The sequence below is a fragment of the Idiotropiscis lumnitzeri genome, unplaced genomic scaffold (assembly GCF_059441095.1).
Source record: "Idiotropiscis lumnitzeri isolate Australia: NSW breed Sydney's pygmy pipehorse unplaced genomic scaffold, RoL_Ilum_1.0 HiC_scaffold_35, whole genome shotgun sequence".
Lineage (NCBI taxonomy): Eukaryota > Metazoa > Chordata > Actinopteri > Syngnathiformes > Syngnathidae > Idiotropiscis > Idiotropiscis lumnitzeri.
This window is the reverse complement of record NW_028283573.1, coordinates 710,928-771,875: the sequence shown is the minus strand read 5'-3', so window position 1 is coordinate 771,875 and position 60,948 is coordinate 710,928. Positions and strand designations below refer to the sequence as shown.

The 60,948-nt window shown below is 43.1% G+C and overlaps 1 protein-coding gene across 1 annotated transcript; it reads left to right on the top strand.

Moving 5' to 3' along the window:
* The first annotated feature begins 247 nt into the window (after positions 1 to 247).
* nuak1b (NUAK family, SNF1-like kinase, 1b) lies at positions 248 to 18,810 on the top strand. Its single transcript, XM_088287163.1, has 7 exons — positions 248 to 1,505; positions 7,902 to 8,022; positions 12,424 to 12,575; positions 14,286 to 14,351; positions 14,435 to 14,554; positions 16,900 to 17,032; positions 17,619 to 18,810. Exons 1-7 carry the CDS (start codon positions 1,230 to 1,232, stop codon positions 18,692 to 18,694), a joined length of 1,944 nt encoding a protein of 647 aa, XP_088143289.1. The 5' UTR covers positions 248 to 1,229; the 3' UTR covers positions 18,695 to 18,810.
* The last annotated feature ends 42,138 nt before the right edge of the window (positions 18,811 to 60,948 follow it).

The window sequence follows — 60,948 nt, the reverse complement described above, 5'->3', positions numbered from 1 at the left end:
GAGCTTAACTTTCTGTCTGTGTATTTGAACAGGCGATACTCACATTCATCTATTTCATGACAAAATCATTGATAATCAAGAAGAAAAGCAAAAAAGCAAGTAAAGGAACAGATTGTAATAAGTTTGTTTGTTTTTACACTTCACATGCAGAGGAAGGCACAGCAGGGGGCGGCACTGCCTCACTTGCCTACCCTGACCGCAAGTCCCTGATTCTTTCACTAACGTGCTTGGGCTGTAAAAAATAACGAATGTCTTCCGAGCAGATTGGTGAATGCTGAGGAAAAGAGCGAGAAGAGTCTGCTGGGGAGTCGCCAGCTACGCCCCCTGCTCATCAGTTGCAGCCGTTTAGAGAGAGAGAGAGAGAGAGAGAGAGAGACCTCACAAAGGAGGAGGAAGACACCCAAGCAAGAGATGACTGCGCAATCCCCGCCCACCGGCCTCTGATCCTTCCTTCCTTTACGTTGAGTAAAGAGGAAAAAAAGCGAGAGAAAAGGATCAGAAACCAACACGACACGCCAGAGAGAAAAAGACGACGAAGGAAGGGAGGGAGCCAGCCAGTAAGCCAGCAGCAAAACAACCATGGCAGTATCCACAGCGTCTCCGCTCCCGATCGCGTCCGAGCACCGCACACCTCAACCCGGGTCGACCGCGGCACGGACCCCGCAGGCGCACGGCGACACGCAGCTGAGTCCGGATGAATGAGCGGCGGGCAAACATGAGGGTCATCTTCATCCAAAACGCCGGTTTCGTCGCAGCTTTCTCGCCTTGTCGATGTGAGTCGGTGATGTTGGCAGCGTTGAGGAACACAGAAGATGCGAGCGAGCCCCAAATGACACACGGACAGACCTTACTAGTCGATTGAGGAGTAGCCCATGTGATATATTAATTATTAGAGGCGCATTATAGACGATATATCATCTTTAAGTCGAATGGTCGGCTAAGTTAATATTATAATACGTTATTACACAATATTATTTTTTTTAATTAAATAAACGTCGTTTTGTAGACTTTTGTATGCTAAGTAGATGGTTAGGTCGTTAACATGATCGTTTTTAAGACAATCTGGAAACGTTTGCTTCCACGTGGACAAATATGACAAGTAGCTTGCTCGTTATTCCTTGTAATTTATTTATTTATAACTATTATTAGGCCTATAAGTATTACTGTATATTAATTTCTTATTATAGCTAGCTGGTGACTTATAATTAGACGCGCGTTAGTCGATCGAGATGGCGACCGCGTACTTGTCGCCCCGCCGTGGGGGGAGCCGCTCCGAGCCCCCAAGGGGCCAAAGTTGTGGAGGCGAACCCCGATCCCCAACGCTGCCCGCCGGACGCTCACCCGAGGAGCCCCCGGTGGGCGGCGATGGCGGCAAAAGGAACCCCGGCGTGAAGAAACACCACCACAAGCACAACCTGAAGCACCGCTACGAGCTGCTGGAGACGCTGGGGAGAGGCACGTACGGCAAAGTGAAGAAGGCCATTGAACGTCACTCAGGCAGAGAGGTAACGCTTTGAACTTACATGTTACATTGGTCATGCATGCATGCACACTGTCTTTCTATGTCCAGTAGTGTGAAAATGCCAAGTTACACTAACTTGGCTAAAGTAGATTTTTCAGTTTTCTTTATTAGTGCTCAAGTCAACAGTGGTTGAGCTCTTGATTGATTGTTTTTTTTTCGGAGGGGGGGGGTCCCCTATATGGCAGAGAAACAGGGATAGAAACAACATGGTAGAACGTTTACCAAGAAACATTCAAGATGGCAACAAATTGGGAGAGGCAAGATATTCCCCATCTGTGGCCTTATTTAAAGGAATTGTTTGATGATTTGGCTACAAGAATAATCTGCTGCAAATGCTTTGTGTCTTGTGCCAGCCACAAAACCACATGCTTTCGGCGTTAACATTTTTCCATCTGACTTTGAAAAAAAAAAAAAAAAAAAAACTCACGTTAATAAGACACATTTTTTTCAGATTTGTTTGCAAATTTAGCATTTTTGGGTTACTCTGTTCACAACGTTGGTAAAGCTCTGACAACATGTTTTGATAGCTCAACAGCATGCCACGTATAATATAATTGATTTTCTTTTCAATACGACTACTTTTTAAGTTAATAAAAAGAAGGAAACTGTATTGAGTGCAGCTATGAAAACGACCATTTTATACCACAGTAACAAATTGATATGAGTATTGTGACGACCCCCTTATGGGACAAGCTGAAAGTCACGACAACGTTTACACTGATGTACTTTTCAACGTCTGTACAGTACTTTGTAAACCTAAACAGTACAGGAGTTGATTTTTTTGTTTGCACACTTCTCTTTACTTCTATTCAAGCACAGTCTGTGAGCACTTTTTCCACCTCACGTTATGCCTGTCATCTGCAATTATGCAACTCCTCGCTGCTGGGGAAAATATGTATTTAAAAAAAAAAGTGCAGTATAGTTTGACTGTCACTTTGATCTTATGTCTACACATCGGAAAGGTAAAATACCAACATCACCACCCCCCCAAGGCAGCAGATTTTTGTTTATGCAAAACACATTGCCCGCCCTTGACGACAGCATCATCACGTTTGCGATGTATGATGATATCCCAACAGACCCGTACGTCCGATTATTTCCATGTGTGGCAAAATTTGACCCTGCATGCCCAACCTGGCAGTACATGAAGAACTTTCCATGGGCTGAGAATACCGAGGGGGAACTAAATATAGGTCACCAGTGTGCCCCCCCCCCCCCCCCTCAACACCACCGTCACCCCTCCAATATTACATAGCCTTCGGCTTTCTCTCCATGTCTGAGTTTGTTTTGTTATTGACGTTGCCGCAGCTTCACTGTGACATGTTTTGCTCATTAAATTGCGCAACGTATACTTGTGGTATCTCATGCAGATAGTGAATGAGCTCATGCTTGGCTTAAAGGGTGTCTGGGTATGATTACTTACTAGAAAGCTACACTGTCGGACTGTATAAATTACTTTTTATCAAGTCATGCAAAAGTATGTCAAAGCTGCAGGGAAATGAGCATACCCAAAAACCAAATTAGTCTCCTTTAAATGATTTTACACTCAATTTATTCTCCTTTTTTTTTTCAGACTTATATATCAAGTGTGGTTTCTGTGTGTGTCTTTAGTCTTTTGCATCGTGAGAACCAAATCTGAAAATGTGGTCCAGGGAATTATGAACAACTCCAAATAACAATCATTTAACCCCCCCCCCAAAAACAAATGAAAAACCTACTAGAACATCTGAACTTTGTTAGTGGTTAATCAGATGCACTTTAAATGGTGGCAGGTGTGTGCAGACTGATTTAACATCACTTTGAATGCAATTAGTTAATCCTAAACCACATTGACTATTATTTTTACTTCCACTCCAAAAAAAAATAAATTTTCTTCAATTTAATCTTTAAGACTGTAGGTGCAATTCAGAGCGGAAAATGTTTTAAAATGATTTATCACACTGTCATCCTTTTAATATCACCAAAAGGGGTGTGTAGACTTTTCAATATAATTGTAATTCCACTTAATTTCAAGTTGAGCTCATAATCAGACATGAACTATAGTTACTTGAATTTTATTACTTCCTGACACTTTTGATTATTAAAAACATCCCATGTCAAATTGACCCGGAATATTTTTGCTGTTTCTGAGAAACCACCTAACAAGAAACTTGTTGGTCTATCTATTTTTCCATTTTCATATCACAATTACCAGTTAGATACGGCAGAAACTAAGGACTTGGCGTGCACGTCCACCTCCTCTCCGCAAAAACCTGAGAAAGCAAGTCGATACATGGGAAGCGTGTGGAAAGGCCTGCCGACACTTTAGCAAGAATGATGACACATGGGGCAGTCGTCACGTCAGCGAAAGTGCAACTGAGCGATTGTCCGCTTTAATCCGTCGCCATATGGTTCGAGTGGCAATCTGAGGCAGAACGAAGCGCAATTAATCACGTGGGTCGTTTTGACGCAGGTCCACGCGTTTACGCACGCTTCTGGATTTTGTTTCATGGTTTTATGGGGTGGCAAGACGGGGTGTGTGCTTGTTGCTATGGCGTCTGCCCTCGAGATGACAACAACGATGAAAAGGTCGCGGTGATAGCGAGTGACAAATGAAAGGAACAGTCACAGCAGGGAACTGAAGTGACGGAGCCCCGACCCCTGGCAAGGCCGAAATCAAATCCTTCGCGTCCGACATGGTATTAGCACCATATTTGAACTTAAAGGTCTGAAGGTTGAAGTTGTACATACCTGATCCCTTGGTAGTGTCGTGTTTCACATGGCTGCTTTGCTGTCATGGGATTAATTCTCGCGGCAAGTCTAGACTGTAATGTGTCTTTTGCCCTAAATCTGCTTTAGTGGACTGAAACACCACCAATTATCCTGAACATGATCAATTGTATTAGGGCTGGGTAAGCAATCCAAATGTAATTGATTGATTTAGATTTTGGCTTCCCTCAATATTTAAAAATTTTACAATTGAAGAATAATGATGAATATGTAGAAAGGCATGGTGCGTTTGCAAATTCCCAATGTTGTGAAAGTAACCTGGATGCCCCACGCGTAGCTTGTATGATTCTGCTATCCCCGAGTGCGCTGTTTAATGACACCCAAGTGGGAGTTTACCGTCAAGCTGAACACACAGTGACAAAAAAATTAGACTCATCTTATATTTATATACAATGTTATTTTAAAAGCATCGTCAGTGCTAACGCTGAAGACGATGTAAAATCCCAATGACATGCTAACTAGAAATTAGCATCACGAATAATCACACAATTTGTGAAAAATGAGTTCTATTAACAGAGTTCAATCTCATCTTTCTACGAATCTCATTGCAAGTGCATGCTTCATCCATGCACGGTACTTTCCTACAGGCTACTTTATTGTTTGTTTTTTAAATTGCTATTATTTTGGTACTAAATATGCTTATTTTGCCTTCTTACTCATTTATTTTCTAGTCAGCCTTTCAAGTTAAAATCAAAGTTGAGTTTTCAAGCAATTTTACTTTCCTCAAAGATGACTTTTTCTGTTATAAATGGAAGGAAGTTGCGTGTTTAGGGATGCACACGTTCGATTGTTATGATATCAGTGGCCTTTAAGCGCAACCAAAAGGATGCGGCCGCTGAATTGGAACGTTGCCATCAATTCATGGTGGCATACTGTTCTACTCCAGTCCTTTAGGTGGCAGTAATGAAAATCACAAAGTGGTACCAATTACCATTCACCGCTCCTTCTCCTGGTGTGGTCTCCGACGTGTCCCCAATGTAAGCGGACTGTAACTGGTGAAAATCACGAGCGATCCTTGTGGCCAGGAAATGTGTACAATATGTACCCAACCAACCACAAAAGTCGATCAGCACATAGCATGACTGAAAAATGGGGGCTAAGAGGGTGACTCCTCAAGGAGAGCCTCTCTTCTAAGCATAACAACATGATATTAATACAATCTTAAAGCATCACATTACATCATAGCTCAACAACGGAGAGGTACGAGAAAGGGAAAACGCCGACATTCCTGCGCTCCATGCAGCCCCGTTGATGAGGTATTACGATCTTTGGCTCGTTTGGGAATACATTTCTCCGTAAGACTGACGGACCGCTTCCTCCCCCTCGCCGCGAACTGTGACTCAAGCCCAATACAATACATAAGAGCCGCCGGGGACTTTTCGCAAACACGGGGATGGGCGAGTTGGCGATGAATCTTTCATCTGTTTTAATGATCTGAGAAAGAGCAAGAAGTTGTCAGGGTCCAGTGGAGCGAAGCGCCGACTTTCACTTCAAACGGCGTGTTGCAAACCAGGCGGGGGGTCGGCCCCGTACCTGGCAAGGGGGAAGAGGGGGGGCATGGTTGGGGGTAGCGCCTGTTGACCGTGAGTGACAGTAATAGGGTTCCACTTAAGGACAAGCGTAGAAGCGTTAGCCAGCTGGCAAGTGGCTGGTCTGCGGTTCTGTTTAATGATCCTCGTCGGGGTCAGGGCAGGAGAACATGAGGAGATACACAACAGATACCTGGCGTGCTCTCATGGCCCTTTTGTGCGACTGCATGCTCTTTCAACGGGTTAGCATTGCGGCGCCGGTTTAGTATCATTACGGCTCAAGATGGATCGGTCCGAGAAAAAAAATGGGAACTTTGCTCTGCATGCAACCTTTATAGGTCGTTTACTCAGGTATTTCCTAAATTAGTGAATTCCTGATTGAATAAAATCAGGGCGATGACTCACCTTCTGCAACGCCGCAGTACAGACATAAAAGGCTTGTAAATCAAACGAGATAAAAAAGAAGAAACACGAACAACTTTTACTAATTGTGAACGCCCGTGCCCCTGAGGCTCCATCTTGTTTATTATTGGATCATTTCTTTCAATTCTCTGTAATCAAGGCATGCCCTGGAAGAGAACCATTCCGGTTTGGGGTTATTTTTATTGATGTACACGGTAATTAGCTTGGCACCGGCTACTGCCTGTGGTTTGGGCCGCATGGAATATAAAGCAGGGCTCCGTGCTAAGATAGCAGAGGACAAAAGTTTAAACTAACAAATGAACGGATTCTGTAGCGGCTTCATCAAAGGAACGCCAGGACTTCATGCAAGAATGTTTAGGCTGCAATTACAGTGACATGCGCACCGCTGTATATTTTATCGGTTTATTTGGGGTAGCCTCTCATTTAAGGCTTTTTGCATATAGGCCAGAGGACTGGAACGCGCCCCACGGTAGCATTGCCACGACGGCTTGACCTCCTCGTTGGCAAGCCGAGGAGGCATCACTCACTCACTTCTCCTTTCCCAGATTCCTCCTTTTGGAAAAAAAAATTCCCCAGCTGGCCAAGATCTTTCAAAAAGGAGGCCGTGGCTTCTTTTTTTTCTTGTTCCCTAAAATAGAATGACTAAAAATAAGTGTGGTGACTTACTGTCCTTTCAAGGACTCTGACAGGTAGGGAAACACGGCCGGCGCTGACCTCTTTTGCCAAAATGACAAATGACCTCCTTGTCTTGCCTTTTTTTTTTTTTTTTTCATTTTAATACTAAGCTGTTCGCAGGTAGACAGTGATGGAAACCCCCTTTGTGACACTGACTAATACCTGGTTAATTATAGGCTGGGGAAAAGAGGCACCTGAAGAGCACAAAGCAAGCCTCCGTAAAAGGCCTCCCGCACGCCAGCCCCTTCATTTCTCTCCGCACTTGAAAAGAAACTGACTAAATAACTCTGTGTGATTTGACGCCTCTTCTTTTGACTCATCTTGCGTCTGCGTCAGCAGAGGCAGAGATGATAGGGTCAAAGAACGCCATGCCGTGACAACGAGACCACTCGGAGGGGCCGCGGAATGAGTTTAAAGAAGCGCGGCCAATGTCTTTCGTTAACTCATTTGCTGCCATTGACGGCTAAAGACGTCAAAGATTTTTATTTTTTTATTTTTTTACTAGGACGGTAGTGAATGAGTTAATCACGTCACAAAACAGGACAGTAAATACCTCACCCAAGCCAGTGTAAAGTTCAGTGATAAGATTATGCATTGATCATTTTGTTGTCATACGGCAATGCAGTCTTGTGTTTTTCCATTTGTATTCTCCGTGGGGAATTACGTCATTACATTTGTGCTGCAAATGACGTGATAGCTGACGATGTGCTTTGGTAATGCTGAGGAGACGATAACTGCAAATAAAGTGCAAATTGCCACACGTGTCATTTTTTTCCCCCTCCACTGTAGAGTTCTGCAGTTCAGTGGTTGGGAAAAAGTAAAAATAGCTGAGCTGAGTTGCAATTTATCCAGATGTGCACCAACATTTAATGGCTTCTTTGGTCCATATTTGGACCTTCAACAAATGGAATCTTAGAATGTTTTCTCATCCTAACAATTTTTTGGGCTATTTTGCTGATAAAGGACCTTTTCCTTCTTCTCAGGTGGCGATCAAGTCTATTCGTAAGGAGAAGATCAAGGACGATCAGGACATGGTTCACATCCGCCGTGAGATTGAGATCATGTCATCACTCCGCCACCCGCACATCATCTCGATATACGAAGGTGAGCATCGAACAAATTGGCACACGCGGTTCAACTCACATAAATACAAACGCACGCACGCCCCCTGTAGGATTGTCATGTTATGACATGCAGATGTCATTTAAAAAAAAAGAAAAAAACCTGAGATGGCTCCCTGCGCCTCGGAAAGTTTGAATGGCTTGAGATGGCCTTTGTGCACACGCATTTATGTGTGCGTGCGTTCCGAGGGAATGCCTCTCCCACATCTGAGAGGTCTCATCCTCGGTCTTGATCTCCGGGCCAGACATCTGCTGACACTTAAAAGGCAACTGCAGCTGCGATCCAGACTGCACTTGTAAAAATTGCACGTGTCCCCCGTATGCGTGCGTCCGCCTATACGTGAGTTGTGCGTGCGTATGTGTATGCGTAGGATTGACCTTCGTCACCCTGGCCTGCACGCTGTCGACCGGTAATGCAGAGAGAGAGCGAGGAAAGACCTTAAGTCTTCCCTGGAGCGATGTCAGCATCCATCGACCCCAGGAAGCAACCCTTTAAATATCAAAACCTTCGAGACAGGTCATGCTAAGTCCACGGGTATTTGTAAAAACACATTCCTTCCTCGCTGTTAAAAAAGAAAAGTGCCTACATTGGCGTTTTAACATTTCGGTTGTTTTCGCCAATCGGAAACACATTACGACACCTCCGTTCCTGCATACGGTGGAAAAATGAAGTTTGTGCACGCAAGTGCTGACATTTGAAATTGAAGGTCTGCTAAAGTCTTAACAGAGTGTAACAGTGTAATAGAAGCAACTGAAAGTCTCCACCCTGAATGACATTTAAACAGTGGCGGGCAGTTCACACGCAGGCCTTCAGTGAAGTCCTACGTAGTCCGACTTGAATAAATCCCCCTCGTAATACCGTCAGTAAAGACACCATGGCTGGACAAACAATATACAGAAACACACTTACACAGTACTGAGTGAGTGTTGGACGACCGAGCTTCTCTCTCAAGGTCCGTCTTGAAAATGGCCTCGCAAGTGTATCTGCAATTAAATCCACACTTTTCCCCCCTTCGACGATTGTGGTTTAAAAAAGCCAGAATATATTTGAGATTTTCAAACGGTCGCCAGTTACGACTTTTGGGTGTGTGTATTCCGCAAAGCGCTGCCCCCTCACGAGTGAGCATCCAATCACAAGACACGTTCATCCCCTTCAACGTAAGGCCAGTGAGAAGGCTCACTTGTAACCAACTCGTGATCCGATTGGCTATCGCAACTGTCTATCAACTGTAAAAAGCTCCCTTGCTCACACTGAACAGATGCCCGCACGATTGTATCTGAAGGCCTCGGACCAATAGTGCGTGCTACTGGTATTATGAAATCTGCCTGGCAACACGAGCTAGATGAATCCTGATTGGATAAAAACTCTTACCTCAAAATACAACACTAGGATATCATTTGACATCAATGTGAAGAATATGATCATGATTTCTTGATTTTATGTTAGGCCGGCAGAGAAGGCCTTGAAGGCTCACCACTGCATTTAAAACATTAGGTCCAGTTTGCATGTGATCAAGAGTCCGAAATGCAGAGAATAATAAGCCCGTTTAAAAATACCTGCCGTAGCCTCAGACCGCCTCTGGCTTGCATCATGTAGAGATTGCAATTAATGGCGAGTGTCAAAGGCTGAACAATTGCCATTGAAATGGTTCACCATATTGCTCACAGTCCATCATCCAACATAATGCACGCCAGGCCCGGGCGCCGGCCGTTAAAAGTCACAAGGCGTAGCAACGCGAGGCACTTTCACTTGATTTGTGGGCACGCGGCTATTTTTACGCCCGTGTCAACCCGGCCGTTCTTGACAGCTGCCCTGCTACAATAGCCGGCAGCCGCTTGTGTGCCAAGCGCCAAACTGGTCCAACCACTGTCCTTTTGTTGCCTTTCAGAGTCTGCAAGTTATCTGTACAGCGCACACAACAAACAGCGGTGTTAGTCATGGGAGCGTGCCAGCAGGCTGTCGGCTGAAGGGCCGAAGTGCAGCTGCTTTATAAACTCCCTGAGCGCTCTCAGCGCGCCGACTCCAACACAGCGGGCAGCGTTGCCCTCGCTGCATACACGTAAACGAGCACCCCTAAATTTTTCTCGCGCAGAGCCGAGCCAAACCGGCCGCGTGCGCGACCTCTGACCACACCCTTTCCACACTCACATTCAGCATCCATCAGCGTGCTGTGTGACAATTTTAACAGAGGATTTGTTGTTCCTCAGTGGCCCCCGCCCCTTTTTAAAGTAACCACTTAAAGCCCATAGTGCTGTAAATGCACAAATTGCGACATGCAACCAAAATGTTAGTTGCGTAATTGTGGCTGCGGCGACATTGGGAAGAAGCCGACGTCAGATTGAGCATTTGGAACGTATCTTACGATTTAACAAATTATTAATTTACTCTGCCTTTTCATAGTATAATAAAAAAAAGTTTGCCCCAATGAATTCTAATTAATATCTCAACCATTGAAGATTGAAAACATTGCTTTGCAAATGAAAAAAAGGGTAGAGTAGTCTTGGCAGTCTGCCTAGACGGCGACTAGTTTACTCTGCTAATAGTTAAGGGATATATGAATCCATTGCGTCAAGACATAAAGAAGGGATACGGAGTTTAAGTTACCTTATTACCCGGTGCACCGTATTTATATGCAAATTTTCCAAAATAGACCTGTTCATTGAGACTGCCCCTTATGATCCGGTGCACTTAATAGTCGGAAAAATGTCATGTCATAATCCACACCGCCTATCCCGTACAGGGTCGCGGGAGGGTGCCAGAGCCTATCCCAGATGACTACGGGCGAAAGGCGCACTACACGCTGAACTGGTCGCCAGCCAGTCACAGGGCAGACATAGACACCGTCACTGAGTGGGAACTGAACCCACGCTTGCCCGCACACAACTCGGGCGAGTGTACCACTACACCATCGGTGACAGTCGGAAAAAATGCAATTACAAAAATATTATAAAAAATAAAAATATTTATATGTTCCATGTTGGGAAGCTTGGTATATAAGATGAAGGGTTTGTGCAATCTTGTGCAAATTTGGGTTCGGCTGTTGCCGTTTTTCGTCAACCGAGGTTTTCTCGCATAGTAGAAGTTCTTCAGGCAAATGTCCCTGAAGTTGTAGAACCCCCGAAAAAATGCGACAAAGGTTAAACTCTGCTGGGCATTATTGTTATTTTTATGATTATAATTATTATAATTTATTTATTTTTATTTTTGCAATTACTTTTTTTCATGTTGCCACGATGGCTTTGCGTTTAGTTGTTTTACACATTTTATGGTAGTTTGCTTCCATTTTACACATCAACAATAGATGTTACGCAATCAGATGAAAGGGGTGAACAAAATCCAGTTAAATGATGTTTTGTGTGTTTTTTTTTTTTTTTTGGGGGGGGTCCCAAGTTATGTTAGCCGGGTAATTAGCCCTGCGACGGAGGTCAAAGGTAAACGGGAGTGCAAGCTGAGAATGTGCACATCAAGAGCAACTCCTGCAGGTCAGGTCACGGTGCATGTCAGATCGGGTCACGGCTCCGGCTGCCAATCAGAAGGCCCGATCTGCTCACCCCCACCCCCACATTTTGTCTGTGACTTCCTCGGCGTCCAGACAGTCAATCAAGGAGCATTACCATCACTCGGCAACTGTGTGTTTTTGCAGAGGATTATATCTTTAAAAGGACCCCGGGAAGGAGACGAGGAGGGGGGAGAATGTGACAGGCTATGAACGTGCTCACTCAAGGGTGCGGGAAAGCTGAGCCCCTCATCCGTTGTGACCCCGCTGTGCGGGGAAAAAAAAAATAAAAAATCAAGCCCCAGAATATGGAGCAGTTGATGTTGTAAATTGCGAAAAAAAAAAAAAAAAAAAGATTTTGTAGAATGTGAACCGACGGTTGACTGTTAACATTAGTGTTGAATGAAAACAGACGAGGAGAAAGGGAGTCCCTTGCTGCGTGACTAACTTAGTGACACCTACGCTGTGTCGTTGCACTGCATTATTGTCCGATCGTTCATACGAGGCTATCAGATGAACGATACGGCATGCTTGGTGGGGAATGTGGGAGTGTGTTGAGAAATGTGGTGACACGATGTTGATGTGTGATGTGTCAAGGGCATCGCTTGACACGGCAGCAGATCGTCTGTTTGAGAACTCCTTTGGCGGGTCTGTTTTCACTGACTCGCCGTCCCCGAGGAACGCTTTTGATTGCGTTAACAGGCACTCCCTGCTCTGTTGGGCCAGACGCGCGAGTTGGGGTTTTAGGTGGTGCACTGGGAGAAGTGTGGTATTCCCATCGAAAAGGCGTAATAGTCTTTTTTTTTCTACAATGTAGTCCTCTCATCTCATCTGTTCCTAATACATTCGGGGACAAGCTGTGACCAAGTCTTCTGATCATCCCTCAGTGTTTGAGAACAAAGACAAGATCGTGATCGTCATGGAGTACGCCAGCAAGGGCGAGCTGTACGACTACATAAGCGAACGGCGGCGCCTGAGCGAGCGGGAGACGCGACACTTCTTTAGGCAGATAGTCTCCGCTGTGCACCATTGCCATAAGGTAAGACGCCACACACGGAGTCGACTTCTCTTGAAATGTCCGTCTTGGAAATGGCCTCGCAAGCGTATCTGCAATTAAATCCTCAATTTTCCCTCCTTCGGCCATTGTGGTTTTAAAAAAAGCAAGAATATATTTTAGATTTACCAACGGTCGCCACTTACGACATTCGGGAGTGTTAATTCCGCATAGCGCTGCCCCCTCACGAGTGAGTATCCAATCACAAAACGCGTTCATCACCTTCAGCGTAAAGCCAAGGAGAAGGCCTTACTGTCATCAACTTGTGATCTGATTGGCTCTCGCAAATCAACTGTAAAAGCTCCCTTGAGACACATAACAGACGCCCGCATGATTGTCTGAAGGCCTCGGACGAATAGTGCGTGCTACTGGTATCATGAAATCTGCCTAGCAACACGAGCTTGCTGAATTCTGATTGGGTAAAAACTAACCTAAAAATTCAACACTAGGATATAATATGACATCAATATGATCATGATTTCTTGATTATGTTAGGCCAGCAGAGAAGGCCATGAAGGCCTTGACCGCCCACCACTGAGTATGCGTCACGTTCACCATGCCCCTCCACATCGGGCCGTGCGATGGACAGTTAATCGGCAAGCCTTTACTCTGTATGCTTTTCTTGGCGCACTGCTACAGGAGAGTCATCTGTTTCTGAGTGAAGACGGAACGCAGGCCAGTTTAATTCAGGCTTATACGCTCTTGATTACAGCACACCAGAGAGGCCCTCGCGTTAGTTCTGTCCTCATCTGACACACTGGCGGTGGGTGTTCCAAGGATACCCCGCTAAAACCGGCAGAGATCTCCCCGAGGATTTGGCTCCGGCCGCGCCCCTGTCAAACCCGTTTGCCACGCCTCAGGAATTCCCATCAGATTCTCTGGGCTCGATTGGACGGGCTTCCCTCTTGTCATGCCTCTCCTCAGCTGCAGATAAGGATGGCGTCATGGCCCCCTGATAGGAGAGTTCCCCTCGCAAAGAACGATCTCTCCTTACCAGATAATCTCAAACTGGGCGGGGCAGCATGAGTCAATTGCACAACAAGCAAGCAAACATTTCCTCGTCGGATCAGCCAATCGGGCGGCGTCATGCTGATGTGGTCCCTTTGGGGGTGTTACATAAGCCCCCCCTCCCCAGTGGCTCACGATATGGTGAAAATATAATTCGCAAAGGCTGGAAATTACAGGCCAGTAGAGTTGTGACAAAGCCACAGCAGATGTCAGAATGAAGACACCAGACAATGGAAGAGTCGGTCGGTTTCACTTTAGGGTAAACCACCGATTTATAGAACTACAATTAAAAACGCCGTCAGAAATTGCATGCGAATGCTGAGAGATGGAATACAAAAGACACAATGGAAGTGCCAAGCCGATACCATTTGGAAGCTATTGCCAGTGTCATTTCCTTCACTGTCCTCTGTTTGCCGAGAAGGAAATATAGGACAACCTCCTCCACTGTTGTTTTTTGTCAACGTCTTGTTCCAGCTGAGGCCTTCAATGGGGCGTATTTTGGCACTTTCCCACAGTATCATTTTGAAGTGGGAAACTATGCGGTGGAAAAAGTGGAATTAGGTGATAATTAAGTCGTCGTCGTCTCGTCATTGCTTTTCTTTCTTCGAGCTTGGCTTTGATCTTTTTTCAGAAAAGTCAAAACCTCAGAAGTGTCGTCTATGTTAACAAATGTGTGTTTTCTTTCAGAATGGAGTAGTTCACAGGGATCTGAAACTGGAAAATGTGCTACTGGATGAAAACTGTAATATTAAGGTAACCGTTTTTTTTTACGACAAATGTAAAAGCGACGGCTAATTGCCCACGTTGTCTCATTCTTTCGCTCTTGCGATTCACAGATAGCTGACTTCGGCTTGTCCAACCTCTACCACAAAGACAAGCTGCTGCAAACATTTTGCGGCAGCCCGCTCTACGCTTCGCCAGAAATCGTCAACGGGAGGCCGTACCGCGGGCCGGAGGTGAGCGCCAATGACGCAAAGGCTATAAAGTGCCTCTGCAAATTTCCGTTTCATAAAGCCATCCTCGTCGTTAGCGCTCATTGGCAGGCAGATCTCACGGCGTTGTTGACACCTTTGTCATCACCACCGTCACCACGGCATGTGCGCAAAGACTGTAGGCCTTATTTGCAGTTCTTTGATGGGATTAGCAGCAGTCCAGTCTGAAGGTGGTCTCTCATGCAACTCCTCAGTGGTCCAGCCCAAATACTGTCTTCTCCCCCCCACTCCCGCCTTTTCAAGTTCTCTCCTTGAAATATCCTTTGATGTGAGAAAGCGGACGATGGATGCTGCTTCTCTTCCCTTCAGTCTAATTGGATCGGAATGAGCGGCATAGCCTCAAAGAAGCAAATAGTCACATGGTGAAAATGTCTCTGAGTTGTGCTGCAAAAACAGTACCGTATAGTACAGTTAGGCATCGCTCATAAAATTCAGCAGCATCATTCATCTTTTCTCCGTCCACGTTTTTGGGCCAAAGAACGTCCGATGTTACGAAATCATTGAAATTCTATTCGCTCAGTCTGCATTTATTGGTCCGTTCGATGAGACTTTGGTTTCTCTTTAAGTCAACCTTGAGTGGCGTTTCAGTCACCGTTTGATTAGACAGAATGGATGTCGGTAATTGCAGAAGCGACATTAATTGGATGTAATGACAACGTGTACATGTTTGATGACGTACTGCTCAGGAAATGGGATGGGTTTTTTTTTTTATTCATGCTTTTAGTTTATTTCAGGGGTGGCATGGTGGACAACTGTTTTGCACGATGACCTCACAGTGCAGAGGTCGTGGGTTCGATTCTGGCTCTAGCCTTCCTGTGTGGAGTTTGCATGATCTCGCCCATGCCTGCGTGGGTTTCCCCCGGGTACTCCGGTTTCCTTCCACATCCCAAAAAACATACATGGCAGGTCGATTGAACACTCTAAATTGTCCCTAGGTGTTTTTGTGAGCGCGGATGGTTGTTCGAGAGAGTGCATCCTGAGGCAATTTGTACAACACTTGAGGACGGTTGACACAGAAAGTTTGTTTCTCTCAATCGGGTGGGCCCGGTCTCATGCACGGCTATCCCAACTGGACGTTCGTTAATGTCTGGGTCATATCGCAAAAAGTGTGCTGAACCATAAAAGAGTGCCGCTCGAGTGAGGGCAAAAGTGGGACGACGACGATTCAATGTAGGTGTTCCTCCCGCCACAAAAATTCGGTGCAGGGCAGGAGCCGCATCAAAGCACGGTGTCGACTTAATTACTTTGACTAAATAAAACAAAAGACGGGAGAAAGCTTTTCCTTTTAAGAAACAGTACTGAAACCCAACCTTTCCACTTGCGCGTAATTCACTATAATTTCCTTGAGAGTCTTAAAAAAAAAAAAAAAACACCGCCGTCCAATCTCAATTGAAAATTACACATCCACGGTTGGGCTAAGGCCACAAATTACAGCAAACGCTTTGTCAAAAATAGCGCACAACAATAGAGCGCGCCCTCGTTCGCCCTCACCAACGGACCGATATCGGAGAGAGCATGATGCATTCTTGGTGTGAGTCCAGACCCTTGGAGGAAGTCTCTTAACTGGTCTTGCCTAATTTCCTTTGAGTAGACCTTGTGTGAGGACGTTGCAGACGAACATGCCTCCAATTCTCTCATCCTGCCAACCAGTCAACACTCAGCAGGCGCATTGCTCATCAAGAACCGGCAGCCAGTCCCCGGCAGCATCTCTGCTGGTCTCACCTTCCCCGCCGCCTTCCGCTCCCACGTCGTCCCCCTGCACCTCGTCAAGTCTTATGTAACCATCTACTCGGAAAGCCGCATCGTCTTAGCTTGGTGGTCACAAAGTACTTGCATACGCCTGACGGAGCAAGAAAGAGAGGAAAGGATTTATCAGGATGGAAACAAGCCATTTCCCACCGGAGCGCCGGCGTTCGTCATTCAAACTGCAAAAGACGTGCCGGTGAAGCATCGCAGCGTCGCCGGCCTCTCCCGGCCGACGAGCCAGCGCGGAAAAGCCATTCGAGGGCTTATTAACGTCAACATAATCTCTTGGGCATAACTCAAGGGGCTGCTCTGATGCGAGGCAGAGCTGAGTTCTTTCCACAACATTTATTTTAATGCCATGAGTCATTAATCACGTAAAGACCACGAAGTCACAGTTGCATAATGTAGCATTCCTTGGTGGAGACTCATGCATAGGTACAGTGAAAGTGAACCCGTGGCTATTCGCTATTCATAAATTCTGTCACATTTTTATTTTTCTGCCTCAGTTATTTGCGAAGGTGGCGGTTTACTGAATGCGATGGACTTGTTTGCCGTTTCTTCAGGTGGACAGCTGGGCACTTGGGGTGCTGTTGTACACGCTGGTGTACGGGACCATGCCATTTGACGGGGGCGACCACAAGAACCTCATTCGCCAGATTAGCAACGGCGAATACAAAGAGCCCACGCAATCCTCAGGTACGACACCATCCAGTTATTTACACGGTACAAGAACCGAGAACGAAAGTCAGAACGGTTTGGAAAAGCAGCACCATATGGTGCCCAACGCGCTTTACAAAGCCTCACAATCACACGTTCACAAATGGACTGGTATCATGAATATATGTGATATTATTATTCTATATTCGCCTTCCCCCATTCAAAGAATAATGCTTTTTTTTATAGCGAGGCACAGTCAAGCCTGAAATTATTCATACCCCAGGGGGCATGAATAATTTAAGGCAGTGCTTCTCAAAGAGGGGGGACGCGGTGCGATGTTGGGGGGAGCACGTGTGACCCTGGGGAACATGCTTTCTTTTTTTTTTCTTTTTTTACATAGTACAATAAAGTGTAATTACACATCCACTCCAGTAGTTGGCAGTGGCGCTCTCCACTGATTTAAGGGTTGAATGTATCTAGTCTACCAGTAATTATACGGATAGGCCTACAGTCAAGCCCCAAATTATTCAGACCCCTCGATTATGAATAAGTTTGGGCTTGATTGTACTTAATGATGTTTCAAATACAGAAGTAATACATTTCTGTGTTGAATTTTTATGTTTAGATGCGCGGGGATTGATCCGTTGGATGCTAATGGTGAACCCCGAGCGCCGAGCCACCGTGGAGGACATCGCCAATCACTGGTGGGTCAACTGGGGCTGGAAGAACAGTGTGTGCGACTGCGACGCCCAGCGAGACCGCGGCGGCTCGCCCATGCTGGCCCGCTTCATCGACTGGCAGAACCGCACTGAGCCACGCGGTCCTGCCGCCAAGCCGGCCGCCTTGCCCCCGTTACTGCGCCAGAGGCCCAAAAAGTCAAAGAAGGAAAACGTGGAGGACAGCGGACAGGCAGACGGAGGCGGCGAAGACAAACCGGGACTGAAGAGACCCAAAGGGATCTTGAAGACGAGAGTGGCAGAGGAGCAGCAGTTGGCCGGCGCGGAGGAAGGCCAGAAGGCCGGGCCTGAGCACTCGGAAGCTGACGGTGAAGCCTCGAGTCCAGATCGAGAAGAAGAAGAAACGCCTTTCGGGGGAGGCTCGCCGGCAAAGATGGTGCCCACGCTGCCCAAAAAAGGCATCTTGAAGAACAACCAACAGCGGGAATCAGGGTACTATTCCTCCCCAGAGCGCAGCGAGTCTTCGGAGCTCCTGGGCGGAGCAAGCATGACTCTCCTCGCCACCTCGCCACCAAAGAGAGCCATGGGAAGAAAGGGCATCTTGAAACGTAACGGCAAGTACTCCACCTACAGCGGCCCGCCCTCGGCGGCGGCGCTGGCGGCCGCGGGAGCCCTCGGCGATCCCTCCACCGCCGCCGACTCGGGCCTGTCGCGCAGTCAGAGTCGACCGTCCAGCATGGTCGGGGAGGACGGCGTCTCCAACAAGTCGGCGGAGTGGCACCCGTCCACGCCGCACCTGCGCCCCAACATCAGAGCGTGCGTGTCGGCCGAGAACCTGCTGCACCTGGCCAACTTCGCCAGCTTCCAGCAGTCGCCTGCCGCGCTCCAGGGCCCCAAATTTGGCCGCGGCCCCAGAAGCAAAGGCTCCCCGCAGGACAATGGCAGCTTCTCGTTGCTGGGGGACCTGGAGGACATGACTCAGGTGTACCAGCAAGCCCTGGACATCAGCAGCAACCTCACCTAACACATGGGACAGGGAGCACAACTGTGTGTGCATGTGTGTGTGCGCGTGTGGTGTGTTTAAGTGCGCATGCGTGTGCGTTGAGAGGCATTAACGACCGGTGTGTTACTGGGATGCATACTTGGCTGAAATTTTGACGGAATTGTTAGGCGAACACACACGCACACCCACACTCCTCGCTGTACTTCGGAAGCGTATTGGTGCCATAAAAAAAAAAAAAAAAAGCTCAGTATCGTGTCATTACATGAAAAATCTGCAACGTTCACCTGGAAGTTGTGCGACGATAATGTCGCTACACATTGTCACGGCAACTCATCGTTTTAAAGTTGGATTCCTGCGGCCGCAATGGCTCCGCCCATTTCAAAATACTTCTTCGAGTAAGCGCACTCGTAACAATCTCATCCACTGTGCTCGATAACTGTTAAATATTGCATAGCTGGAGAATTGATCATTTCTCATTTACCGTCAGCCTGAATCTTGTTTCAACGTGGAAATAATGTGATACGTTGACGTGAAACATGAAAAGAGGACATTGTTAGAACTAGTTTTTTTTTTTTTGTGTTGCAGCAATACGCTCCCATTGAATACACACGCAAGTGCACTTCTCAGGCCAGTGGAATATCAGTCGGGTTTTTTGTGAACCCAATTTGACGCACACACACACACACACAAAACGCCACCCAAAGTGTGTTTCTCCTCTCCCGCCTTCCCCGTCCATTTTTCCACCTCGCTGCATTTCCACGTTTACACACTCGACAAGAAGCGCAGAACCCCAACCTCCCGGGAGGGGGAAAAAAAAATAAATCTGGTCGTCCGTTTACAAAAGCACCTTAAAGAACTCACGCAGAGCACAAAGGCTTTTGTGATCTTGACTTCCTTTTTTTTTTGTTATCGCTTTTTGGAAGACAGGATTTAAAAAAAAAAAAGAAAAACAAAACCAGGGTCTTATTCCAAAAAGTTGCTGATTTATTTATTAATATTTGTCGCTTTTTTGTTTTTGTCGTTGTTGTCATGCAAAACTTGACGGGCGTTTGCTGTTACTGGAGTCCAAACTTTTTCTGTGCGAATCTGACATTTAGAATTGTTATTAATGATAAAAGCGACATTATAATTATGTCTGTGCATTGTACGTTGATAAGAATCTGTGTGTTCAAATGTTGAGAAGCAGGTGCGAAACGTCCCGATAACGATACAACTCAGAAAGGGATCTCGGATCCATTTGGAACGATACCGTATCGATATTGTATCCCACTCTGATAGCGTACGACAGTTGGCGGGGAATATGTAGAAAGTGCCTCTTTTTTGCCTTTTTGTTTTTTTTTTTTTACATATTACAAAAATCAGTTTGTCATTTCCCCGCAAAGCCAAGCCAAATTTCGTTTGTTTATGTCGATATGGAGACACTCGCCTGTGGTGTTCAACTCGATGCGGTTTGGCTTGCTTTTACTGCCCCCTATAGGCCTGGAGGTGCACACACCACCACGCTTCGTTTATGTTGTTTCGACATTTTTCCTTGATTATTTAAGATCATAGTTATTCATAAGTGAGCTTGTTTTTTTTTTTTGTTTGTTTGTTTTATCCAAAGACTTTATTAGTGTCAGACCCAAAGCGCTATCGGTAGAGCTAAACCAAGTGTGGCACTTTTATCTCAGCTAGAAAATGCTTGTAACTTTTCTTTGGGGGAGAAAACTCCCCGCCGCCTCAGCGAGACTACCAGGTGTTTTTTTTTTTTTTCTTTTTTTTTTTAAACCCACTGCTGACTAAGCCAAATGTCAGGTCCCGCCAGACACAAGGTGGGGGTGCGGCCCTCCGGCTGTGTACACTGGTGCGCTCTGTCAAGCGAGCACAATTTATAGTTTATTGTTTGAGAGGAAGTTGAATTGCAGGGAGAGAGGAAAGTGAAAAGAGGATTTTTATTATGTTCTTGGTGTGATTTGGATTGTGTTGAAGGACTTGAGAGGTAGTTTGAAATAGATTAGCGAAAGTCAGTTAGAAGGTCGACGGAATGTTCTCCAACCGAAGATGTGAGCATGCTTTGACAACATTGACGGGGGCGAGGGAGTACCGAGGACCCTCCGGGAATCCCCCCGAGGCTGCCGCCGGAGCATGAAATCATGTCTGCCTTGACGTTAGCTCACATTTTGTTGTGTTGAAAGAAAAGCCCCCCCCCCACCCCCCCAAAAAAACCGCCCTCACCTGGAAGCTGTTGATACCCTTTGAAAACTGCTAATGGGAGACGTTTGATTGACACTGTCAAAAAAAAAAAAGTTTGGAAATGATGTGGCTGGAAAAGCTGAATGTTGCTGGGTTGAAGGAAGGCTGCCGTGGTACTGGTCAGGAAAAAAAAAAAAACAAGACACATTGCGTATTGTATTGCATTCTATTGCCTTTTTTTATTATATTATTATTGTTAACTGGATTTACAGTGATCAGATTATACTATGTTAGTATTTCTTCTTTTATTGTTTCTGTTTTTGATTTTACAAAATATAAAAACTTTTTATTTTCTTTTTTTTAATAGCAAGCTTGGAATTTTTTTTTTCAGTTTTCCTCTTTTTGTTGTCTCACCACCACCACCTTGAACAAACCAAAAATGCAAAGGAAAAAATGAAAATGGATTTACCAAAGCGCACGCGTCCAAAATGCTGGAAGAACACAAAGATGATGAAACTGGAATAATGTCCGTTAGTGAGCAAGAAGTGAAATCATAGGATAACTTGACTGGATATTGTTATTACAATAATAGAAAAAACGAGTATTATGTTATTTAAGTATTCTTTCTTTCCTTGTGGCTCATTACTCGAGTTGCCATAATTTTTATTTTATTTTTTTGGGGTGATCCTCGACTGCCAACGTGGATTAAGTTGTGTGCCTTTGGTATCTTCTATGTACTTTTTTTTTTTTTTTTTTGATAATGCAAATGATTTTCAACGTGGTTTTATACTTGTATTTATTGGTGATCAAGCCATTTATAGTCATGCTTTTTTTTTTTTTTTGCCTGTTTTGAGAAACAATGTTTGTTTCGAGTCAGCGTCATCTCATTGCGACGGCAACAAATCGAGTTCCAACTGTGCAACTCCTGTAAAGTGTCTTACTTTTTTTTCGGCCAAGGTTCAGCACCACATCTTCAGTGCTGTGAACAACAAATCGCAAATTAATAAACGGATCTGGAACGACACTACATCGTCCTTTTGTATATCTTTCACCTTTGTGTTGGTGCCGTTGTCTGGACAGGGGCCCGAAAAAAAAACTCTCTTACCCAAAGGAAATATGTAACTGAAATGCTGTTGATAGATGAATGGATGTATTCCTGGACACTGAAGATAGATATAATTGACTTTTCTCTCCTGCGGGATTCCCGCACTAATTATGGCTCATGGGTCATTACTTGCATTAAGCAGACCGGTACTGTTTCTTATTATTTTACATTCCTCAGATGAAATTAGCCAAAGTTCCCCGACAGTCTCTTCTGCTGATGTAGAATAAAACTGGTGATGTTAAACCAGGTACCCCTCCCCCCCCCCAAAAAAAAAAAATATATATATATATATATATATATTTATATATATATATATACAACAAAAACATAAAAATGAAAAAAAATTTCAAAACAAACATAGAAAATCTTTTATCAAAATTCCCAAACTATAATAACCCTGCAGACCACAAAAAAAGTACTCCAAGCCCACACTCCAACTAGGCTGGAACAAATAATCGTGTTGCAGTTGCTTGGGGGATCTTTTGACCTGCACAACTCAACAGGACAACCTGCAAAAAGTAAGTCAGTGCACTTCAAAAATTCGTTTTTTTAAGGAGATGACATAAGGGTCCCAAAACATTAAAAAGGTCCTTCAAGGAGGTAAAGTTAAATAGCAGGTATTATTTGCATGCTTGTTTCAGAAATGACAACCACAGTGAGTGTTGGGTGACCTTTTGCCAGCTGAAGCACATTAATCACTCCTGCAATTACCCAGTGGAAGGCCCACAGCAACGTTGTTTGCTTGCTTAAATGCAGCTGCTGACTTTTTCCTCAGATAGGTTCAATCATCATGTTGTCATGGTGGACTTCAGGAATCAAACGTTTACGCTGTGATGCAGTGGCGTTTTTAGCATTTGGTACCTGAGCCTTAAGAAAAATTATGTGCTTGTGGGCCGAACTAAATTTACTGCATAAGTTTTGAGAATTGTTTCTCAGAAAAATGTCTGGAAGGATGACTCTGTTTAGATCAGGTGTGGGCAAACTATGGCCTGGGGGCCACATGCGGCCCACTAAATGTTTTAATCTGGCCCACCAAACTTGAAAAAAATTAAATGAATAAACGTTAATGTTTTATTTTCTAAATACTGTGGTTTTTCAATGACATATATATATATATATATATATATATATATATATTGTTGTCATGCTTTTATTCACTTTGATTTAAAATTAAATGTAGATTTTTTTTTTTTCTCCCGATGAGGTGAGGTTACCAAAACACTCCATCCATCTGCTCCTGGTCTGGCCACTTTGTCAAATTTTAGAACCCGTTGTGGCCCGCTAATCAAAAAGTTTGCCCACCCCTTGTTTAGATCCTATTGAAATTAATAGAACCGTCTTTAAATTAAAATATACTTCATATTTGGTGATTTTTACATTCATTCCTATAAATTCTTCAAGTAAATATCTGTTGCAAGCTTCACAAAAAATAGTAGTTGAACAATGCGATTAATCTCGATTAATTACAGAATTTTTTTGCAATTAAGTAGTTCAAAAAAATTAATCGCGTGACAGCACTGAAATAAATAAATAATAATCAGCCACGATGATTATTAAATGTGTACAGATCGTAAGAGAAATGTTTTTCTCATTGAACTTGGCTTGCTTTGACCAATCAATCAGTGGACTGGAAAATGCTGACGTTATGTTGTGAGGCAAAATGACAGTCTTTTGAACTCTCCAAGTGCGGTCTTTCCAAGAATGCTGCTTAGCAATTGCAACGGCTGTGTACTTGCGAACTTCCCCCCCGGGCTGTGATGTATTTTCGTAATGATAAAAGGGCAAAATGAAAACTTTAAAACCTGTGTCCTCTCCACCGCTGTTTGAAAAGCAGCGCAAACTAAATCTTGGGATATTTTAAGTCTTCACGAATTGACAAAGTGAAGCTGTAGATGGCTACATTAGCTTTTCAAGCTAGCAGCTAGCTTGTCACCCACAGGTAATGCTGGATTTCATTTTTTATTTCCTTTAATACTATTTTTTTTCTTTCCCTTTTTGTCATTGGCCCAATATGACAGCTGGTGGCATTAATTTGAAAACAAACAAACAAAAAAAAAGAAAAACGTCAAATGTATAAACTGTAACATTAGAGGAGGAACACGGAGTGAAGATGCAAACTGCTGTGTTAGCCTCTTGAGCTAGCCAGTTGCTAGCCACCAAAGGTCGTAAAGTAGACCTGCGTCTTATAATTTAAAGTTTTACATTACATTAGGATTAGATTTAACTTTCTACTTATTTGAGATAAAAAGTGACTTCAGTCATAGCAGTGTGTGTGTGTGCGTGTGTGTGCAGTTCATAAAGATTTGTTATGGAGCTTGACGCTCCCACTGTTTTGTATTTTTTTTTTTTTGAGGGGCCCAGCCCACATGACTGCAATTACTAAAATCCACTATACCAGAGCAATTTCTGTGTCATTAGAAAAGTGACAGAGTCAAACAAACGGCGGCGAACGACACGGAGCAGAGAACACGGTTCACGTCTGGTCCCCAGGAAGAAACAACACTGTCTGTTTTTAGGATTTTTTTTTTTGTGTGTGTGTGGGTGTAGAGTGGGCGTTGTTAAGGGAGAACGCTGCTTGCCGCTGCTCCTGTCGGGTTAATTTGATCCACATTTTTTTGCAAGAGGGGGAGTGAGTAGGTGGCTGGAAGCGCTGTGGTCTCTTTGAGGAGCTGATGATTTGGACAGCTCTGCCTACTTTATAAAAGCAGCACGCCGCTTGGAAAATAAAAAATGTACCGGAGAGCGAGATTAAAGCACAGGACCCGTTTTCTTTCTCATGTGATGTGTCGTCGTCGTTATTGGCCACATAGTGATGAATACAGTGGACTCTTGAAGGGTTATGTTCTCAGTTTTACCATATGAATCACAAAATATAAAATCAAATAAATAAATACTACATGCCATTGACTGAACTTTTTAAAATTTGATTCCACGCCGAATCCAACCGTTTACTGCATTTACTGCTTCTGTTTTTCAAAGGATTGTCATAGAAGAGGGTCTCACCCAGCTTGTCTGCAAAATTAAAGTTTGCAAACCACCGACTGTAATGACTAACAGTTCCCTGTGGAGGGCGGTGTTTCAGTGCATTGGATTTGAAATTCAGCACAGCTTTTGAGTTGTAGATAAAGATTAGGGGGTGAATCTCATCTTGTCACGTTGATTATGAGGGGGAGAAATGGCAATGTATTAGTAGTTGGGCACATTTAGACACCTCCCAGTAAAGTAGAGGTCATAATGTGTTACGGTTGTGAGCAGAAAATGTAAAAAAGCAGTTCTCCTGGAGTCATTTCTGGAAATAAATTGTCATTTTACCATTATAATCCTTTCCTCAGTCTTGTTTTTTGTTGTATTATAGATTAAGGTGTTTAAAAAATATTTGTGTAAAATCACAAAAAGCTAACTCTCACCGCTTTTTGGTCGGAAACTTGTTCTACTGCTAATTACCAAACAACGTGGAAAATAAGTCGATTCTTAATTAGTTAGGTTTGGGTTGGTCAAAGAACACAAATGATGAGTGAAAAACAGATGGCAATATGAGAAACTCTACTTTGAAAACGTCTGGCAGTGACTGAGCTCAAATATATTCAAATTTATTTATGCAGATTCTTGTCTGGGTTTTCTCACAGAGTGTGTCTTTTATTTATTTTTTTTATCATAGCATACCAGCAAAAATGTTGGACCCGCCATCTCATTCAATAGCATGAGCAATACTTTGGCCCGATACTGTGAAAGCACATTATTTTCTTTTATTTTTAATTTGCTTTAATCCAATCCAATGTGATGTAATGCAGCAATCCATCGTGAGGAACGTGCATAACATTCTGTTACTGTAAGAGTCTGTCACTCATGCGCAAAAAAAAAAAAGTCAGGATAAACATTTCTGTGAGGCAAAAAACAAGCGAGCAAAATGGGGGGGAAAAACTGAGCAGCTGCACTCGTGACACTGATATGATCTGAGTTTCAAAGGAAAGCCCTTTTTCCCCCTCTTTCGTCTTTTTCATGTCTTCAGAAAAATATGTCTACTTCACTTTTTGACCTTTAAATAAAGTCCATCTGCGAGGAGCCTCTGAACTCCTCCCTTCTCCCAGCGCCATCTGTAAAAGGGTGAATTTGGAGGAGACAGCGCCCCCATAACAACCCCCCCTCCCTCCACCTTTATTTCCGAATAGCCTCTTTGCTCCTTTAATGTGGCTTTTCCACTGTCCGCTGTCTCGTTTTGGCTGCAGAGCGCTGTTGGCATATTGTCTTATGTCTCCTTGAAAATAAAATCTCAAACACCAAAAATAAAAACAAACGCCAACATTAGCTTATTGTGCATTGGTATAAGTTTTTAATTTTAAAGTGGAGAAATGTAATGAATGATTCAAAGCAGTGCTTCTCAATTGTTTTCTGTTACGCCCCCCCCCTCAGCAAGAAAAAAAATTATTTGCGCCTCCCCCCACCACCATCCCGCTGCAACTATAAATAATCGCATTTTTGTCGAAAAACAAACCTACACGGAAGAGTTAATAGTCGCGGCGCACAATGGGCAAGGAGAGCACTACTGCCAACTAGTGGAGTGGAGGTGCAATTACACTTCATTGTAGTACGGCGGGGGGAAAAAAGCATGTTCGCCAGGGTCACACGCGTCCACCCCAGCATCGCAAGGTCCCCCCCCCCCCCCCCAGGGGCCCCGCCCCACTATTTGAGAAGCACTGCAGTAAGTACAGTAAAAGTTTTGTGTAAAATATTCTGTGTAAAATTTGCTCTGAGAATTTCACACTGGATATTTTACTCTCAAACGGGCAACGCAACGACTTTTTGTAGAAAAAAGACTTTGGGGAATATGACTACATCATTGTATGCTTTCGAGAGGTAGTTGAGACTTTTTTTCTGTCAGGGGTGTCAGTGTAGTTGCAAAATAAATCAGTGATTTTATTTATTTATTTTTGAGGGGGTGTATCAAATTAGCAATTTTACGAAATTGTGGAACTGCCACTGTCGAGTAAAAATGTTTTGACTTGACAATATGTTCAAACGTACTTGTCGGCTAAATACTACAACTGCAACAAAATGGAAAAAAAAGAAGCTAGGCCAAATGCTAAAAAATTGCATTTTATTTTATTTTTTTTTAGCCTACAAGTACGTTTGAACGTATTTGCCAGTCAAAATATTTTTACTCCACATTGGCACCGCCACACTACCGTACGATAACACATCGGGGTGGTGGTTTTTTTTTTTCGTTTTTTTTTTACGTTAGTGGACAATGGTACATGATCGCAGCAGTATTTGGTAACTTGAGCAAGATGGCTATTTTTTTTTTTAATTCCCTGGAAATCAGCAGCTTTGAATATGCAAGCGTTCTGTCTGACAGCCACTCTGTGTAAAAAAAAATCTTGTCGTATTAGGAGATAATTATGTTTATATTAACTACCTGTACCATATTCATCATTTTATTATTACATTTTTTTTCTGTACGACGCAGCGGAAAAGCGCCACAGTTCCCCTGCGAGTTGCAATGGCTAAAACATCCCATAGAAGGCATTTGAGATCATTTTTGCATGCCCTCCTTTGTGTGCAGGAAAGTTGGGGTACATTTTTGCAAATGGAGCAAAAAGCAGCTGAGGATTTGGCCTGCGCTTGCAGGCAGGATGTTTCAGTGCTCTGGTTTAGTTGTAAATGGAGCTGGCCGTTCACTGCAGGAAAAACAAACAAAAGATTTGAGCCCAGAAGAAGGTTGTGAGTTGACACATTGTTTCACAGCAGCAGAGCTGGCAAAAGTACTGAACACGTTGTACTTAAGTAGAAGTACAGATACCTGTTTAAGGATATACTTTGGTAAAAGTAGACATACTGAAAATGCAGTGGCGGGCCGTGCATGAAACACACTTACTGAGTGAGTGTTGGACGGCCAAGCTTCTCTTGAAAGGTCCATCTTGAAAATGGCCTCGCAAGTGTATCGGCAATTAAATCCACACTTTTCCCTCCTTCGGCCATTATGGTTTAAAAAAGCAAGAATATATTTCAGATTATCGAACGGTCGCCAGTTACGACTTCCGGGTGTGTCCATTCCGTATAGCGCTGCTCCCTCACGAGTGAGTATCCAATCACAAGACGCTTTCATCACTTTCAGCAAAAGGCCAGCAAGAAGACTCAGTGTAACCAACTCGAGATCTGATTGGCTATCGCAACTAAAAAAAAAACAAAAACTGAGACACAGAACAGAAGCCCGCATATTTGACAGTCAAAAATCCACTCCTCCTTGTATCGGTTCCCTACATTTTCGTCACTAGCGCCTTAGCTGCTAGCGGCACAGCACCAGCAAAAACAACCATCCGGTGTTGACTGACACAAAATAACCAAACTTCTGTTCACTGACTTGACTCGTACATTACCGCGACCTCTGAAGGGAGATCCTGCTATGCGTGTAAGCACTCGCGTTGGATGGCTAGCTGCCACCGTTAGCCATAAAGCACTAAATTCAATGCTGTGGGCTCCGATAATCCAGTAAAACCCTTTTGCTAACAGCATTCAGTCACAATTTTTTTCTTTTTTGTCCAAGACCTGGCCTCTCAGAAGATTTTTTTTTTTTTGTGTGTTTGTCTTGGGTTGCGAGCAAAAATTTGAGTGAGGAGCACGAGCTTCACTAGCAGCAGTTTGGCAGATTCAGATTTTTCTTCAAAGAGGGGGGCTTATGCTCGCTTCAAGCCGTTTATTGGCCACTCCCAGTTGAAGTTAACTGGAAAACCAAACCTAAACCATGGAATTACGCATATATTTACCTTTAACTTTGTCTGCTAACGGTCCGCCAGCTTCATGCTAGCACACAATGCAAAACAGCATATAGCAAAACTAGCATCAGCGCAATGGCTGTTTGAACACAAACAATGCAGAAACACAATAAAACCGACAAAACAATAATCACAGTCGTAAAAATATATCGTATAAATTACTTATTTCATTTCAGCTTACCAAGTCAGTCGTGAAAGTCTTCTTTGTGTTGGTGGTGGCCAAGGCGCATACTAAAAGAAGCAAATCCATGAACTCATGAACTCTATTAATAATTAATTATTAATTATTAATTATTAATTATTAATTAATTATTAATTATTAATTATTAATTATTAATTATTAATTATTAATTATTAATTATTAATTATTAATTATTAATTATTAATTATTAATTATTAATTATTAATTATTAAATAATAATAATAATAATAATTAATAATTAATACGTGGTAATTAATACGTAATAATTCATAATTAATCATTCATAATTAATAATTCATAATTAATAATTCATAATTAATCATTCATAATTAATAATTCATAATTAATAATTAATTACATCTACCAGTTTTATGTTATTACAGTATGTATTAAAAGTATGCCAATGCTATAAAAGTATTATAAAGACAAAACTAAATTTTTAAGTGTATTATGGGGGGGGGCACACTTTGCATTTGTACTTTGCATCATTTCACAGCGGTGCCTATTTTTTCTTTCTTGCTGGGCCTCGCTCGTTCTTCCTCACTCACTCCTCTGCAGGTTCCCAGTTCACATCCCTGCTGGACGCCTTTTCCCCTGTGATAACATTGTGACTGGATACGGGGGATGGAATCAAACGCCCTCCTTTTCCTGCTCGTTTTCCCAGACCGTTATCGTCCTTCCACCATGCAGCCTTACCTCCCTCCCTCCGCTCCACTCCACGCCAAGCCCTCGCTTCTCGCTGCTTGTCCACAAGGACTATTTTTAGCGGCGCTGCTATTCTGGAATTTGCCGCTGCCTGTCGGGTGTCTGGGCGGCGATCTCTTCAGGAATGTCTGGCCACGTGTCAAACCGCTGCAGAAAGGCTGTGCAGCCGGGACGGCCACCTCGCTGCTCTTGTTTCCAGCTTGAAGTCTGAGCTTTTGTCCCGGCTCATCTTCACATGTGCTTTTCCATTTTGTCTTGTTGTAAAACTTGATAGGGACGCGACTAGATTCTACTAGGTAAATCATTTGATTCCATAACTATACATCGTGTCCCTGAACTCCAATACTGTACTTAAAACACGGTTTGGTTAGCGAGCATTTCATTTTTTGGGCAGGGAACAGAAAATGGTCCCATTTGGATTTCAAAATAACTAAAAGCAACACAGCACTTTGAGTTGCATTTCATTTATGAACAAATATTAGCATTTACAAATTGTATCTTAGGAAATATTTTCTATCTTCCCGGGGAGCCAAAATATTATATTAATATCAAATTATCATGTATCTATTTATCAACAATACTCAAGCCACGCTACTTTAGCACCTTTAGCTTCCTGACATTGGCATAAAGAGTTCTCGGTGGTTCATTGTTGATGAAGGTCTTTCGTTTTGTCCCGTTTTATGACTTGAGTTTGTCTGCACAGGGTTAGCGCTCGTTATTGAGAACCAGGCCTGCCTGTTAAAAAGCGTTAAATAGGCAATAACAGCATTTGGTACTGGTAGTGCTGTGCTAGCTACTAAAAGTAGCTTGTAAACACAAAATGACAGATGAATCTTGGTAATAAATGCCAAGCGTAGCAACACTTTGTCATTCAATTGTTTTTTTTTGGGAGGGGTTTTGTTTTTACTATTGAAAAGCAATAAAGAAAACCCGTTGATGGTTGTATGACCAATTGGATCATATGCATCACACCAACCTTCAGTTGCTTATGGTTAACATGAAGTGAAGTCGCCAGGAAATAAATGAAAGTCAATGCAGTGCTTACATATTTTGTGTGTGTGGTCCACAAAGAGAAAATAAGCATCACTAATGGAAAGTTTTTCCTGTGTGGGAGCAGGCTGCAGGGATTTTCAAAGCAAAATTGTTTGCAGCGAAGGGAACACCATCCAAGCCCACCTGTTGTTCATGATTGCACAGATCCGCCGAAGCAGAACCTTGTCAGGAATCGCCGTACACTGGACAACTCACAACCACCGGCGTCATAGCAGGTCGAGTCATAGCAGAGCAACGCTGTGATAAAATACAGCGAAACTGCTGAAATATTTTTAGAGACTGCACAATCTTTGATCTGGTCAAGCTAAATGAAGCAAAAAAATGCTTTTGGTAGCTAGCCACTTAGCAAGAAGCTAACGTAGCAATCTTCATATTCACTCACTCCTCCTTCCTGGCCAACAAACAAATGGACTTGAATGCTCAACACCAGTCACAGAAGATCACAATCACCTACCAAAATAAAACAAGTATTGATGCTAACTAAACCTGGCGACCCATGTGCTCTGCCATCCACTTTTTGACTGGTGAACTAAAACAGAAAGTTGCAACCTACAAGCATAAAATTAGCCGTATTACCTGTCACATTAGAAAGAAAAAAAATGACCTGTTGATCATCGTCGACAATAATATGGCAGCTAAACAGTCATGAGCTAGGTAGCGAGAGTGAGAAGCTGTTATAGAGTTTCTCTAAAACTACTTATCCAAAAGCTAAACAAAGCAGCTCAATCACTCTGCTTGTGAGTTCTACAAAGTCAAAACACTTGTCTAAAATCAGGAAGTAGAATCCTATCAAAATAAAACTAGCGACACAAAAACATTCACGACTGGCAACATTCAATAAAAACAGCTGGTATCGTCACCAAAATGAAATTAAATCAGCTACTAGTAATGTATTGTAAATTGGTAAAAGCAAACATATGTAAAAACACTCTACCTTTTAATCAGAAGTTACGAGCACATTGTAGCTAGCTTAAGACGCTAATATCTAAATGTACCTACTGATCAAAACCCGTGGGCTCAAATCCACAACATGCTGACAGAAAATCCTAATCAATGAACTTGGCAAAAATAAGTTTTATTTAAAAAAAAAAAAAAAAAAAGGACAAGTGCATTTTTACTGCAGCTAGCGTCATCGCCTGTAAGATCAATCGCAAACCAATTCGTATTTAGGTTTGATGTAATCATACTCATACCTGTCTGCGCTCATGATTTATCGTTAATTTGCTTCGTATATAGTTTTGTGTTTGGAAGTCAGCATAAATAATAGCTTACAACTCCATTAGCTACGATTCATTGTATGGAAAAAGTTGGAGAGATGTCATTACAAACATGAGTCCTCTCCTCCATTGTCATTAGCCAATAGGATAGCGGCACAAAATGCATCCTGGGATATTTTCTCAGCCAAGTCTTCACAAATCACCAAACTATGTGATTCGTTTCTGTTTTAAGCTAACAGAAATGAACATCCAGGTATTCCCTGTTTCTTGGTTTACGTGTACTTTCAATTGGAAAAGTAGCTTGGGCCGCGACGCAAGACGTTTCGTGAGATCACTGAGAAACAACTATTTTGCTTGGAGTTTTCTGGTTTAGTGAGAAAATGAAGTTAAACCGAATTTTTCAAACTGGATGGGTATTGTTTTTGCGTCTGAGCTCCGAATACAGTATGTTAGCTTGCGTGAGAAGCTAAAAGTGTTGTCTCCTTAATAATGAATCCCTTGATGCTGGCTAAAATGACGCCTCGTGATATGATGACATCACACATTTCAACCTGAAGGTATGGCTCTAGTGTGAACGCTCGGCCGTCACGTCAAAGCTGTCAGCGTAAACCCGCCCGCCCCCCGTTACAGATAAGCAATCCCATCACAAAACATCTTGTTCTTATTAGCATTAGGACGTATGTGAGCCCGGTTTGAAAAGTGAGCAGTCAGCAGAGCGAGCGTGGACGCGAGCTAATTGGCCTTGGCTCCCATAAAGGGGGATGTGGGTTTCGCTCCGGGATGGCGTACCAGAACGAAGTCGAGCAGGGCCTCGGAGGGGGAACGCGAGGACCGCCGTGAGACGGACCAATCGGGTAACGAAACAGCCTTTAGCCTCGCGAACGGGAGCAACGTCTCTCTGGGGTGTGAAAGGAAGAGGCGAGGGAATGGGATATGGAGTCGTTTTTAGGCCAAAAGCTCTCAAAAAGTATGCGCCTCGGCTGCTCTGGGATGGATTCCCATTGCCACAAGGTTTTTAGCACTGCTGGTTTTCTGTTATCCTTCAATTTGTGTTTCTCAGACGTCCTCTCTTCAGCTCTGCATTAAGTGGAAATACAGCAGAGAGACTTGGATGCGAGGATGTATCCCCCAGCTGGCTTACATTCCTCTGCTTTCCACTTGTGTGCTCGTCTCTTTCTGCTTCTTTATGGGTCACTGTTTCGCTGATCAGACTTTCTTCCTCCCCCCCATCTCCAAGAAGTTCTGTTGTTCCTCTTGTTTTCCATTCACGAGTTGACAAAAGTCCCATCCATTTTTGTTGAGCGGCCATTTGATCGCACAATAAGCAAGCATACTCACAAAAGGCCAATTAGAGTAGCTTAAAACCAAGAAATAACATCCCAAACAATGCTACTGGTATCGTGAAATCTGCCTGGCAACACGAGCGAGCTGAATTCTGATTGGCTAAAAACTCTAACCTAAAAATTCAACACTAGGATAGAATATGACATCAATGTGAAGAATATGATCATGACTGATTTTTGTTAGGCCAGCAGAGAAGGCCTTGAAGGCCTTGACCGCCCGCCACTGCAAGAACTAAATTTTTTCCCTCATTTTCTCATCTCCTTTATGGACATAACGGCTGGCCGGACGGAAGTAAAGACAAAGTGATCAATCTTATTCATGAAAAACCGTCGTTATTGGATGTCACCGTCAAAGGCTACGCTTTGACTATCGCCCCCAATGGCACGGAGGGGTACTACTTCTCACGCACGCGCAGAAGGTCCGGAATAGTTGTCGTCTCGGTCATTTTTGGGTCCAACGTGCCGATACGACAGTTGGCCGTGACGGTCACTGTTCAGTGTTCACTCTGATGACATAAAATTCTGCCAAATAAATGTGCTATAGAGAAAAGACATTAAATCCTAAATCAGATTACAACAATACAAACAATCTGTGTCTTTAACACGCTAACTTTTGATGTTTCATCAAACGATATATGGACATCTCCTGAACGAATCAGGCACTATATAAATAATGTAAATAAACAACCGCAGATCATGTGCGAGTGTGCTTATTGTGTTTTACTCTTTTCCTGTGGAGTGATGGCACACTTAAATGCACTGAAGCTGCTTACAGATTAGCATGAGTGGAAAGACAAGTTGAGAGTAGGACAGGAAAAGCTCTTGATCCAAAGCATACCACATCATGTACTCAACATGCAATGATAAAGCTGTTCCCACAGTGTGTCACGTCACTTGGAGGTTATCATCCATGCCAACTGAGTGGCCATCCGTCCTTTAACTGACATTTCAGCGGTTGATAAGAGCGCAGGCGTGTACTCTTCTCGCTCAGCTTCCTCTTCAGATTTCCACAAGCGGCTGGTTCGCACGGAGGCATTGGAGGGAGGTGTGGGATTCCTGTCACATAAAAGGCAGATATCGCATGTTCAGGTGTGAGTTACATGCTGGGAAATCTTGTTTGTTTGGGGCCTTTAGAAATTCAGTGGGGAGGCTTTGGACACATTTTTGTGGTTCAGACCTTGAGACCCTGTAACGCTGCATCACATGACACCGGGAAGAAAATTTCTAATTAGGCTCAATTTCACACAGGGGTTCAAAGTAGAAAGTAGAAGGGCCACTGGGACCGAACATCATCACTTCTGTCTTCTTTTCGTTGAAATTCAAGAAATTAAATGACATCCAGATTTTGAGTTCCTCGAGACAGGGAAAAAGTGGTCTCAAGGAAAGACATGGATCTGACTGTCGTCCGCATAGCAATGGAAGGAAATTCCATGTTTTCGTAGAATGCAGCAAAAACAACCAAAACAGCAAAGGCCCCAAAACAGAACCTTGTGGAACACCATCTATCCAATCCAGCTTGTACCTCGCCTCTCGGGGAAAGCCAACAGGCTCCAGCTCACCTTTAACACTATTGCGGACAAGAACTATAGGAAGCGGTGGACCTTCACGCAGTTAAAAGTGCAAATCCAAACACAGGAACCTCCTCGCTGTCAGCCAGGGTGGTCCGTCCTCTGTTGTGTTCTCCTTGAAGACGAGGAGGAGGAGGAAAACAAACTTCCCAGGAGCTTGTGGGGCCTGACAGCCACTATCCCATTACTTCGGACACACACACACACACACACACATGGGCACATAACACAAGATGAGACGCAAGCTAATGAAGTGCTAACCACTGAGGTAATGGCTCTCTGGGCTGCGACCGGTTCTCGGTTCAGTCCCCAACCCAGACATTTTTCCATCCAAGCTTATTTACAAAGGAATGTCGCCGGCATGCAATTTCTACAGAAAAATGAAAATATGCTCTCGTCCCAAACATGCCGGTCCTTTGTAGTGAGGGAATTGAAAACAGCTTGCAAGGAATCATGATGACATGATCGATGAACATCGCAACTGGTAAATGTTTTTCCTGTAAAAAAAATGAGACTACGCAATTTTTGGTCCCACTTTATAGTAACGGCATACGTAGTATAAATCATGTCGAAACATTGCAATGGAGTTCATCGTTGACTCATTTTTAGGCAAGTTGCTACCATATGTTATCACTATCTGTTTCATTTATGAGCTTTAAATGTTTTTAACTAACACACTTGCAAAGCGGGTCCGACAAAAGTAAAAGGTTAGACACTTTAAAATGAAGCCTCTTTTTAGAGAGTGTGGAAGCTACTTAAGCTTGCCAAATAATGAGCCAACTCTCATTATTCTGTGGAAGTGTAAAGATAGTAAAAAAAACAACAACAAAAAAAATCTGTCAAAAACAAACATTCGGTACAATTTTTTATTTGTGTAATACAAACACTTTATAGAGAGAATTCCATCCGGGTTCAGTATATGGCAAAGAGATTGTTTCTAATGACAAATTGTGCTTGTTATTAAATATTAGTAATCTTGTAAAAAAAAAATACGTACCGCTTAAGGTAAAAGTAATTCTATTCAATGAAAAATATTTAATTGTCCATTTAATTTTTTTTTTTAACTCATTAAAAAAAATGTCTCTTTGACGTCTTTTGCCGTCAATGGCAGTAAATGAGTTAATCGAAATCCCATTAATGTGAAGATTTTAAAAAAAACATTTTTTTTTTTTTTGCTGAGGACGAATCGATTAATCATTTCAACTTTCGAATCATGAGCAGTCACACAAGTGTAAAAAGAAGCTGACATCTCACGACGTGACATAGTTTCAGGATTTTCAAAATGCGCTAAAATTTGACGTGACGCCATACGTGCGGGCCGTTTATTTATTTATTTTTTTATGAATAGGTGTTATTTAAAAAAAGCCAAGTAAATGCAAAACGCATAATTTTGAATCGAGGGCAACTTTAGAGGTGTATTTTCCTCACAAATTGTTGCAACTTTAGAGTGTTCACTGCAAGTTCAACGGGGCGGGGGGGGGGGGTTTGTGTTTGATTCTTACTTGGAGTGACACTTTGGCAAAGATGTCAAACTTTGGCAGCTCTGATTATTTTGAATCTGTTTGGTGTTTTCTTTTCCCCTTCTGCAACATTCCCTTTATGACTAATGACCATCTGGGCTACTTCTTTGTGTGTCTACACTTTTCCTTCTTGCCTCACTTTGTTCTTGCTCCCAAATAGCGGCGACTTGTTGAAAGACAACAAATGAATGCTCTACTCTTTGAAAGTGGAGTCCCTGACAATAAAAACCGAAAGTCGAAACCTACAAAAGAATAAAAACGGTCACAGCAACAGCACAAGACGGCTTTGTTTTTTTGGCTGAGTCTTCCATTCGGCTACCGAAACGCCTCACTGGACGAAAGTACTTGGAATTTGGGCGGCGTACGTGAATTGTGTTTTGCAGTAATACTCAACCACTGTATGGGTAGAAAGCAAAGCATGGAGAGTCTCTGTCCCCAAAAACGCGCGGGTGAAGTCAGCAAATGGGGCGATCGATCATTGCAAACAACAACGACTTAATTGTTCATTTCCCCTCTTTGGGAAATTTGCTTCTTACTTTGACAATAGCACCATGATTATGTGGTTTAAAATAAAGCAGTACATATACTACACATGCTGGAGTCCATTCATCTATTTAGCACAGTATTTGTGATTGTTTTAACACTTTAATTAACGTGACACCATTATAAAAATGCGTTCTCTGCTTAGAAATGGACATTTTAAAGTGCGTATACGTGTGTGACCCTGGAGAAAAATGCTTTTTTTCCCACCGTATTACAATCAAGTGTAATTGCACATCCACTCCAGTAGTTGGCAGTGGCGCTCTCGTTGCCCATTGTGCCCAGCGAGTATTAACTCTACGGCAGGAGTGGCAAACTTTTTGAATTGGCCAGACCAGGAGCAGATGGATGGAGAGTTTTGGCCACCTCACCTCATCGTAAAAAAAAAAAGAGAAAAACATTTCATTTTAAATGAAAGTGAACAAAAGCATTGCAACAACATATATGTCTTTGAAAAACCACAGTATTTAGAAAATAAAACATTAACAAGGTTTATTCATTTAATTTTTTTCAAGTTCAGCGGGCCGGATTAAAACGTTTAACGGGCCACATGTGGCCCCCGGGCCGTAGCTTGCCCACACCTGCTCTACGATGTAGGTTTGTTTTGCAATGAGAATGCTATTATTTGTAGTTCCGGCGGAGAGTGGGTGGTGGGGTGGGGCAATTTTTTTTTCTTCTGCCGTGACAGAAAATAATTGAAAAGCACTGGCATACAACAATGCCACAACGCATTTTCGTCAAGACGGAGCGTTCGCAGATCGGAAGCGGCCTGGCTATTCCGGTTGAGGTGTTTATATGTGGCTTGTGTGGTGACAGCTGAAGTGAGATATCGTTGCAGACGTCGTTGGGCCTCTGCGTTTCGATTAGAACATACCGGTGGCTTGCCAGGTTGGCACAAATTGCACAAAAAGAGTGTATTTAACATCCAAAATATATGAGAAAAATGCACATTTTCAAACATGACAAGAGGCAAGATTTGTTAAGTCAAATCGAGTCGTTCATAAATTGTTCCCAAGTCCTAAAACTGAAGTCTTATGTCATGCTAACTTCCTTTGATGTTTTTCTTACCACCGCCATCTGAAAAGTCTCAGAAAGGATGAAGCATGCGCAATCACCTCTCACCTTTTACCGTGATGACCTTTCCCAACGCTGACGGTTTGGGGAGAGACGATCGGAGAACTCCCGGCGTGTCTCAACTTCAAAGGCAACCCACTGTATTCTGTGATTAGCAGCGAATAGAGCAAACTTATTAAAAACACTTGGCAGTCAGTCCGACACTTGTCCAAACACACATCTGACACGTAGCGTGGACCACGGTGGGAAGTCTTGAGTTGAGTGGCGGACATTCCTGACGGCTGATGTCAACGGTCTATCCAAAAATCTGTTCAATATGATGTTACAAAGCCAAACAGGAACTCCTCGGACCACGTGAGAGCTGATATGTTTGCAACGGGGTGGTCCCGGCGCCGGCTAGCCCAAAGGTCAACCAATTAACCCTTACACATTGTTCCAGTCAAATGGAACCTGTTTTGAGATTTGACAGAAATACAAATCTCCAGATAGCATTCTTTGACTTTTTTTGTAACACGTCCTGATGGACACAAAAATGAAAATACTTAAAGCCAATGGCGGGCAGTGCGATAGCCAATCAGATGACGAGTTGACGACAGTAAGGCCTTCCCGGTGGCCTTACGTTGAAGGTGGTGAACGCGGCTTGTGATTGGATACTCACTCGTGAGGGGGCTGCGCTATGCTAAGTAGGACTTCACTGAAGGCCGACGTGTGAAGTGCACAGCCCGACATTTTTTGGTTATATCAGGCCAGCAGAGCTTAAAGGGAACGTCGACCCCCTCAAAAATTCTTTGCAGTAATATGTTGTATACGCCTTCAATAGTTTCAAGAGGCCATTCTGAGGAATATTGCGTTTGTGGAGTGTGAGTAAAGCATCAAAATTTTTGCCATCTCATGGGGCGTCCATTTTGTGTCACTTCTGTCGACTGCCCCGCCACGTTTGCCACAGAAACACACCTGTTGGTTTTTGAAGTCATGTATATGTGCAGGTTTTTTTTTTATTTTTTTAAATGCACCAGTGTGCACTTAAGGAATTCCCACCTAGGTACGAAGGTTTAGGGCGTGTTGACCACAACGAAGGCTTTCTAACCTCAGACAGCGACGCCCTGCTGAGGTGTCCTCCTCACTGCCTGTGTGGTATGAGCGGATTCGTAGGATGATGGTGCTTTTTGATAGCATTCTTCTTTCCCCGCTTTGGGACAAACCGCGGTTTAAATCACGCCCTGAATCTCCTCAGTCTGGAGGCTCAACGTTTATTTAGATGTCAGCACGGGGAAAAGAACGTGTGCACGTTCAAGGCCGGGTCACGTGAACCTTGGAAAAGAGCTCAAGCGGGAGGGACTGTTCCGGTTGTGGCCTTGAGGGGGAATCCTGCCCCCCCCCCCTGTTTTTTTTTTTTTTTTATTAAATTTTTTTTTTTACAGCCAGACCCCAACAATGATGATGATCACGTGCATCTTTTCACACAGCTGTGTCAAGATGGGAAAATCACGCCTGCTTGTTGCACCTCATTGCCAAGTTCAAAGTTAGAAAAAAAACAGCATGCTATTGCTGACTGGGGAAGAAATTTTAAAAACGTTAAATGGAGATATATTACAGTATCCATTCTGGGGATTCATTTCGGATGTATTTTTTGGGAAATTGGTTCATTGTTGATTACTCTAATCTTCACCACGTAATCACTTGTCTTGTCCAGTCTTGAGTTTAGATACTACACAGATCTTGTTAGCTTAGCGGTTAGCATGGCTTCTCTAGCTCGTTTTGCTCGGCGTGCCACATTCAGCTCCTCCTCGTCCTCTTTTAGATAACGAAATTTGTCAGAAGTGTATCAAATTTGCCTTCACGGAGGCGACAATTTCTGACTTAGACGAGCGGCTCCGCACTCTGTTTAGCCTTGCAAGCTAGCTAGCTAGCCGCACCTCGTAGCTTAGGGCCTATAGCACTCATTTTTCCCTCTTAGATCTTTTAGTAAACCATTTTTCTTTACTTTTAAATGTTATTTACATTTTCTATTCATGTTTTTAACCCATCCGTTTAGCAATTTTTTTAAGCTACTTTTGTTTTCTCCGGTTGGCTGGTTTCAATGTTAACGGCGGTTTTTGTAATTGCTTGTTGGTGTTTTGTCTCTGCTTGTGTGAAGCACATTGAGTTCCCTTGTGTAGGAATTGTGACAGATAAATAAAGCTTCCTTGTCTATAGCGTCGGGAAAGCAGGGAGGAGGGATGCCGGATCGACGTAAATGCGCATAAGGCTGGTCGCTCCTCCAGCTCCTTGGTCAGAGGTGCGCAAAGCCTTTTTACGCGGGAGGAAGCCCACAACTTTCGAACTTTGAGGCAGAAATGCAAGCAAAAGCCCCTGTTTCCTCCATGTCTAAACACCCGACGATGGCGGGAGCGCGTGGGAGGTGATGAAGAAGTGTTCACTCTTTTACTGCGGGGGGTCGAGGTCGGTCCGCTTCACTGCTGTTTGAACATTTGTGAGTCAGGCTGGAGCAATGAGGGAGTCGAGTTTAAGAGAGGCCGTGAATGGGCCTGCTTGTTTATGTGGGTCACTGGGCTGCCCTTTTTGACGCTGCCGGCCGCGGCACAGGAAGTAGTCCACGCTCCAGCCGAAACAGTTACGCCTGACTGAAAGCAGCAATACAAGCAATACTTTGTTACTGTACTTAAGTTGAACGTTCAGACTTTTTCTTGGTCATTTATAATTGCATCATATGTGTACACGTGACTTTTCCTGTTTACCCAGCTGCTTTATACAGAGAATATTCCAGATAAAACAGACATTTCATAGTTGGAAATAGCGCCTCTAAGTATTAGACGTGCACCTGGTGGAGGTCAGTCAGTGAGCTAGTGAGTGCTTCTGAGCCCCTTCGAGACAAATTAAAAGAAAAAAAAAAAGAGTTCCGGTAATTGGCTTGGCAGTTTTGCAAAGACGTGAGCTGATTGCTTTGTGATGGCGAGATAACGAGCTAAGCTACTATTTTTCTAGCTACTAATTCAATCATCTGTGGAATTGAAAGCCTGAACCACTAATAGCTACATGTGCACAATCTAATCTCGTCTTAACTTTGATTGTGCATACATTACCAGTCGAAAGACTTTCTCATGCTATTGAATAAGAAACTGTGTCCTAACTATTAATGGTTGACATACACGTACTGTATACACATCTGTGATGGTTGGTACTATAGTGTTAGGAGGGTGCAGAGACACAAATTAAACAAAAAACAAAACAAAAACACCCCCCCAAAAAAGACTAAACAAAAACAACAACAATGAAAACACAATTAGGTTGGTTTCTGGGAAAACCAACTTCTCACACACACATGCATGTTTATACTGGTTTCTGGGGACGGGTGATGCAAGAGTATTGATAGGGAGGAGAATTGTGCACACAGACGTTCACATCTGTGCTGTGGATGAGAGTTTGGGTCATTGGGGGACACCAATTTTTCTCACACACATATACACATTTTTGTTGATTATTGGAGACACCAATTTCTCACACACAAATTCACGTTAACATGGGTTCCAGAGGACGGGTGATGGGCACGTGTCAATGGAGCGTCAGTTTCTTGCACATACAAATACACGTACACACTTTTGCTTGTTACTTGAATTTTCTGATTCACAGAAACATGTTTATGCTGGTACCTGGGGATGAATGTTTGGAGGGTAACGATGAGAAAATCCATTGCGCTCTATTTCATTTTTTTGGGGCTTGTAGGGATGCAAATTTCTCAGACACATTCATGTTTATGCTGTTTCTTGGGTATGCGTGTTGGGAGCGGGCTGGCCAATTTCTCCAACATACACATTCACATTTATGTAGTTGCCTTGAATGTCGATTCATCACACATACACATTTATTCTGGTTCCTGGGTACCAATGTAGAAACCAATTTCATGCACACGAGCACACAAACACACACAGCAACTATTACGTTAACATGTTGTGGGAAGGAAGTCCAATGAGTGTTTGTTGCCTTGGTGAAAGCAACAAGTACATTTTGTAAAAGCTCCAATGAGCAATAATCTTTTTAGGAAGGAAAAAACCTGGGCAATGTTGGTGAGTAGCGGGGAGTCTTTTTACTGGGAAGGAGCCTCCCACTGATGATTCTCGTCAACATTTATAAATGGGCCAATGTCACCCAGTAGGAATGTGTTCATTTTTTTACACAGGCTATTTTTATCTGCTACCTGGCGCCAAATAGTAACATTTTCTTTTGTGACCAGAATAAATAATGAGTCAGTCTACCAAGTTATATAGATAATTTATTTAACTTCTTATATACATTAAGTAAAGTAAAATGCGGGGACACCCTTAGGGTTGACTGGCATTAAAAATGCACCCTAATTAAGATTATGTAGCTCATAACTAATAGCAACATCAAAAAAAGTGAAGTACAGTGGCGAGCGATTTTATTGCCCTGGTTTTGAGGTTGTGTTTAGCCGACAGCAACTGTTTAATCAACTACCACATAAACATTTTAAAGAGTAGAAACAAACATGGTGGTGTTTTCTTCTAAATATAGTTCCTTGTGACTATTTTGAAGTAATGAAAACTGTAACCTTTATACAGCCATGGGACAAAACCGCAACGTCCACATCGTGTTTTTTGGAGGTGAAAATTGGCAATGGTTTATTTTTATTGATTTTTTTTTTTTTAATTTTTCAAAATAAAGGGTAATAGAAATGCTTGGATTTTTTTTTTAAATTAAAATTAAAAAAAAAATCTTCAAGTGGAAATAAGGTATTGTTTTTGCAATTTCGTTAGATTTTTTTTTTTTTTACAAACTGTTTCTAATCTTTAGAAAAGAGACATAAAAAAAATCATGATTTTCATGCTTTTCAAGAAAATAATTATGTCAAATTATAAATCGTAAAAAATTTTTCCGGAGAATTAAGAATGTTCATTATTTTTAATCTTCATGTGTTACTGCACCATTTATGTTCAAACACCAACCAAATTGTAGATTACAAGCAAACTTCTGATACGTTGTCACTTTAGTGAGGTGAACAAAAAAAGGTGCGATGCCCTCGCACGCGGGCAAGGAGAGCCACAGTCGCCGATGCGCTTTCACAGCCATTTATTGACCAAACAAAGACAAACACCAAATACAAAACCAACTTCGGCCCACCTGACTCCAGCGCCTGATGTCACTCACTAGGCCACGCCCCTAAAAGGCACACATCAACACACAAATACTAAAGTACATATCGTAATTTCCCCTTTTAATACCAGTTTGTTTCTTCAAAAACAATGTGGTCTTAACGGCAATGACATAGTTGCTCCTTATTACATCGTCAGTGTACCATCAACATTTTTTTTTTTTCAAAAGCATTATTTCAAGGTCAAATTACTGCACATTATTCCCAAACGGGACACAATCAGACTCAGGGACCGCAAAGACAACAAAATCCTTCGCCGTGCTGCTTCTATCGTGCTCAATGTCGTCTTTGTTTGTCTTCTGCAAGAATGCCAACAATGATTTCAATTGTTTTCTGGCTGCTCCGTTTCCCTCTCTGAGTCAAGAGCCTTTGCGTCCTTGGGGGGGGGGAAGGAGGGGTGGAATGTAGTACATGAAAAGACTTCTTTTGGTTGCCAGATATTTGCATTGTTTGTTGTTGAGCGAATGTTAAAAAAATAAGAAAAAAAATCTTTCCATGTGTAGAGAGGCTAATTGGCTTGAGGCTACAGCTTTGTTTGAGATCTTTTTTTTCCCATGGATGTCAATTATATTCAGCAAACATGGTGATAAAATCCATTCGCTTCAGTCATAAAGTTATAATTGTATACGAGGTCACATTTTTTTGCAGTTAGTCCTGTTAATTTTTCGAGGAAAACAATCACTCAGTGTTATGCGGAAAACAAACTAAAAAAAAAAAAAAAATGCGCAGTACTTTTACATTTTTAAATTCAGAAAATATTTTTTTTTAAATATTTTTGTTATGAATAAAACACATACTTTAATCATTTTAATTGATTTGTATTTGCATTAATTGTATTAATAAATGTGTTTGATTTTTGTTTTGAAAGAAAAAAATATATGTAATTTGCCTATTTTTCCCCCTAAGCAGTAAAACAATGGGGTTGTAGTTTAAAAAAAATAAAAGTACTAAAGTTAAAGGGAAAATACAAAAAATGGGAAGAATTCATTAAAAAATTTTTACAAAAAAGCAACTTTTTTCAAATTCGCTCTTAAACAAAAAGCTACAAAAGAATAATGTCTTTTTTTAAATGCAAATCAAAATGGCATTTAATATATTAAAAAATCTATTCTTTGAAGGGGGGATATTATTTTTTATAACCCATAAAAGAAAGTTTCCAAAACATGTGGAAAAATATTTATTTAAAAAAAGAAAAAAGTAAAAAATACACACACTCACGTGGACACGACCTGACGGGTGAAGGAGAACGTCACAGGGGGAGGCCGGGGCGGTTGGGGGCTGTTACAAAGCGATGGCGGCAGACACGGATCGCATGCACCCTCCTGCGATCAAAGGCTGCATACGGGATGGCTCCAGCGCATGTGAGGTGACGCCAGACGGCTTCAGAAGATGAAAAAGAAAAACATCAGCATGTGGCGCTCGGCCAATCACAGAGGAGAGGTGAAGCCGGGGCGTCAAGTCGACTGAGACGGACGGGTGGGGAAAAAAAAAAAAAAAAGAAGAATTATGATGGGAATGTCATTCATGTTCTGGTGTTGTAGGGAACAAGAACATTTAGTTTGGATGTTTTGGAAACAGCTACAGCTCGGGTTCTGGCCTGAGCAAAGACTTCACAACATATTGCGCTAGTCCGAAAGGCTCCCAGTCAGCTGTCGAATAGATTTGAGTATTCGGCTTCTGGTCTGTAAATCGCTCAATGGAACTGTTAATGGAATATAAACCCAGGAGTGTTCTGGGGTCTACAAACCCGGGTCCATTAGGCGAGGCCAGCGTTCAGAGCAAACATGGTGAAGCAGCATTTAGCTGTTATGCTGCAAACAAATGGGATTAGCATGTGTGTGATGCTTGTGTGAATCACTCCAGCACCATTACCAAAGTGGCCCTGCTCTTGGAAAACTTGCGGTTCAGCGACAAATCCACTTTTAATCTCGCTGCTCGGATAAACCGACACAACTGTCGAATTTAGGGAAAATCAAACCGGCAGAAAAAGCTTGAGCGTGTATGAGACTCTTGTAAGGTGGGTTTAGTGTGCCATGTCACTGGGCCGATTAGATTTTTCTTCCGCGATGCTTCCGGTAACACGACCGCAGGCACTTTTTGACACACTTTTGGTGCCGCGCTGGAAAATGTCTTGCCGGGCTTTCATTTTGCAACGCTGCGCCAATGCCAATTGGAGAGCCACGGGCAAGGGAATGATGTTTACAAAAACTGCAAAGCTGAAGATGGTCATTGCTGATGGCTTCATGTGATGAATGACCTTTCAAAGGATGTGGAAAAACAGTATTAACCATGACAGAAACTAAAACTCACTAGAGGCGGTTTGCCCGGCCTCAGATGTCCATATGTGGCTCAACCAGGAAGTACGGTGGCCCTTCTGTGTCAAAACGCAATAGCAAGATGCAAACATGTGCGGCGAGGAATGTCTTTCATCAACTAAAGGCGCCACCCGTAAACCGGTTGTGATTATTGCCAAATAAAAATCGACTTAACGCTCAGGGCGCGGTGGCACCCCCCTTTGCAGTCGCGTTTGTCGATCAGCCCCTGTGGCTTGAGAACTCTCATCCCTAAATGTTCAAGTAAGATTGCGTTCGCATCTGTTTTTCCTTTGTGTAGGCTTTGCAGGCTAAAACGAACGAGGCGAAATGCATTAAAAAGAGAAAAAATGGATGAGCTCATCCTCTCCCTTGGGTGTCGCATCATTGCGCGATCCCGGTTAAGGACGTTTGATTGATGGCAAGGCTTGATGAACGGGTGAGTTTGGCAGTGAAAGACAGCGAGACGAGTCACACACGCACACGCACACACACGCGGACGCATGTGGAAGTGTGGAAAAAAATGCTTCCTGGGAAATCACATACCGAGAAATAATTAATCACTGCCGCCTCTCGATCATTGCTTCTGGCACGGACAGACGACGCTTCGGACTATCTTTGGATTTTGAGCGTTACGCACACACTTGCGCATACGCACACAGATTGATAATTAGACGCGTCAGTACACATCTTCCTTAAATAATCAACTGACTTCATCCGATACTAGCGATAATCCGACTTGACATCATAAAAAAAAAAATCACACAATGCAGGTGAGCAATTTCGAATATGCAGGAAATATGTTGAGTGTGACGTATTGCGTCCCGGGAGCTGATTGGCTGCCACGTCACGACGCGCGAACCACGCCGAAAGGGCCAATGTGTGATTTTTTTTGGGGCTCCAAACACATCATTTGTATCGCCCGTACGCAACATCGCCCGCTCGCGCAAACTCGTTAAGTTTGGTTCAATAAAGGCACTTTCTTGAATATCTTGACGATCGTTTATCAGGCCATAATGCCGTCGTCACTCACATTCCATTCCCAGCTGTTTATGATTCAACTACGGCAAGTCATGAGGGACAAACATGTTTAGCATTGTCCAACACTCCATTGACGTTAATGCAATCGCGCCGCCGGAAACGCTCGCAACGGATTTGGTGTGCACCTAGCATGACAGCAAAAGAAAAAGAACGATCGCAGCTAACAAACAGATGTAAAAATGCTAGCACCGCATGATGCTAAACGCAAGTTCACTTTAGGCCAGCTGCAGCAGGACAAAAAGGAGGAGACTGCAACATTATGTAAGTTCAATGAAGGTGGACACTGAGGCCAAAGCACGACGACCACTTAATTGCTGATTTGTGGTGCAAACAAAACTGTGAAAACCTCCAAAACATCAAGTCTTTCATCTTTATGAAATAGCAGTGCTGGGACAAAGACATGGTGAGCTCGTTACCTCCTCCAGGGAGGTTTGTGTATGATGACATGTTTTATTATTATTATTATTATTATTTTTTTTGTGAACTTAATTGATTTCCAAGAACTTTGCGTGGATCCTAATCATCCATGCTCCTCTTGTAGTTTAAATGTCCTCTTACGTGAATGGTCTGTTGCTTAAGGATGAAAAGGATCATTTCAAAGTCATTCCCAAAATTCTATGACGTCATTGTCGTAATAATGGATATCCATCCTTAATGTTCGCTTATTCATAAAGATCCCCCCTCAAAAAAAAAAATCCCTCTCATGTGAAGATTCCGACTTTTTTGCTTGCTTGTATCAAAAAATAATTGTTAATTCTATGACCTTCGACATGTAGACACTTGTTGTGTTGTCATGATATTGCTATGTATTTTTTGTTACTTTAATATGCTAATGAAAGAAAATATTTACTTTTAAATCAATACCTGTAACATAAAGATCAATTTGAGCCATTAAGTATATCCAATACTATATGCTGTATAGTGAAATATATCATAGACTCCAATTTCTGTACGGCATTAATGAAACAAAAAAAGAGTAAAAACACGGTGGGGGAGCGTGGTGACTAATCTTCAGACATGTACAGTACAGTATGTAAAAGCCACTTGTGTGTATGTGGTGACAGAGTCCATTATGTTGAGTTTACCTTGGTTTTGCTTCACTTCAAGTGGGGGTAATTAATGCCTCACTAAGTGCATTGGAGCTTTTTATTGAGCCATGGCTAAGTGGACCCCCCCCCCGTTTTTTTTTGTTTTTTTTACAGGAGTCTCTATGTGCTTTTTGAGGGTGGGTGGTGGTGGGGATTGGCCCAACAACACAAGTCGAGTGACAGTGATGAATGAAGCCTTTGCACGCACTGATCCTCTCGCATCGCATCATCGCGGGCCAAGGAGGCAGACGGAAGGTGTTTTTTTTCTGCACAGACGTGATGAAGTGGAAAGAGGTGCGCACACCGTGGTGCATTCGAGTGACCTTTCGTGTTCCTGCACACTGTTACATGTTTTCTGTTCACGTTAACGCTAACTCCTCATTGCGTGACAGAGTCTCTTGTCATTGCATTTGTATGTTTTTTTTTCCCTCTCCACTCTGTCTAAACACAACTTTGCTGCCAGGCTGGAAATAGTTAAGTACACGCATAACCTGGAGAGCCCCCCCGCGCACCGCCGTTCCCATTTAATAACTTTCCACCTCCAGGGTGCTTGTATGGAGCATTTGATTTTAGGAGCTGCTGGTGATAGACAGATAGGGGCTATTTGTGTGAGGCAATGGATAGTTCCTGAATCTTTTGGGTGAATGATGGGAGTTCTACAGGAAGGGAAACACCACAGATGCAAATGATTCGGTTGTATTGGAAATGAAGCAGTGTAAATACAGCCTTCGATTGGTTGACAGACACAGTCGTGCTCAAACAATTAATGGGAGGATATCGCTTAAAACCGTCCGATTTATAATTTTTTAATTTTTTTTGGGGGGGGGGCACAAGACATAGATAATGTCATGAAAAAAAGAACACTTTTTGCCTCTCTGCTGTAAAATTAAACAAACACGAAAGGACAAAGTATTATAAAACAGTAAAGTATTCTGCCAGTACTGAATATCCTCATTATTGAAAGCATTAAGAAAGAATATATTTGATCTATTATATGTTTTTAAATTAATCGTTGGATTAATCGATTTTATTCTGCCAAATATCGGAATTGGCGTCAACCCTAAAACTAAATCCATATTGCTCAGGCGCTAGTTAGTAAACTCACAGCAGAAACATTGCCAACTCAAGACGATTCGGTTGCATGACTTATTCGTCGACTCAGTTGTTTTGTCTCAAAGACCCAAGTTAGCCGATTCATCGGAAACACAGTCGAGTCCGATGATACGCTCCCCTTTAAAGCGCCACAACAGAGACCCTTTCAAAACTCCAAAACGTCCCCGGGTGGGCTCGAACCACCAACCTTTCGGTTAACAGCCGAACGCGCTAGCCGATTGCGCCACGTAATTTCCTTTTGACTTGCGAGCAACCCGTCATCTCCGGATCACCCAAGACTAATGAGGACGAGCCCTATAGAAAATGTCTGGATGGCTTGATGAATTTTCCTTCTGCTTTTTCACTCCAAGTATAATCTTAAATGTTTCCATTAGCAAAGGCCCACAATTCCCTTTGGGGCGGTGCGACCCTTCTGGCAGGCATCTCGGCATTCAAGGTGTAGTAGGCCTGATGAATGCGCACTCAGGCCTGCAGTAATTGACCTTAAGTGCTCCTTTGATCCGGCCCAGGAGGAGAGCAGGAATGCAAATGTGTTATTATTCCTGGCGTGGCGTGTATTTGCCCGCCGAGTTTCGAGTGTTAAACGTGAGGCACAAGAATTATCGTGGTGCCAGATCGCTGTTATTAGAACGTTCAGGGAGTCGCCGCTGTCATCATCATCATCATCATCACATAGGGATGGCTCGTCTTGTGAGCGATTCACCTGATGAATGTGTGTCAGTGCAATATTCTAATCCTAAAACTTTTTAAAGCATGTATGTTTAATTGTGTGTGCGCGTGTTTGACGGGAAGTGTGGAAAAAATGAGTCAGGAGTTTGAGATTTTCAAATTGTGCTTTGCTCAAATGTTTACCAGCGGTCAAGTCGGCCGGTGTTTAAAGCATTGTATCAATTCTAGCATTGACTAAAAGATCCTCACGCGACCATTTTTACCAGTGGAGGGTATGCTGATAGCAAAATGTGTGTGAATCAACGCTGCAATAAGGTCTGGCTTAAGCGTTGAAACTAAACATTGACCCTTCAAAATTCTTAATTCAAACCAAAAAAAACGTAGATTCAATGTAGTCTTCAACTAAAAGAAAAGAAAATACCAAAAATCAAATTTGTTATCCCAATTCAACATTGATTTCACATCTTTTGCTATCTTGGGTGGCAGTTTTCACAATGAAAAGATAAGCTAAAGATAACCTTAGTAAGTCTCACTATTTTTAGCATCATTGTTTAAAAAAAAAATAAAAATCTTTTTTTTTCTGTTTTGCAAAAAATAAGACAAGACTGGATTTGATCAAGATAAAGATGTGATTATGAGAATAAAGTCGCAACATTCGAGGAAAATCTCCACTTTTTTGAAAACTTGAGAAGATTAAAGCCCAAGTGTTTCCTGAAGAAATGCTAATATTAAAAGACACCATACAGTGTCTGTCTGTGTGTCCGCCATTCCGGCCGGCAAAATAGCCATAGCCCATCGCTAATGTTAGCTGCTAGCTCGCCACCGACCACCTAGCTAACCAATGTAGCGTTAGCGTGTATGTTTTATTGCTTTCACGTTCCACACTACTGTAAATCTGTGTTTCTTTCATCCTTCAGACTGTTCCAATATTGTTTATGTAACGTTTTTCTTTTGTTTTCTTTTTTAGTTGTTTCGATAAAACACAAACTGCTTGATTGACTGATTTGTTCTCTTTACATGTTGACGTTCCCAGGGGTTCACTCTTTTTTCTTTTTTTGTTTTTAACTTAAAACATTGCCTGTTTAGTTTCAAAAGGTTTTATGATGAGCCCTGACCCATCTTTTCCTTTTTTTTTTTTTTTTTTTTTAATTTATTTATTTATTTTTTTTACAGGTCAGACAACCCATGAGCGGAGGAATGGGAACGTGAAGCTGATAATAACTGGCCTAGTTGGGAATTGGGCGCACCTCTCAAGGTCAGCTGGACTTCATGCTTGTTCTTGGTCGTATGTCGGCATTCAAGCGTGTTTGCACCTTTTTCCCACATCGCACTTATTAGTGACCCGGTTAGGAAGCAAGCTGTTGACGAGTTTAAATAAAAAGCGTGGCTGAGAGTGAGCTCCAAAAAAAAAAAAAAAAGGCCCAATTCAATTATGATAAGTGGTCCAGACTCAAAAGGAGAGTGGGTCTGTTTCAAATTGGGCCTGTTTCAACTCACAAAACACCCGTTTTATCCCGCCAAATGTAACATGAGCTCACGGCGTAGCCGCGTCGAGATGAAGACTTCGTTCACAGACAAAAGGCAGCCGTCAACGTTTACTGTTTAGATCTCAACATGCCAACGGTGAGGCGGAGATGGCAAATGAACACCAACTGTCGCTCTGAGCTCCTGTCGTTGTCCGGGCTTGTGTATCCTCACTGGAAAATTGTATTCCAAAATTATTTTGCAAGTATGCACCGTGATAGTTTGAAGTCGCAGCGCACTAAATGTCATACAATTTGAACAGTTTTCTTTTCTACAAAGGACTTTTTTTCTTTCATCTTGTTTTGTAAACTAAGAAAAATACAAGTTTTTTTTTTTGTGTTGAAGCATACCAAGTTTTATTAGTCTGCATGTGGTGACCTAACCATGCCCTCTCTGAAGCTCAAAAATAAAACTTTTATATCTTTATTATTGACTTAATCTCATCCAGAACAAGCCGTTTTCAATCCAGATGTGCTCATGACAAAGGTCGCCTTTACAGCGTGGATGATGACTAATTTCCGCGAGGCAGCTGAAGTGAAGGTTGTTTAAGGCGCTCCTGTCGGATGCTTGCGGAGGAAGACGGTGATTGACTTCAGTGCACAACACTTGTACTGTTGTGTGCTTTTTTCTTTTGTCGACTGTCGATCCCTGCGATCACTTATGAGTTGTACTCTGTGTCCATTAAGTTCACTTAAAATATTCGCGGGAAATAATGTGGCGGTTGTAAAAGCTTGATTAACTCCACAGGGAAACTTTTGAAGTGACACCATGAATAATATATATAGTTTAGGAGAAATCTCTTAAAAAAAATAAAAACCTTTTTTTAAAAAATGCAGGAGGGGAATGTGATAAAATCATTTGATTCCAAAAAAGAAATGCATTTTAAAAGTGAAACATTTTCCATGTAAAGAGTAAGTTTTGAAAATAAAAAGAAAAAATTAAAGGGGACGTCAAGTCAAAAATGTATTTTCTGTCATATGTTCTATGCGCCCCCCCACGAGTCTCAGACCGACATTCCAATTAACATTGCATTTTTGGAATATTAATTAAGCAGCCAAAGCCACTTGTTTTCATCTATCTCACGGGGCGGCCATTTTACCACTTGCTGTTGACTGAAAAAGACATCGCGGTGCCCAACAGCTCAGGTAACGACCTTCACGGCTCACCTGTTTGGTCGTGTGACGTTCGGAAGGAGGAATCGTACTGTTGGGAAAAAATGTATTCTGTTAAAACCTGTTAAAAAAAACTGATGATTTAAGTGGGCTCCACTTAAAAGGATAGCTTCACTCAAGGCTTACGTATTGCTACATTTGAGCGATATTCAACAGCGAGTGACCAAAGGTAAATTACTGTACATAATCAGATCAAGACCCCCGGAGATTCTGTGACCCACATTGACGACCATTATGCACTTTGACGGGTCCAAATGAGCGCACCGCTCCTCTAATGTGGAACAGGGATGGAGGGGTCAGGCAAGGGGGGGGGGGGTTGTCTTGGATACTTCAAATGTTTCAAATTCGGCTAAACAGTGACCCACACACACACACGCCCTTTGCCACCACCACGCAGCAGCCTCCAGAAAACTGTGAAAATGAATCCATTCACTTGGTCTTCAGGAAAGCTGGGGGGGGGGGGTTGTCGGGGGTGAAAATGGTCCGTACTCTCTTTTGCATCCCTATGCTGCAGTAAACAGGCTTGAGTTTTAAGACTAAAAGAAGTTCAAAAACAAAACAGGATTTGGTGGTAGTGTCGTACATGTGTTATAAACGCTATGTGCTGATCATCCTCATGCTTGAACGTTTGTAGTGTTTTGTGTGTGTGTGTGTGTGTAAACTGATAGAACCCCGTGTCTGTTTTCATCATTTCCCCCTCTCATCTCCCTTTCTCCCCTCCCCGTGCTGTCAGTCTGCCCACTAGGCCAACTCTTCACTCGGGTTCCACTGACAAACTTAAGGAAAAAAAAAGAAAAAAGAATTGAACTTAGCAGACCCCTCCAGCCTAAAGACGGCAGCTTGTGAGCAGACGCTCGCAGGACGTCAGTGCAGGACGTTAAATGCTTCATGCAGCCAGCACACCGCATCTCAATCGGTTTATTGTCTTTTGAAGAGTCGTGTCATCTCTCGGAATGAAGATGCAAACAAGATAGATGGAGAATGCAAAGCGCTTGCCAAGATTGGGCCTTTGGAGGACGTTCAAGTTATTTGTTCTGTCGAAACATGTTTGTTTTTAATATACCCGCGCAGGCAAAATTCTCTGTACCCTTCCGCAACAAAACAAAACAAACAATTATACTGGTGGAACGTCAGATAAGCGGTTATCACGTCTATCTCGCAGTTCTGAGGTTCATACGAATATTTGTTGTTGTTGAAAGCTGGTATGATAAAATCAGTCAATATAATCAAAAAATGATTTTCCATTTGTGTGATTTTTTTTTTCACAGTCCTAACGGGCTTTGGGAAACCATAACGATTTTTATTTTGATTGACAGCTCGTAAGAGTTGAATTTAAGCACATTTTCTACATGTGATGCTGTAATTGCACTTCCACTCCTGTAGTTGGCAGTGGCGCTCTCCTTGCCTATTCTGCGCAGCGACTGTTAACTCTACGGTGTAGGTTTGTTTTGCAACAAAAATGCGATTATTTAGAGTTGCAGCGACGGAAAGGGGGGCACGAATTGTTTTCTTCTTGTTTGGGGGAGGGGCATAACAGAAAATAATTGAGAAGCACGGCCTTAGTGGTAGAGTGCTCGTTTCCCAACCTAGAGGCGCCAGACATCAAAATGAACGAGTGCATTGAAGAAAACATCAGCACCATCCAACGAATCGCTTCACTTCCGCCTACAACTTCTTGCGCGTGTGATGTAAACATCGGAAAACATACATTTTGTTGTTAAAAAAAAGAATTGTCGCAAAATCCCCAACGACGGGGCCTCAAATGCATCCTGGTGGGAGGCCACAGGCGAGGTTGAAATCCCGATTTTTAGACCTGCGAGGCAGACGTAGCAACCCCCAAATGCACCATGCTGCCTCTATTATTTTCAATAGCGTCATAAATCAAACAATGATTATGGACTTCAAGTGCTCACAGGTCATGTCACTCATTTCTGAGGAAACCATAAAAACAGTCGAGTGCTTCCGTGCATCCATCACGATCCTCGCTTGTCGCAGGTTGACAGAAAGACTCCACCAGAATAAATCCACTGCTGAAGATTTATGACCTTCACCCCGCCTGTTGCACACGGGGGCCCCCTTGTTAAAGCTTGTGTCTGTCTTTGACTTCCTTCTAGCCGGCGCTGTCAACTTCCTTTTGCCGCACGTATCTCCTCCTTGACTCATCTCCTCTCGTATCTCTTTCAACCTCTCTTCCCCGCAAACATTTTTGCCAGACTTCCTGGCCAGCTGTTCCTGCAGACAGGGCGTCTCCTCTCGGGCGTAGCGTCGGTCCGGCAGCGCGCCTGCGCCGACGGGTTGGTTTTCAACACCTTTGTATGCTGTCTTCGCAGCAGCCTTCACCCCGGAGTGACCCGGACGCCGCCGCCGACGTGGAAGCCACCCAGCAGTCGGCGCCGGATGGACGTGCAGTTAAGGTGCTCCGCCGAAATAGAAAAAAAAACCGTACAGACATCAGAAACACAAACGGGTGGGTTGGAGTTTTAGCAGAGTCAAGAACACACAAATTTGGAAGCATGACCCTGATTTAAAAAAAAAAAAAAAAAAAAAAAAAAACACATTTGCAACCCTAACCTTAGATTGAAGTTCTAATTTGCAACATTAACCCCAGTTTGAACCCGGTGTGAACATTTCCCAACATTCGACATCAATGTTGGCCAAGTTAAACTCGCACGCTATAGGCCGTTTTTCAAATATGATCCCCTCTAATAATTCACTATTTCCTCGGTCGCCATTGCTGGAAAATAATGACCTAGCCTTGTTTACTTAGCTGCGTTCCACTTTTTTCCCCTCGCCAAAATTCCGGGGTAATTGTTGAGGCAGGTCAAATACGACATTCCTGCCGGCTTTCACAAAAGAGGCAAAAACAAAATTGCAAAGAGTTATGACTTTGTTTTGATCGGCGTCGGTAGCAACTCATGATACAGCAGTCACACTTTGGGATGTGCCCTTCAGCCTTTTTTAAAAGCCGAAAACTGGCTTGAAAAATAGGAGGAACGATGAGGGATGGGATCGCGAAATCTCACAAATCTGAGTTTGGCGGTTTGAATCCGGGCTCCTATGCGGACCGTAGTTCGCACGTTCTTGTCATGGTCTTGTTTGTTTTCCTCCCACACTGCGACGACATGCGTGTTAGTTTCTTTTAATATTCAAAATTACAGGTCTCAAAATCCAGTCCTCGAAGCCCACTCACTGTCCTGCATGTTTTCAACGTTTTCCTCCTCCAGCACACCTGATTCTAGTGCAGAGTTTGCTGATCAAACATCTCGAGTCCTGGACCTCTAGGATGGGAGTTTTCTAAATTGTCCATAGGTGGGCATGGACATTTTTTTTCTCCACAGAAGTGATTGACTGATTATCGGCCGGGCATCGAGGCCGATGTTTGGCATTTTGCTGATTATTTATTTATTATTTTTTTTTTTTTTTTAGGCTGATATATTGAAAGCTGGTTTATTTTGTCTCTCTCTCGCTCTCTCGTGCTGGTGGCCCTGCCTGCAGAAACAGCAGATTGGCCTGCCCACAGCACCATCTGAATGGTTCCTTGTAGCAGCCAATCAGCAGTAAGTTGCCTGTTTGCTTTTTCCCCTCGAGTCACACGCACTACGGAAGGCAACAGGCTTTGCCGAAATTTGAATAAATGTCAGTCTACTACAACTCACAACTAATAGAAACCTACTTGCCGTAGTGAACTTTAAAGAGATTTGTTTTCATTGAACTATAAGACATAGATCTAAAAAAAGCTTTAACATGTTTTAAATCACTAAAGTTGTTTGATAAATATTTGCGGAAAGGCATTTAAACTAAGTCAAGTTTTGGAGTTTTTATTTTTCAAAAATGTGACTCGATTTTACCCCCTTTTTTTTTTTTCAACCAAAGAATATCGTCTCGAAATATCGGTTATCGGCCTCCCATGACGTCTAATAATCGGTATCGTCCCTGGAAAAAGCATATCGGTCCTTCACTAGTCCCTACGTGCTATGTGACTGGCTCATGACCAAATCGAGTTTTAGCTCACCTCTTGCTCTTCAAACCCTAATTACCGATTTAAAGAAAAGCAAAAAAAAAAACCTAACGCGCCATGGCAACCATAATTCGAAACCCTCCCCTGTTTCTTCTGTGTTGCCCACCGTAGTGAATGAATCGCGTTGACAGTGTTTGCTTTCCACTTCCTATGCGGCCTCTGCGGACATGTGAGGAGGGGTTGGAACAGCCGCTCGATGCCATCACCGCGACTTAATGAGGTGGTTGGAGCTGCAGCGGCGAGCATTCAGCCCGACTCTGTAATTCCGCATCCGCGGCTCCTCTGGCCCAGCCTGCGTCACGAGTGCGTTGGTCCGTATTCGCCATGTCGCCCGCAGCGCCGCCAAACATGTCGAGCGGCCGCCGCTACGAGCTAGGGCCTTCCAAGGGCGCATCCATCAACGGCGAGAGAGCGGTTTGCAAATTGAGGGACTAAAGGAAGCGCTTTCGTACAGATGAGTCAGGCGTTCCGTAACGATGCCGTCAATTCATTTTCCCACGTAGACGTCGAGCGGCACGGATGGGACTTCTCTTTTGTCCTCGCGTTGATGTTCTTGGCAACCCGCTAATCGGCCAACTTTGCGCCCGTGCCATGCTCGCTAATGATAGGCTGGCTTTCCAGAGCGCTTTGCCAGCACCGAGAGCAGCTCTCGGGTGCAGCGAGGGCGAATGTGCTGGAACACCGTCGGACGGCAGCTTGTGGCGGTGAAAAATAGATGCATTTTGTGTAAAGAGACGCTCCAACGTCGCTTCGTACAGCCTGGATTTAGTTTTAAGTCTCGCCTCAAAGCAGGAACAGCGCCTCGTTGGAATAAATAAACAGTCTGTACTCAAAAGAAGAAAAAAAATTAACAGTTAAGCACAAAAATGACCTGTTAACGAAATGGCCTCACAGTTCAGTGCAGGGTTCGATTCCGGCTCCTTCCTGTGTGGAGTTTGCATGTTCTCTCCGTGCAAACTCCACACAGGAAACATGCATGGTAGTTTGATTGGACACCTTGAATTGCCAAAAGGTGCGTTTGTTTGTGCGCAGATGGTTGTTTGTAGTGATGATAAAATGAAGCTACAAATTTGCTTCATGAACCAGCTGCTGTCCTCTGGATAGTACTGTTGGATTAAATAAAAGGTTTAAAAAAAGTTTGCTTTCCGCCCAATGTTGAACAGAGAGCGCCATCTACAGGAGTCCAAAAATACTTCAACTGGTTCAGGAAGCAGATTTGAAGCTTCATTTACCCGTCACTAGTTGTTTGTCTTTACCTGCCGTGTGATTGGCTGGCAACCAGTCCAGTTTGTGGAACAAAAAGTGAAAAGAGGACTCCAACAGGGAGTCATCCAAAAATCATCATTCGAGCGAGACGGCAGTCAGCGTCAAACAAAGAAACAAGAGGAACCATCTGGCGTCTTCCTCGTGTGGGCGTTGAGATTATGACTGGGCGCTGATTACCAATTGCTCCTGTCTGCCCCGTACATTAAAGGGAACAAGAAAAATAAAGGTAAGAGCCAACTGGCCCAAAAACGAAACAACCGTCAAGACAGAACATGACAAGTTCAGATGACTTTGGACCTTCGTGTTATACTGCTTATCCTGTCCAGAATCTACCCCGGTTAGTGGAATGTGGGAGGAAGCCAGAGTAGCTGCAGAAAACCGAGCAAAGCATAAAAAAAAAAAAATAAATAAAAAGAATCCAAGATTAGAACCTGGAACCGTTTGTCTGTGCGCCGCCGTGCTCTTTGGAACTTTTGAATAGAACAAAAAAAGTATCCAAGTGTCCCAGAATGACACTCATAAATTCTCGATATCCCCCTGAATCGTTTATCTGCGTGTGGGAATCAGTTGAAAGTAAATCCGTAGCAGATCCTCAAGATTGACATTTTGGCTTGAGGAGCCCTAAATCGCAGCCTTGCCCGTCGTCACCGACCTGTCGACAAAACAAAAACAACATGAAGTCTCCCCTTGACTTTGCATTTGTGTTTTGTATGGACGGTAAAATCCATAGGACATGTCGGAGAACCCCCCCGCCCCTTCCACTTTGTCTTTATGCTTCTCTGCAGACAACTAAAATATAAGCGATTCGCCACCTTGAGATGCGATGGTGCAAGGGTGTGCGCGTCGTCCATCATTTCCTCCAGGAATATGTGCACGTGCGGACGGCTTTCTCAAAGTACGATATGCATTCACTGCAGTTTTTTTTTTATTTATTTTTTTTTCTATTTGTTCTCCGGGATTTACGACCCTCCTTACTCGCTTTCCCAGCATCCAGCGGGCCGGATCTGTTTCTGCCCCGCAGGCGCCGACTTTTACGCTTTTTCAGTAGAAAAAGGTGAAGAGAGGAATGTGTCTTTTCATCAAGACTGGCGCTGGATGAATATTTCAAAGCGGCAACGTGATTCCTTGAGTATAAAAGGCGCGATCGGACATGGCTTCCAGGCACCACCTGCTTTGCCAAAAAAGAAGACTCTGGGAGATGACAAGTGACAGATGTTGATTAAATCCTATCTGGCCTTGTTTACAGGATCTCACTTTACCGTGGAAAACCATCAGAGCGAGCCCACGCTTGCCTTTGTCTTGTGGATGGAGAGAAGAGGTGTGGTTGTGGACATACCAGACATTCCAAGCCAGGCAATAAAGTCCAACGTAAGGTGGCGGTGATGCGATTACGGTGCGGTGGGTGAAGGACGGGATGTGTTGACGGATACCTCGGCAGCAGGGGGGCGGGGCGGCGAAAAAATGGGACAGCAAAAAAGTTCAGCCCGGTTCGAGAGGTGCTGACGGCCAAAAAGTTTGGAAAAGATTAAGCGGACTTTGCCCCATTTTGCAGTCAAGCCAACACAAAGTAGGTTAAGCTCCAATTCGGACTCCAAAATAGACAAGTTTGCCCTAAAAAGTGGAGGGTATTACTCTTGTGGGCCGCACAAGTGATCCAATAAGATGAAAGTTTCCAAGTGTATAGAATATTTCACTCAAATGGTACGGATTTTTGCGGCAGCACATAACGGCGGCTATGATGTCTTCGCGTTTGTTTGGGTTCGGGAAAGCTTTCCGAATGGGCAGGGCTCAGCCGCTGGCCAAACAAAGCCGCGACAGATCCAAAGCAGATAGCGAGAAAGTAGGCTTCAAGGAATTGTAACGAAATGTGCTTTCAAACATTCCGAATCGAGCGCTGACTGCGTATTAAATGTTGAGACTCTTTTTCACACGGTATCACCATGTAGGCTGAATATCCCAAAAGTGCGAAACATTATTTACCAGCTTTTAAGAGTGAGTCTGGTGCGACTGGTTTAACACATTGTTTTAAACTGCCGTATTTTACAGACTAAAATGAAAAATAGATATTTTTTTTTTAAAAAGCCGCACTAGACTATAAGCCGCAGTTTTCTATGTTGGAAAAAATGAGGGTACATAAACAAATTGTTAAAACGGTGCCTTTTAACAAAGGCAACAACTTAGCTCATTAAAACAGAACAGACCCAAGAGAAAAAAAAATGGAGGTTTATTTAGCGTATTTTCTCAACTAAAGAGCGCCCCTACTGGTGAAAGAAAAATCTCCAGAAAAGCCGCACTGTTGTATTAGCCGCCGCATGGTTCAAAATCTAGGAAAAAAGTAGCGGCTTCGCTCTCATCAGCCATGATGAATTTTGCGGGAGCGGGGAGAGAACATGATTGGCTTAGAAGCTGAGTGGGCGGAGGCTCTGCTCCCATTGGAATCACTATCAGATTTAAAAAAAAAAAAAAAAGTAATTGTACTGTTCACGCTGAATGAAAATGGGCTACAAAAAACAAATCGGAATAGCGCTCCAATGTGTACACACGGACAGTAAGTGCGCTTCACCTTTGTTAGCATTTCGAGCTAACAACAGCACATCATCAGCAAATGCTTTATGGATGATACAAGTACGTTGCTTATCTGGACAAACTCATCTGTCTGTCTTCTGAATGGGGGGGGGACAAAAAAAAAAGTCTAAACAGAAAATGTGTATGAACTTGTATGCCGCATCAGTGCCAGCAAATTGGACACAAAGCTGCAGTTTGTGCTAACGTCTGGCAAAGACTCCGTGGACTTGACTGCACCAGGTGCGCACATAAGCCTGACAAAACCATGTGTTCTTACTTTTTTTTTTTAAGCAAACAAAAGAGCTTTACAGGTGCTGGAAGTTTTTTTTTTTTTTTGCATTTCAGACAAAGCCAGCTGTTTCCCCTTGGTTCCAGCATTTGGCTATCTTTATTTAGCAATCTTCTGAACAATTACATTTTTGGTGGTTACATTTGGGGGTATGGATGAGTAAATCAGTCAAACAATTCACGCAATTCACCACCCACTCTGCGCCGAAACTCTAAATAATAGCATTTCCGTCGCAAAACAAACCGGCAGAGTTAATACTCGCTGCGCACAATAGGCAAGGAGAGCGCCACTGCCAACTAGTTGAGTGGAGGTGCAATTACACTTTATTGTAGTACGGCGGAAAAAAAGCATGTACCCCCTCAGCATCGCGCGGGGCCCGCCCCACTAATTGTGACTCACTTATCTAAGGGTGCGTGCAGGAGGTGCGCCAACTCAGCCAATGTCATGAAACGGGTGCTTAGCCCCGAAATTTTGAGGAAGGCTGCTTTCATTTTTTTTTAATAGAGTTACATAGCAAACTTCGGTTGTGTGCGAAGAACTTTTTCCTTGTTCTCCTTCCGGGCTGTCACACTCTGTCACATGTGAGCTTCCACATTTAAAAACAGATCAGAAGCGTAAGAGTAATCTCGCACCTGAGATGTTTTATGACATCTGGATTGACTTTAGGAAAAAATATTTTAAAAAACTTCAAAAGACATTAACCGGGGCTACTGTGTGATGGCCCGAAAACTACACTCCGATAAAGCCAGTGTACTAAGCCCAAAAAAACAAGTGGGAGGGGC

Coding starts and splice junctions, on each gene's coding strand:
- nuak1b (XM_088287163.1), top strand. CDS start 1,230: ATGGCGACCGCGTACTTGTCGCCCCGCCGTGGGGGGAGCCGCTCCGAG. Junction 14,555..16,899: donor GGCCGTACCGCGGGCCGGAG/GTGAGCGCCAAT, acceptor CCGTTTCTTCAG/GTGGACAGCTGGGCACTTGG. Junction 17,033..17,618: donor AGAGCCCACGCAATCCTCAG/GTACGACACCAT, acceptor TTTTATGTTTAG/ATGCGCGGGGATTGATCCGT.